The sequence below is a fragment of the Ammospiza nelsoni genome, chromosome 3 (genome assembly GCF_027579445.1).
Source record: "Ammospiza nelsoni isolate bAmmNel1 chromosome 3, bAmmNel1.pri, whole genome shotgun sequence".
NCBI classification, from domain to species: domain Eukaryota; kingdom Metazoa; phylum Chordata; class Aves; order Passeriformes; family Passerellidae; genus Ammospiza; species Ammospiza nelsoni.
The window spans coordinates 67,573,585-67,645,673 of record NC_080635.1 but is presented as its reverse complement, the minus strand read 5'-3'; the positions used below and the strand labels follow the sequence as shown (position 1 = coordinate 67,645,673).

Sequence of the window (72,089 nt, the reverse complement as noted above, 5' to 3'; positions counted from 1 at the left end):
GCAGCAGAATAACCCCTCTCTGTAGCTCTGTGGCATTGCACAGGTAGTACCAACTGTGACATGAGGGGCACGTACACATTGCAAAATGAGGGCATGATGGTATTTCCAGACCATAAATCATGTCTTACATAAAAGCATGCAAGAACTTTATGTCGGTGTAGAAGATTTAATAACACAAACAAACAACTAGGAGGAGACAGGACATAGAGAGCCACATCCTGCCCATATGGGAAAACATGCTGGAACCCAGAAGAGAGGTGTGGTTGCCTCATGCCAGCTCCATGAACCGTTCTGCTGGGGCAGCAAAATGTTTCAAAGCAGGAAATTCAGATCCAGTCTCGGAGGTCTCAGCAGGCAACTGTAAAGCATGCTCCATGGAGCCATTTCCCTCAGCTTCTTTGATGAAAAGTGAGCAGCTTGTGCCCCTGGCTGAGACATATTTCTAGCAGGAGCATATGCATTTGATAAAAACAGCTTTACCGTTCAAGTAGGGAGAAAGGGGGGGTTTTTTCCACACCAGGAAAACCAGCACAATGTTTGTTTCTCTTCCTTTTGGGATGAACACGGAGCTTTTTTAGATCATTAAGGGAAGAAATAAAAAGATCTCCTCTCCTGAAACAGGCAAAAGTTAATAGTTAGGACACTCATCTGGAATACTATCTTAGTTGTCATGGCTCCCAGTACATACAGCACTTAAATCCTAGATGAGAGTCACCTTATCAATCAGCCAATTAGTAACTATAAGGAAAACAGGTATACCATGGGGCCTGTTGCATTATGTACACCCCATGAAAGGCACATTGAAAGATATAACTCATTGATCAAAGCACAGTGTGGAGGATGTGAGAAAAGCAAAATTTTATGCATAAAGGTCCCAAAAAGAGACGTATGAAAAAAGACTAAAAGCATGTCAGAATGGCCCTTTCTAGCTCCCTCCCATTATGTTTTGTCTCCTTTCCTCAGGACAGTAGCACAGGGGCTCTGAACACCTGACAGTGTGTTCTGCAGGAATACAGCTGATTGCTGAGACATGAGTAACCTCATTTTTGAGGCTGAGCAGGGAACACTTCGGAGTCCATGTGCATTAAACTGCTGCACGTATTTCCGCAAGACGGGAAGCCAAGGTGGCTGAGCTCGTCACATTCCTGAGCACCAAAAAATTCTGAGCAGGATCCCAATGGGCCTGCCAGGCTATCTCCTTTCAGGCTGAAAGAGTTGTCAAAGCAAACCAGTCCCTGTGTCACCAGTGACTCCAACAACCCATCAGTAAACTAAATGACAAAACCAAGACATGACTTTAAGGCTGCAAACACTGTTTCAGAAGCCTGTGCCAGGGAGTCAGATGTTGCAGGGAAAGCATCTGGAATTTTTGATTTCCTTTAAGAATGAGTAGGAGGAGAATTGTGATGTGGTATAAAAAACAGCCTGCTGCATAGTTCTTGGATTAATGACAAAATTATCTCCTTTAAAAACTGCAAAATGTAAGAATTTTAACTCTCATAGGATGGCTTAGTAGTAAAAAAAATATACATGATACAGAAATACGGAACATTCTGAAAATTTTCCAAATATGACATACCTCAAACACAGAACCCGAAAGACTTTCAAAAGGGCATTTAAAAAAGAAAACTTTTCCTTATATACATAAGCAAAGAACATGCTTTCATAGGGAGGAATCGACAAAGGGAGAAAGGGAAAATGAGGACCATTCAAATGAAGCAGCCCATTGCAGTTAGAAGCAACCTTTAATATATACATTGAGTCTCCCCTTGTTACTAGTATTGAAGGTGTAAATCAGGACTAGGCCTGGCCAGGGAGCATTTTACTGCTCTAAGACATTTTTTTAGATCTGCAAAACACCCTGTTACGTGCACACCAGGAAAAAATGGAGATCTCTGAAAAGAAAGGCAGTAAACATTTCCTCTCCACCCTTGCATAAAGCTGGTGCTAATGAAAGCATGTGTACAGTGGGGAAAGGCATCAAAAAGCCAACCCTGGAGTTTCCTTCAGTCCTCCCACCACCCTGGGCTCTTCTGAGGGAAGGGGGTTGCCCCACTGACAGCTGGAAGTCCGTCTGTCCAAAACAAGTACTAGGGATCAAATTTCAAAAAAAATGCCATGGCTTGTTAATTAAGTTAGTGAGGATCTGCACTTCCAACATAGAAAGTTTTGTAAGATACTGTCAAAAACCAGTTCCTTCAGAATTCCATTTGATCAGTGGATACTTTCAGTTTAACTTTTCTGTGCTTTAGCAAAAGCAAACCATCCAGATCCACAAGCCTGTGCCGAAAAAACAGTCTCACAGAGCAGCGAGGGAAGCCCAGATGGAAACAAGTAATTCTGCCTTTAAAGGAGGGTTGTAAGGCATGCAGCCACACACAGAACAGCCAGCCGAAAACAAGCCACGGGCTCCCTGCCTGCGCCCTGAGCGCTGCCCATCCTGCTCCAGGAGCGCCGAAGAAAAAAGTGCCCTTTGGAAAAAACAGAGCCTTTAAGCCATTAATTCCTCTGCAATAATGTTTGGATGTGAGGGAACTGGCTCGAGTAACAAAGCAGTCACAATGGTAGCGCAACCTAACTCTTGAATTTTAATAATATTCTTTCAGTGTGGCCTGGTATATCATCCACATGTTCTGTATGTTCTAACTTCAAAGAATTACGTGGAATAGAAAATAGTAGCTTCAAGTAACCTTTTCAACTGTGAGAAAAATGCCTTCCTTCAAGACACTAACTATAGCACATTTTATGTTTCTGAACAGTTTCTACTTCTTCCACCTACTTGGTGCAGTCAGTTTTCAGTGAAACATGTCTTACCCACCACACTGAAAACCAAACCATCTTTTTAATAAGAATCACATTTCTGTAGCAATGAGTATCTACTGCATTTTACCAGTATTCTGGGAGCAGCTCTCCTCTTTGTGACCAAATGCCTTTTTTCTCTACAAACCTTTTTCTCAGAAATTTAACTAAATACATTCTTTCCTTTAATTAGGGTGTCCAGTTCTTGGTTACAGTATCTGCCCCATGTAATGCCCTATCTAGCATTTGTCAGGGGAGAACTTGTTCCCTTTCAAGATTTTGAAACACGTCTCTGTATCTAAAGATGCAGACCAGAATCCAGACAGATTTGATATGTCCTACATCCTAAGAATGATGGCTGCGATGAAATTTTTTCATAACACAAAGTCAGAGACCAGCACAAAACAGAAGAGGATGAACTAAATAACTTTTTAGTTTTGAGAACTACACTAATAAAACATATAAACATCACTGGATGCAAGCTCATGGATTGAAGAGCAAGTAACAAAAACACACTGTAAATTGAAAGATTATCTTCTGAAAATACTAAAAGAGGTGGAGAACACAAGAAATCTCACTAAACAAAAAGTTTCTCAAGAACTGCCACTGTGCAGGCTGTGAAGAAGAAAATTATGAATCCTATTATGTATGCCAACAGTCAGAAAAATGTTAATGTCTTTATAGATGGTCCTCTGGCCCGTTACACACAGCTCAGCTCAGATTTGTTCTTGGGAAGAGTATGATGGTGAGAACCGGCTGCATGGACAGACAGAAGACCAAAAAGCACATCTGCCAAGAGGTCCTGAAAGGCTTGGCTTGCTTAGTACTATGAGGAAAGGCTGAGAGTGATGGTGGCTGATCTCTATAAATACAGCGAATGGAAGAGACAAATCGTTATGCAATTTAAAAACAGTGTTGTCATAAAAGCAAATGGATGGGCAGCATCTGATAACAAATTCAAGCAAAAAGATATGTTTCCAACCGCAGGCAGCCTGAGCTACCTAAAGAGTGTCCCAAAAAGGGTATCAGATGCAAAACATCCTAACAATTTTGAAATAGAATTTCAGTAGTTTATGGAAAGATTTATATTATGCCATTTGTGACTTTTTGGAACTGGAGAAGAACAACTCACTACATGGACCTTTAGAGCTATGTGCTATGTTTCAGTAACTGGAAAATGAATATAATCTAGATTCTTACTTGCTGTTAGTGTAATTCTTTTAGTTCCACTAAATCTGAGCCTTTCTATGACCATTGAGATTTTAACCTTTTCTGTCAATTGTCTCCATCTGTATTTTGACAGCAAATATAGTTGTAAAAGAAACAATTGTTCTTAGTTAAAATCCTTCTGTAAATCCTGCCTGTTATATTATAGTTAGGATAAAATTGTTTTAGTAGCTTAAAGCAGAGCAAGATTTAGCAGACCATTTCAAATAGTGTTTTATTACATCCAGAAAGATGGGGTTGGCTGATGTGTAAATATAAAGCAGCCACATCCTATCTGAAGAAAAAAAAAAATAATTGTGCTACATTTAGTTGCTTGCACAGTGCAGACAGGACCTAGCTGTCTCCTCAGATAGTGTCTGTGCTCACAGAATAGAAATCTAGACGACAAACTCCCAGCGAATAAAATTCAATGTCAGAAAAAATGTATTCGCGAAGCAGCCCCTGACCTGCCCTCGCTGGAACACAGACACTGGCAGCACAGCACCTTCCCAGCTGACCTGGTGCAGCCCTGTGTGTGCTTCTTCCTGTTGTGAATCAGCTCTCCAGCTTTCCACAGTGAGGTGTGAGAGCTTCTCCTGAGCTCATTCGTGTTTACTTCTGGAAGCACACATGTGGCAGCAAACCCAAAGCCACCCCTCCTCTCCACCATGGGTATAGCCCAAGTAGCTGCTAGATAAGAATTACCCCTCCCTTTACACCCAACGTGAAGGAGTGTGTTTGTATTTTCACATACAGTTACATTATATAGGGTGAGCAAACAATGTCAGCTAACAACAGCTGAAAAAGGGAGGGGATGTCCCAACATCACAGACTCCTGTCCCTTTCCTTGGGCAGGCTTTGCTGCCACTGGTCCTTACTGTGCTGGGAATCTAACCTATCAAAATTATACTGTTTGATATGGCAGGGATTAAGAGAGGCAGAAAGAAAAAGGATGAAGTAGAGAGGAAGAATAACGAGCATGATTCGTGTTTCAGCAGGACCGAGAAAAATGCTACAGACCTCAGCTGAAGGCAGAACTATGTCCTTCAAGAGACTGCCCGCACCTTGAGTTATGAGCAGGTGCCAAAGGTCCTGGTGAGTTTTGTCACTCTGATAACTGTTCCTCAGAAAAGTCCCAAAAGAGCTTGCCACTTGGTAACAGCAAGTTTAGTGACCAATCTCTTGCAGCAGCTTAGATCCAAAACACATCTGTAAAATAAATGCTCTGTCTAGTTTCAGGTCACCATTTCCATAGGCTTTGATACTACTGCTGCTCCTTTGATCCAAGGGTCCATGTATTTGTAGGTGTTTCCAGCTGGGAAGATAAACTTGGTAAACTGTGGTTTTCTTTGATACAACCTTGTTTAGAAGAAATTCACAGTGTTCTATTTCTGTCAGTATGGAAAATCTGCCAGGTCAGAAAATGGTGGCACTGTATCCTCATGCCTTTAACCAGAGCCTTATCCTAAGTGTTCATATTTGTCCCATTCCCTGTCATGTTACCTGTCTCTCATGCCTTGCTGCCTTTTTCGTCTCCGTGCAAGCTGTTATTCCCACAGACACACCCCAGCAAAGACTCCCCAGAGCTTCCCCTAGTCATTTGAACTCCTAAGCAGCTTTTCATTTCCTTTCATTTGGAACAGAAATTATGGGCTTAACTGTCTCTTGGAGATCCTTTAAGCAATGATTAGATCTCCTGACACTTCAGGATATATTTCTGAAAACCACAGTGTGATCCCAGATTAAAATGTTCTTTTGCCTTTTGCACGCAGGGGAAGTGATGACTGATTTTTAATTTTCTGTGAAAGTGAGGGCAAGGCTGTTGACATCCTGAGACTTCCTGGTTCATATTCAGTAGCATATCTGTGGCAAAGTGCTCCCGTAACACTTTGGACACCTGGGTGCTCGTTAAAGGGAAAGCCTCTCAGAAACTCTAAAGGTTGTTGTGCTCTCAGAAAGCAGAACTAAAGTAAATCTGTTATTTATTAATGTTTATGACAGTAATGACATGAGTACTGAAGGTTTTGACATTTCCAGTTTAAATTCCTTGTTATTTTCCCAGATCATTATTTCTCTTAACACTAAACACCTGGAAAACTCGCCTTAACCAAACCTGAGAATTGAATTCCATTTTTCAGCTGAATAATAACCCTTCTGCCAATTGTGTTTACCTACAAACTCCCTTCAAGTTGTATTATAGTTTCTGTCCTGCCTTCTCCTGCCCAAGGCTTGTATTCCTCTATACTTTTAATAACTCCATCTCTCTGATTTGGAATCCTGGTCTATCAAATCATGCTGGTGTCAATAAGTTCTCTAAAATAGTCATGACAGGAGTTCTCCTGCAGCAGTTATCTTTGCAGAAAGCTTCAGCCAGTCAGAAAAGTCCAATGAGAACTTTTGGGAGGATGTAGGACATAAGGCCGCAGAAAAGTCCTTGCACCTTCTCTCTGCGTTTAGGGATGCAAAGGATCCTAAGCAGGAAAAAGATAATTTTTTAACCCTGCAGTGAGATTTTTATACTTTCTTGGAAAGCCCCATGATCAGTGGTTGCTGCCCTGTTTGCACTCAAGCCAGGTGCAGCAGCAATGAGATCATCTCACATCAGTCCTGAGGGCTGGCTCCCCCGAGGGGTGGCACACACTGACCCTTATCAGAGAGATACCTCCATATCAGCTCCTAGGACAATTAGGCTCTGAATATGGGAAAAATAAAGTTAGTTTAGGAGAAAATCAACTGTCTGATAAAAAGATTCAGGTTCACCGGTTAACATAGCAAGAAACTTCCAAGTCTACTCAGCAGGAGCTTACACATGGGATGAATTTGTCCCAAATCCCACTTTTCTGAGTGTTTTATAGATTCTTAGCCTTGAGCATCATCCAGGGCACATGAAAGACTGGAATTAACAATCCTGCACTCTCCTTTTTTAAATATGATGTGCTTTAAAATGGGGCATACTGCCTATCTTAGCCCAGGGGACAAAGAAATGTAGAAGAAACTCATGTCTCTTTTTATGGGAGCTCCCTAAACGTGGGGCTGAGCAGAGGAGATTTGGAAATGTTTCTAATTCCTGTTAAAACTGAAAAGAGGAGAGGGGAGGGGAGAGGAGGGGAGGGAGGGGAGGGGAGGGGAGGAGAGGAGAGGAGAGGAGAGGAGAGGAGAGGAGAGGAGAGGAGAGGAGAGAGAGGAGAGGAGAGGAGAGGAGAGGAGAGGAGAGGAGAGGAGAGGAGAGGAGAGGAGAGGAGAGGAGAGGAGAGGAGAGGAGAGGAGAGGAGAGGAGAGGAGAGGAGAGGAGAGGAGAGGAGAGGAGAGGAGAGGAGAGGAGAGGAGAGAGAGGAGAGGAGAGGAGAGGAGAGGAGAGGAGAGGAGAGGAGAGGAGAGGAGAGGAGAGGAGAGGAGAGGAGAGGAGAGGAGAGGAGAGGAGAGGGAGTTCAGTGCAAATTATTAGGGCACTTACTTAAGGCATTTGGCATCAGATAATTTCTACCCCAAAAGGCATTAAACAGTGGGTGTATAAACTGCATAAGTAGCTCACAGACCCTACAGTATGTTTAAAACCCTTTGCTGTGTAGAAATGTGTGAGCAAAACTCTGAATGCTCTTGTTCACTGCTGAGCAATCAGCTTTCCTTTGCTAAAGGCAAGATGCACAGCCACCTGCATCCACTAGTGTCTCATTCCTCCCACAGTAACATCTTCTTTGGACTTTGTCTTCAAGCACTCACAGTTTTGAAAACGGCTCTCCTGATGGCATGTACAAAAATCTTTTTGCAGGGCCAAATTCTGACCATGGCCAAAGCAGTAATCCACACACTTATGTTCACAAGTACTGTTTATACACATGGTATCCAGCTCATAAAACCAGTGTTAGTGCTTAAGCAGTGAAATGCAATCACTGCAGCAGACTTACATAGTCATCAAAAGGAAATAAAAAGTGAATATTGCTTACAGCAAAGGGCAGAATGTGTTTGCAGCAGTTATACTTGTGCACTGCCAATATGAGAAGTCTGAATAGCACATTTGATGAAGAATTCTATTTAAGAAACAGTGTATTCCAGTTTACTAATCTGTGTGAGAGTGAAATTGTGGGAACAAAAATATTATGCTAATGTGAAACCACTTCAAGAAAGAAATCAGAAAATATGTGTAGTTAATCTTCCACCCAGGAAAATGAAAGCATGAGAACAAGCACTAACTTTTTGCAGAGACAGCTGATGTTGGTGTAAATCACTCACACATTAGTATGGTTTTTTCATTTAGAGTTATGTACTGAGCTGTTTTTGTAGCCTACAATTCCTGCTCAAATCTATTTACCAGTAATAGCCATGAGCTTTGCTACTCTTCAGAAATACAGTACAATGGAATTATTCTAGTGCTGCAAAATGGCTCATTCTGACTGCACAAATGACTTCTACGTGCACTAAATCACGCTGCATTAAAAAGAGCTGATGAAAAGAGCAACATCTCTTCCTCTTCTCTGTTTCTGCCCTGAAAGGAAGAGAAGGAGAGGGGAAGGGAAGGGGAGGAGATGTGAAGTAAAGCTGTGGTTTTCAAGACTTGCACTTGCCTTTCAGGATTTATATTCTACCCACCTGATGTTAGTCAGAAGTAATTATACCTGTTTGAGTGTGAGAAAAGAAGTCAGAAAATTTTAAGGGGAGTTTAAGTGCTAAGTGGAAGGGTTTATTCCATTCCTTTGGCTGACTCAAATAAAGTTCCAAGGGAGTTAGGAAGAAAATTTTGTATTAGAAAAAAAAAAATTAGTCTTGAATTTTGTACAATTTTGTTGAGATAACAAATTGTACCCAGATTTATAGCAGTGATAACTACAGCAGTCTGGGTAAAATGCTTCCTACAAATAAAGGTATTTTATAATTTTACATAAATGTTTAAGCTGCTGTTAAATTTAACAAAGTACTGCAGATATCAGATAGAAGAAATGTAGAGTGGAGGTGGAAAAAGGTAATTTTAATTTTTTTAAATCATCTTCATCTCATCTATTAGTCTTCATAGAAATAATTTGCAGGTGTATGCATTACCTCTGGAAAAAAAAAAAAAAAAAAAAAAAAGGAGGGTGGGATGGATTTAAAACTCTCATCATACTGTCTAATCCCTTAGAGACAGAAGTTCCCACAGCTCTGGAGAGCAGGGAAGAGACCAGGCAGAGAGAAGGGCTGGCCTCACTACAGGCTCCTATTCTCCCTCCAGCATCTGGATGAAACCAAACTGCGCTGTCTCTCCCAGCTGTGCCCAGTGCATGATACCATGAAGAGGAAAGGAGACTGCATGACTCAAGAAATGATTAAATCTCCAGCCCATGGTGGCAGCCCTTGCCCTCCCTGTGCCCCGGGCATAGCAGCCTCCCTGACTGTGTGACTCAGCCTGTCACTGTCACTCAGACCAGAGGCAGCTACTTCAGAGTGGGAAAAGGAAGAGCTGATGGATGGTTTAAGTATAGACACATCAATCTCAGCTTCTTTGGCTACTTCTGGGAAAAAAATACAAGACAAGTGTTGTTCTCTTTGTTGGTGCTATGATGCACAAAGTAGAGTTAAGCAGAGTGGTTTGATCAGGTATTCAGCTGCTGGGCATAGATGAATACCTCCTCTCCTCTCCTCTCCTCTCCTCTCCTCTCCTCTCCTCTCCTCTCCTCTCCTCTCCTCTCCTCTCCTCTCCTCTCCTCTCCTCTCCTCTCCTCTCCTCTCCTCTCCTCTCCTCTCCTCTCGCTGCAGTTTTAACAGGAATTAGAAACACTTCCACATCTCCTCTGCTCAGCCCCAAGCTGACAGCTCCCATCTTGTGGAGGATAGCACAAAGCATAACAAAATTTTCCTGAAGTTTTAAAATGGGCCAAGCTAGATGCATGGGGAAGCATCTGAGCTATGAATTAGTTATTTCTGTGATGTAATCCATGTAACTTATCTGAAATATGTACCACAGGATGGAAAAATTGTACTCTAAACCAGCTTATTTTTCTCAGTTGATAAGTAATACCACAAAAAGATCGTTTAACATTAAACCCAGCCACAAAGTGTCATTATAAATAACTTTCTGGAGCTGGGAAATGCAAGTAACTAAGACAAAATTTTTAAAGCCTCAGAAGCCATTTTTTAACCCTATGTCATGTCCACTTTCTTTGGAAGTGTGATCCCTTTGGTCAATTTGGTCAAATACCATGCCTCAGCAATCCCATTTGTCTCCTTGAGGAGACACTCTGAAATGAAGGAGGTGTTGAGAGCACACACCAGCATGGAGGGAAACCTGAGTGACCACAGCAAGGGAGAGCAGAAACCAGGATACTCCTCCATGCTGGGGAACTCCAGGAGGCCAGACATGGGTCCAGAGGATCCCCCAGAAAACGAGGAATAAAGCATAAGGGTTGCCATAGAGGAGTGATCCCCAAGGGCCACGTTGAGGAAAATTGTTCCACAACTGATAATCTGAAGACCCAACATATCCCCTCTTACAGAAGCACACCACAAAGAAAGACCTTTGAACAAAAGAGGCAGTGAGAAATTTGTTCAAAGGAGGAAAAATATTGTAACATTTCCACCTTCAGAATACCTGATCAAACCACCAAAATAGAAAACCCCATGTATGTGTATGCATGTTTCTGTGTGCTTATGTGTACATATTAAAGCATATGTATATATGTCAGGTATTTATGATGTGTTGTTTAGGTTTTAAGGAAATTTATCAGGAGCAACAAAAAAGTAGATAAGAAAGGCCCTGGAGCAAGTAAGACAAATGAATCTGTTTAGGCACTTTGTACTTAGACTCATAGAATGGTTCTGGTTGGAAGGGATCTTAGAGGTCATCCAACTCCAGCCCCCTCACCATGGCTATGGATGCCTTCCACTAGACCAGGCTGCTCAAAGGCCTGTCCAATCTGGTCTTAAACACTTCCAGAAATGGGTCATCCACAACTTCTCTGGGCAACCTTTTCCAGTGCCTCATCACTCTCACAGTAAATAATTTCTTCCTAATATGTAATCCAAGCTTAGATACTCCCCATCCTGTAAAGAACTCATATTTTCCTACCCCCACTTACCATCTTGGGGAAATGCCAGTCAGAACATTTGCTACTCTGTAATCTGGCCTTTTCCAAGGAAATTTGCTGCGTACTTTGAGAAGAAAGTCCCAGTTTATTATTAAAACTGATTCTACCACCTGCCTCAAATTTTAGCATAATTAAGATATAATTTTCTAGCATCTGAATAATTTTCTCTTGTGCAAAAAATCTACCTTGAAAAAAAAGGATTCACAGACTTTACTGACTGCTAAGTTTTGAACCTATTTCTGATCCTTTACATAATGTGTTATTACACATTATTGTTTCTCAAGTAGAAAGAGTGTTTACTGCCTTTTTTCAGCTTTCACTTTCCTGCTGAATTAATTTCTGTCCCCATGCAGTGTTTTACTGTCTCTTCTTCTGTAGTAGCATATTCCAGGGCTACACTGACAGAATTTCCTCTGAAATACTCGGAATTACTTTTATTTTTTTAAGCATCCAGAGAGGATGCTTAAAATATTTTTGTTGCTGTGGTTGTTCTGTTCTGTCCTTATGTAAATTAAATTAAATTAAGAGAGTCCCACTTTCTCCTGTCCTTCAACCAAGCACTTGCATGTTTGCTTCTGTATTAACGGGATCATTTCACTAATGTGGTTTATTGCACAGCCCTGTAAACAGAACCATAACAGCAAGAAACGGAGAATGTGAATAGGCAGCTAGATCTGGGGAGTTCTTATAACTGGGAATTTCTCATATTAGCTCTGCTGCCTCAGTGAATGTTGCATGGAACAACTTCCTCACTTTTTTATATTCTTGGCGGCTGAGATGATCATAAAAGTAAACCTCAGCTTTGAACGTGTCCGAACTTTGTGAAAAGTTGGACTGAAATCTGTATTTCCAGCAAGTTTAACTGGCATGGTGCTTCACATTCTAGGAGTCTTGCTCTGTTAGGAGTTTCTAGATATTCCCTTGGCATCTGCTCTGTTTATATCACTGAAGGCTGAAATTTCAAAACCAAACTGCAATTGGCTTACAGTTAAGACTGAGATTTCATAAACAAGCTGGATCAAGTGATTGTGGTCACCAAAACTAGATTTTCACAGCTTGGCTGAGCTGATCCAAATGCTGGGGTTGGGCAGTGATCACACACGTGTGACTCCTCTGTTGGAGACCCAGCCCAGCTCCTTCACGTGGCTCTGGTGCACACCTGAGCCTGCACAAACCTCCACGTTAGGGACTGGAGCAGAGTAACCTCCTTGCTCTCCCACAGAGGCCAACATCCTTCAAATTTAGGTTTCTAAATGACTCCCTGACTGAGTGAATACTTTCTTCCAGAAGGACCTCAAGGCTTAATTGTTATAAATCACCAAGCAGAAAGCTGACATCTCTCTGACTGTGTCTTCTGGTGGTCAATGGCCCTACCTGAAGAATTGTGTCCTATTTACAACTTCCCTTCTCCAGCCTGCCTCATGGCCTTTGATTTACACTGTGATAATGTCAGAAAACACTCTGAATAAAGCTATGCCACTTTTTATCAAAAGAAGTATTGTGAATAAGGCTAGGAAGGACCATTTTTACCTCTGTGTTCAGTATTCAAGAAAATAGTAATTTATTCAAGCTTCATAGGTATTGTTAATATTGGAGAAGATACTGAAAATAAAAACAAAATTTGTTCGAGGACCAAAGAAATTGTTTTGCATTGAGAAACTTCAGAAATCCAATTTATTTAGTTTAAAAAAGATAGAGGTGAATAAGTTCCTTCACAAGGAGATAATGCTAAAAAGATGTTTAATCTGCTGGAGAGGAATGTACCAAGAATCAGTGGCTGAAAGCCCAAGTCAAAAAAATTCAACCTGTAAAGGAAAAGACCTTTTTATTTTTAATCACTGTGAAAGTAATTAATTAATGATGTGGGGGGAAACTGCCAAGGAAACAGTGGAATTTATTTTCTTGATGTCTCCGAATCAAGATTTACTAACTTTCTGAGGAAGTGCTTTTATCAAACATCAATTAAAGAGCACAGTACATGGGTAACCGGGTGGAATTTACCACTCTAAAATGCACAGGAGGTCAGAGTAGATGCTCTAACCATCCCTTCTGGCCTTAAACTCCATGGATCCATAAATTATCCTATATTTTTTGGCATGCAACAGGACTTAAAAAAAAAAGCCTTTGAGGTAAAAACTGTTAGAGATTTACCTCAGGAAAATAATCTTCTGGTTCACGCAAAGGAAAACCAGATTTATCTGTATTAATGGTGTCTGGCAGAACATTTTCTTATTTGCTTGCCAAAATTTTGGTGAGGGCTTTATTGCCAACTGTAGGAAGTGATATGGGTTGATATAAAATATACAAACAACTTGGTAACCTTCTCATGGGAGTGAAGTATATACAATGAACATAATTTCTTTATTTTTTTCCCCTTCAGAGAATTCAGGAATTTGGCTCTTCCCAAAGTGTAGCAATCATGCCTAAGCATTTTATAGACTTCTAGTGAGAAACTGCCAAGCCTTAGAGACTTGTCAAGGGCAGAGGTTGAATATTAATCTCCACCACTGTCTTTTCAACTACATCTGAGCTCCCTCTTCTGACATTTGGATTTCTTTTTAACCCTTTAGACGGACTGTAAAATAACTCCATCAGGTATACTCCCTAGAGCAGGTACTGCAAATAAGCCTTGTCAGAGTGCTTGTGGACAGTGACACCTGAATAGCAATTCCATTGACTGTAGATCCATAGCCTAGAATTTCAAGCAGGGATGTGTGTGATCTTTTCTCAGTGACATAAATACTTGACTTTTTTTCTTTTTAAACTACAACATTTTTCTGCCACTATCATCTGTGCAAAGCCTTTCAGGGTAAATTTTTCGAATAAAATTATAGCAGGAATTAAAGTCCCCAGGCACTTTAGCCACTTCTTCCTGATTTACTGTAGCTGGATATCTTCCTAGGATGCTGTCCAAGACACTGATTTTAAAGCTTGCACAATGTTTAAGGGAATCAGTTCTTTATTATCCTCAGAGGTATGCACTCTTCTTTAATCACGTCACAAGTCCTATTGCAGTTTATGTCTAAGCTGTCATCCTCAGAGGACAACATTTTATGCTTTTTTCAATACATAGACCCATATGAATAAACATTTCATTCTTTCTTTATGACTGCCAGGATCTTGACAGCATTCTTGTACTTATTTTTCCTTTTTTTTTTTTTTCCTAAGCTTGTGGTAAAGTTTATTTCTTTGGTTACAATAGTTTTTTTAACATGTAAAGATCGCCTGTATAGTCACAGATTTCTTAGATATCTCCACCTACGGCCATATTTCACCATCCCCTCCCAGTCCCCTCAGCATATCCAAAGTTTCATTTTTTTAAGACTTTTTTGGCAAGAAAAGAACTCCATGGCAGCTAGTAGTTCAGCTTTAGCAACAGAAGAGAGAAGGGAAGACTACAGTGAGTTTTCAGCATTTTTAATTGACTTTTCATGATGCTTCAGTTCAGAGTTTTTTTGTCAAACTTCTTTTGGCCCAGGTAACTGGTTTTTAAGCACGCCAAAAATTTGCCATTCAGAAAGTCTTCATTTTACCCATTAGGTCTTGGATATGTCTCTCCCACCCCAAAGTATGCTTCTCCATTAAGGAAGACAAAGGGACAAGAAACCCCACAGTGTAATTGCTTGTCATGTTTTAGAATGCATGTTCTAAAAAACACAGTGATAATGGACCAGGCTGTGGGTTGATGGCTTCATTTCTGCCAGTACACTTAGATAATAAAATCCTGCATGATACCTAGGTTGACAATGAAGACCTCATGAAAAACCAGAGTTATTTACCCATTTCCTCAAGGCTTTTTCCACCAGACTAAAGTCCTCTGGCCACCTCATTTTCTCTCAGCAGATTTGCTTGAAACTGCTTGTACCTGCTTCCTGAAATGGGTACCAGCAAAAAAACAGCAATGAACTAGTGACAGAACAGTAAAACTACATGAGAAATTGCTGAAAAAAACAGAGGAGAACAACATGTTGAGGAACAGCCTCTACAATGGAAAGGATTATTTTGGAAATGTATTGGTGCACATTAAATTCTGTTTGACAAATGCTGACATTTCACAGAGCACTAACAGGCAATTTTGTGCATATTTGCTGTAAAACTAAGCACTAAATTACTGTTACCATTCAGATTGATAAAAGTTTTACCATCAGTTAAAGTTTTTTTAGATTTCAATTACTTGTCATTTTCTACCTATAAATACAAAATTCATTATAGAGTGGAGTAGGTACAAAAGGAAAGACTGAGAGAAATTAAAAGGCACCCCACAATAGATTTGGCATACAAAAATTTAGTCTTTCAGCACTACACATCTAAGTTATGATGCTGCAGGCTACATAGAGTAAGATTTTCCTCTGACAAAAATATCTGGATTGGTTGGTACCAAAGAGTCATCCCAATCAATATGAATTTCCATCCTCATCCTCTATCTCACTTTCATTCTGATGATAAATTTCATCCTGAGCTGGAAAGTTACTCTGTTTGAAGTCAAAACAAGTACTTCAGTGGGAAAAAAATTTGGATTCAAAATTTCATTTTCAATGAAAAATAACTCTTGCCAAAATTTACAATTATGTCTCTTCAAATGTAATATCTGTTAGTGACAGCTATGCTGTGACATTATACAGTGTATATCCATAAGGATTGGTGATTTGTACCTCTTGTTTTTCTTAGACACAGTAGTCTTATTTTCCTTACAACTCTCTGTATTTCAGCTCTGCTGGGCACAAAGAGGCAGAAGATGAATTTTGGATAAGACTTATACAGGCTCACCATTCTACTACTGTGTTTTCTAACCCCAAGGTTAGCAGGGCTAGGTAGGCAGGTGCTGAGAACAAGGACTTAATTGAAAACAATTCCCTAATCTGTAAAGCAGCTTCTGTGTGAATGCTGTCACAACTAGAGACTCAAAACTCTGAGTGTAGACACTGATTCTGCCCTGCTCATTTGCTTTGCAGCTCATATTATCCAAGCACCAGCATGACCGCTTTATGTCTTTGCCCTGTACATTTATATTCTGGAGCTTAGCAACAAAATATATTACTGTGCATTACTTTCTGTGGTAACAACTGATTACACTTGAGTGTACTGCATCAGTTATAGTGGCAGTGTCCTGGTTTAGTTATTAATAGATGTTGTTTGAAGGTAGCTACGGTTCTGAGAGGAGAAGATAGTTGTGATTAGATGCTCTCAGTTCCATGCATGAATATGTGACCCTGAAAAGTAATTAATACCAAAGCCTGGCTTCTCTGATGATGGAAGCAAATATCTGAGAGCTTACCATGTTTATTCCGTTGCCAGGGATCATCAGATCATCAGACCAATAACAAGAGAAAAAAATCAAAATATTTTAACATGGTGAATTGTGCTTTATAGAGCAGAGAAACTGAGAAATGTGACTGATAATTTGGGAGGCTCTTTGGAAGCTAATAAAGTAGGTGAAAATCAAAATTAAAAATGCAAGAGTTTTGATAGAGTATCTTAGAAACAAAAAATTCTGCATATGAGACCTAAATACAACATCCAGATGGGAGTTTCAGGTTCTTCTAGATTATGTTGACTGTTTATGCACAGGCACATATCTAAAAAAATGCATTGTGAAAATGTCAACAATCCTGGTGTAAACCAGCTGTAGGAGTGTATTCATTATGTTGAACATTCAAGTGTAGCGTTACAAAAACAAAGCTGCTGTTGTGATACCAGCTAACAGGACACAACATGATCCTGCAGTGATAAGGCAGATAGAATTTGCTAGGTTTAGCACAATAGGATACTCTTTCTAATTTGGCAATAAACACAATGTAAACTTAACTACGTGGTCATTGAGCAACTGATGATTGAAGTTCAGACCTGGACATTATGCTCTAAAGTATAAGTAAGGAAATACAAATAACTGGTTTATTTATTGTCCAAACAATATCCTGTCTTTTCTTCCAGATTGTCGCAGATTTCTGCTGGTATTTAAGCCTGCAGTGCTCAAATGAGCATCAGCTGCAGGCTGTCTTACAGATCTATCAGATGTAAACTAGGTATAAGAATAGACATAGAAGGGACTCATATGAATTTCTTTCAGGTTAATGGATGCATTAGTAACCACCTAGATTCTAGCTGGGATTCTGAGCCCTGACTTGGGAAATGCAGATCTAAGCCTTGAAATGCTGCACTGGCTGAGGCCTCAGGAAAACTGCATTCGCATTAATAAGCAGCAGGACCCATATGCAAGGATTTGCTTTGTTCTTGAGTCAGGAGGGGGAGATGGACAGGGAAGAAACTGAATAACTCTCCTATGACTCAGTATGAGTGGAAAAGGCAATAATAAACAAGATTTCAAAAGCATATATCATTACATTCAAACACAGAAAATGCATCCTAAGTTCTATCTTGGGACAATGCACAAGGTAAATGTATGGGAAAGGCTTGAAATTTCTCCCAAATGAGCTGTGAGAGGCCTGTGGAAGAGATTCCAAGATCCTAGCCTTTACATCAGTTGCTTGATTCAAGGGGTCCCAAAAGCAATTGCTAAAACCAGAGAGAATATGTCATGATGATGTCCAAGGCACTGCTCAGGAGGAAGGGGAGACAGGGATGTCATTGGGAGCAATCATATCCACTTCCCATCACATCCATTGCCCAGAATGAAAAGTTCAAGAGGCTGCATCTTGAATCTTTCCCTCCTAATGCTCATTAGCACCATCCTAATACTTCCTTCAGCACCAACTGTGCATTCCTCTACCTCCTCACAGCTTTCCAGGGTTACTCATAAGGCCAAATACTCCTGAGGCTGGTGAGCAAATGAAATCCTTTCAATTTCACTGTGCTCAAGCTCCCTACCCCTGTAGCAGGCCCACACCTTTCCTCATGATTCTATTGAAAAGGCTCCCAACAAACTCCCCAAGGAAGACCCATCACAGGTACAGAGCCATGCTGCTCTGTCAGAGAGCAATACAAACATAGACCGTGCAATTAATAGCCTTCCAATTAATAAAAATCTAATTTTGCAAAGGTGACTTAATGGATTTAGGAATATATATTGAAACTTATAAAGCTTTTTCTCTACAGCTGAAACCAGTTTCAGTTTTCCTGAAGGACCCAAAATAATGTTTTTTCAGTTGTCTGCCTAAATTCTGCCTTCCCAACCCAAGTAGAAAACTTTCCTTCCTCTCTATCATTTTGTGAGAATAGAATCTGCTGACAATCACAAGGCTCTCAGATACAGTGCTACAGATCCTAAAAAGAGAACACAAACTACAGTCCCAGTCTGCACTTGTGACAATATTTTCATTTCAGATTTGAATTCCAAACCATTTGCAGTACTTCTGTGTAAAAGCTAACTTCAATTAAAGCAGTGCATATGAGCAGCCATGAGCCAGTATGTCCTGTCTTCTCTAATCCTTTTTCCAGTTTCCTTGCCTTCCTTTTTGCCTCTATCAGACCTGTAGGGGTTCCAGATTTGAAGTGTAATGCTGGGCTCAGGAAAAGTAAGACTTGCTCTCCCCTTTCTGCTGTCATTTTTGTGTGATGTCAGGGAAATATTTTGGCCCTTTTGTTCCTCATGCACAAAGAGAGAGTGAGGATATTTTCTTTGTCTCCTCTGCCAAGCTCCCATAGCTGCTTTCAACTACATTTGCAGACAGTGAACCTTGTCTGCACCTTGTCTGGGGCCCTTCACCACCACCGTGGCCACAGTAGAGAAGAGGAGCAGCTAACAGATGGTGGCTGTAATGCCAGGCCCCAAGCCATTCTGAGGAGATCCCCTGGCTTTGAGGTTATGAGGAGAAAGGTGGTACTTTCCACCCACCTTAATCCTGCTTCCATATGGCTTTGAGGAAGAGTTGCAAAGAAAGGAGACAGCAGCTGACAGATAACAGGAATAATAGGAGCCCACTCAGGAAGCACTGGACATTTGCAGCTTTGAATGTTTTCCTTTTTTTATGCTGTGTGGATTGGAGGCTTGCTCTGCTCCTGGCTGATCTCACCAGCTTCACAGAGCTCCTCATCCTCCTCCCAGCCTTCCCTGCACTTCCATTCTCCTGGAGTGCCCTCCTCCCTGACAAATTACCCTTTCCTCACCCACTGAGAAGGGGAATGCTTTTTTTGATTGTTTCTGCTTCTCCTGCTATGCCTCCTTCTCCATTTCTTGTCTACCTGTAAACCTTGGGCTCAGGTAGATCCACCTACTATTCAACATTTGGCTAGCACCCTGAAAAACCTTACTTTGTTGGCCCTGCTACTTTAATCAACATGATTATTATCTTTTTTGATATTTGCAACAAGGTAAGGAGACTAGCACAGAGGATGACAGGTCTTCCACAGTGCTGTTGGATCTGGTTAGAAAGCAATTTTCAGAAAAGCAGATCTATACCATTTCCATGTGTTCTTGGTCATTAATTATCACCAATATTAGGCAGAATGGTTAGAAAGCAATTTTCAGAAAAGCAGATCTATACCATTTCCATGTGTTCTTGGTCATTAATTATCACCAATATTAGGCAGAAAACAAAATATTTTAGTTACTAACACTGTGAAAGCTGCTTAGAAGAGAACAATATGCATCTCCCTAACATCATTAATAGAGCTAATAAAAGCACAGTGCAACCTGCAAATGCAGCTGTCAATGGGTTTTTCCATAAATCCTTTGGAAATCAGAGCTGATTTGAGCTTCTGTTTCAGAAAAACCCAAATATGGTGGTGATTTAAGTACTTCAACACCTTACCTTTCACATTTTCTCCTATAATACATCTGCTGCCTCAGTGGTTAAGATCTAGTAAATACCAAATTATGACTTTGTTAATGAAGTGTAAGAGTAACTTAAAATGTGTACTGATTTTACCCAGGATGCCTCTCAGAAATCTCAGATACAGTTGACTTATGTAAATACACATGCTGAGCAAAGCAGAATTAAAATCAGAACTTGAGTTGCTCTTATCTCTGTTTGTCTTCAGCAACCTTGTGATACTTGTAAAGGTTCTTGTATGATGAATGGAAGAGTGAGCCAATGCATAACAGATATATTTGTGTGTAGATGTACTTGTGCTGTACACAGATTTGTGTTTTGAAATATAGAGTTTAAAGGGAAAAACATTGTGTTTGGAAAACTCCCTCCAAACCTAATTGAACCCACAGTCCATCATCAATTACTAAAAAATTCAGAAATACCAGTCTGAACACTTCTCTTGATTTATATTTTGCTACCTTTCCTGAAAACTCTGATAACTGCTCAAAAACAACTGTGAGAGCACCACATTTGTACAGCATTTCTGCAGAGCTGGAAATGAATTTCACCCAAGGAAGCAAATTACATTTGAAAGTATTTCTATATAGAGAGACTTCCAAATAAACCAAAAAGAAAGTAAATATAGATATAAAAATAAAACCACCACATTTTCTTCATTCCCTCATCAGACTTGGTGATATCTCAGTGGGGCTCCTCATGAAGATTTGAGGAAAAGAAAGAAGAAGGATGATTTGCCCCAGACCTTGAAGCATAAGAAGAGAAGAAACTCATTACATTATGATACATAGAGACACAATTTGTGAAAAGCCCATATTTTGTTCTGGGGTTCAGGCCCTTGAGCTCCACTAATCATTTATTGGCAACCCCTGCTCTCCACCCGCGGACACAGGGCCAAGCTCCCTGGCAATGGGCTGGAGTTCCCCCAGCCAGGGTTTCAGAACAGCACTGCTAGAAACACTTCAGGAGCGACCCAACCCCTCCATGATGTGCACTTCCTGAGTGAGTGTAATCTCCTGTCCCAAGCACTTCTCCCGTCCTAGAAATTGCTGGAAACTACGGCCTTGTGTCACCAGTCTTCACCTAAACCAAGACAAACACAAACTGCTTTTCCTGCCTTGTCTTGAAACAAAAAGATAATGGGAATCCATGGCTTGGAGAAAGGTGTGGTCAGCCTCCCTCCTCTTTGGGCCCTTTTGCTGGCTAGGCAGTAGATGCTCTGTGTATATCTGATGACAAGCAGGTAGATAACATAATCACGTCTCAGTCTTGTGTACTGTGGTGCCAAAACCTCCCCCCTGAAACCTTTCAGACAGACTGGCTTTTTCTAATCTAACACAATGCCTTTTCAAGATACAATCATCTGCTTAGAAGCAAACCTGACAGCACAGAACAGAGCAAACTTCCTTTCCTGGGACAATGACCAGCAGGGTGAGGGGCAGCATAGCTGTGCTCGCTGATGACAGTGTCAAAGGACAATGACATTGCAGCCTTTGTGCTGACACCACCACAAAACTGAGTGTCTGGGACATGAGTACTCTGCCCCTATGCTCCCCTGGCCAAGTCCAAACTCACCTCAGCTGCTGAGCCTTTCTTCACCCCCAGCAGCCATGCTCCTCTTTCTCCTCAGGCAAGTACCAAGGAAGAGTAGAGTTCCTCCATGTGTAACATCACCTTTGGGTCTTTAGGTGACAGGAAATGGGGTCCTGCATTCAGAGTGGAGGAGAGCAGGAATCACTCTATGGTCTGCCCTCTATAAAGGAGTTATAAATGAGGTGTGAGGTATGAGAGATGAGATATAAAACCTTTCAAAGTCTGGTCTCTGCTCTACATAGGGATTGATGAACTCATAAAGAAAGAAACCGTCCTTATCTGCATCTTCCGAGAAACCCACCGACACTTTGCTCAAAGACTTTGATATCACTATAATATCTATTTATAGCTTTTGGTATTTTTAATGTTAATACTATTGAAGACTCAATAATACTCTCCATAAAGAATGAACTCTGCAGTCTGAATGGTTTCAGTCTGCCTGCTTAAGCCAAGCTCAGCTCCATTTTGAGCCTCCCTGAATGTGAGTTTCTGTTTATCACCACCACAGAAGCCTCAGCCTGCACAAGAGCTGCATTTCTACTTGCTGCAACTGTGCAGAGAAGGAAAGATGGTCTCAAAAACCTCAATGCTACCTGTTTTCTCTGGGCACTGGAAGTCCAACTGCACATTCAGTGATAATTATGTCTTTCCTATTTCTCTTTTGTCTTGAATTTTTCCTGCTTTTACTAGTGTGGAGGTGCTTCATACTTTCTGCTTACAGATTTCCAGACCACCCATGAATGTACTGCAAATGCTATTGTATGTACAAACTTCATAGCGCTTAAGAATACGAAAAATTCCTCTGATTATGCTTCATAAAATTTAAATTTAAAGGAAAGCATTTCTTTATTTTTTTTTCAGGAATATGAATGCAGTATTAGGCTCATAAGCATTTAAATGAGTCAGATGCTTTATTTGTTGATTTCAGAAATTTTTCTTTGACATGAATGAAAAATTTAAACTGAATTGATTCTGAAAGAAATAGTGCTGAACACAGCCATATGAAAAGCAATCTGAAAATCCTGACAGGGGTAAAGAAAGAGAAATTAAAGTGCCCATGATATACGTGGGGCTAAGAATGAAAGATAAATTGTTCCTTGCACGTGCTGTGTCAAGCCAGTTGTTGCTCCAAAGCTCTTTACAGGCTTTATGCCCACACACTGCCTGAGCTGCACATCCTCCCCAGTAAATCTCAGTAAAATGCAGAAAGGGGAACTCTGCTCAGGCACTGCCAAGATTAAACCACCTCAGAGGCTTAAATTTGCACTTTTTCTGTCCTTATGCTAACCGATAAGGCAATGACAGTCCACAAAGATAGGCCTGATCCCACAGAGATTTCAAACTCAAAATAACTACCAATAAATCCAAGGTGGAAAAATAGAAATCAATGGATTAACCAGTCATTTCTTTGCACTGGTAAGTGTAAAAGCAAAGAAGGGGTTTAAGGAAGCACACAAAAGAAAATAATAATACATTTTGCAGAGTTCCTTATAAGCATGAAAGGCAGTATGGCAAAAGGGACATAATTGCCACATTGAAGACAAAAAAGGGAATAATAGAGGCCAGCATAATTAGATAATTTGAGGAAGACACAAAATTTCACCCCTCGAATGTATACTTTGCTTAGCATGGTATGTCCAGGAAATGAAAAGGGACTAGCTTAAATAAAAATGGGGAACTGGGAATGAGACACTTTAAGAAAAGAGAACCATAAATTCTGTAAGAATAGCTACTATAAAAAGGACATTTACATGCTAAGAAGGAAGAAATAAAGGATTCAGCTGAAGATTGTCAAAATAGCTCTAAGCCAAATGTGAAATAGTTTCCAGTAACTCAGATGCCTGATGGGCAGCCAGGTCCTGGGCTGTCCCCTGTGGGGGAGCACTGGGGGGTGCTGTGGTATGACACTGGCGTGTCCTCCAGCCCAGTGTGCTCTCCGTGTCTCACATGCCAGCCCGGGAAAAGGAAGCGCATTGCGGGGGAAATCGCCATCTGCTTTTGTCAATAAAAGACCGCATGTGTGCCTTGAGCCTAAACAGACTGAAGGCAGCCTTTTATAGCTGCATGGGGGGAAACAGGAGACCTTACAAAAGTGTGAGAAAGTATAATTTAAAAGGAATAAACAAAAATTACTGTGACACTGCTTCATCTGCTCTGTATAGCCTCCAACACAGTATCACAGAAGGCATGGGAACTTATAAAGGCAGGGGTTCACATTAAACCTGTGATTTACTCGGTTTCTGAGTTCCCAGTTTCAAGAACATTATTACAGATATTGTTTTCTCACACTTTAATGTAATTTGTACTGTACAGGGGGAAAAGATTGTAAAATTTCTCTTTCCTATAAATGTGTACAAAAGGCATTTGTATGCCTCGTTCACTGAAAGCACCTCACAATCTTTGGTGTATTTATACTTCCAAGGCACATAGGCAGGTGTATTAATTTCCACATTCCATAAACCATTTAATGGAGGCACAAGATCTCAGAAATACAACTTGAAACTAAATTGAGTATAGCATAGCTAAGGCAGTACTGAAAACAATATCACAGTCTGAATCATAGAATCACAGTGTGGCTGTGACAGGAAAGCATTTCTGGAGATCATTTACTCCAATCCCCCTGCTCAAGCAGGGCTGCCAGTTGTCCAGGACTGTGATCAGATGACTTTTGAGGATGGAGGCTTCACAGCCTCACTTTGGCAACCAAGGGAATGCTGGCTAGCCTGCAGTTCACCAGATCCTTCTTTTTGGCCATCTCACTGATAGGATTGATATTTTCTCCCTTCCAGTCGTTGTGATTCTGCTCTAATCACTGCTACTTCTTCAAAGATAACCAACAGTATCCTTGCAGTGACCTCAGACAGCTCCCTTATCACCTGTGGGTGCCTCCCATGGCCTTGGATACATTCAGTTTGTTTAAATGTTCCTTTCTATGGGCTCCTCCTCCACTGAGGGTGAGTTTTCCTTTTTCCCGACTTTCCTTTTGATTGCAGAGTCTTGGTGTTCCTGCAGGCTGGTCTGAGCAGCAAGCACAGAGGTAAAGAAGGCATTCACTGTCTTGATCTTTTCTGTATCCCTTGGCACCAGGGTCCCTGCCCTCATTCAGCAGCAGGCCCACATTATCCCTGATCTTCCTTTTGCTGCTGGTATGCTTGTAGCAGCCCCTCTGATCCCATATCAGGCTTAACTGTAGGTGAGATTTGGCTTTCCTAATTACATCATGGCACTCTATGTCTGCATTGTTCCTGCTTCTGCCTCTTGCCTGCTTCCTTTTACAGTCTGAGCTTAGTCAGGAGATACCTGCTCATCCACACAGCCCTCCTGCTGCCTTTGCTTGACAGCGGCTTCGCAGAAGCTTGGGTACAAGGGATGTGTGTTTGGCACCATAGACACAAAGAGTTCAAGGCAGAAAAATATTCTTTAGCAAGAATTGAAGCCAATTCATCTGTGCTTATATCCATGTCTGCTTCCAATATCCACAACAAGCTGTACTACAGCTAGTGCCCAACCCAGTACCTTGGGCTGCAGGGCAGATATACCTACAGAGACTTACCCCAATCACAGAGGCAGGGTAGAAATATGGACAAAAATGCCCCAGTCTTTAACCAGTTATTTCACCGAGAACCCCTCCTGTCTCTTGCATTAGATATATATATATATATATATATATATGTGCTTTTCTAAATCAAACAGCTGAATTTGTGATCATTAGCCCATTTTATACAACGAAATTCTAAAGCCACTGTTAAAAACAAAAATAGTGGCTTTAGAATTTTGTTGTATAAATTTTCCCCTTTATTATCCATTTCTTACATAAGGAGGCTGTATCAACACCCTCAACATGCAAACAGTAGTTTTTATTACTTATTACACTTAAAAAGGTGGCTGTCATCCTACATTTCCATACTCCTAAAGACAAGTGAACTCATTGTATAAGGTGAACTCTTCTACCAGTTTGTAGACATGAGTATGAACTAAATCCTTTGCACAGGTTACACAGAATCATAAAAGATCCTGAGTTGGAAGGGACTCACCAGGATCACAGAATCCAAGTCCTAGGCCTGCACAGGACACCCCAAGAATCACACTGCTGCAGTGCCCAGCTACCCATAAGGTAATTTCCTAATATCCAACCTAAATGTCCCCCGACACAATTTCAGGCCATTCTCTTGGGTCATTTTCACTGGTCACCACAGAGAAGAGATCAGTGTAGCTGCCCCTCTACTTCTCCTTGTGAGGAAGGTGTAGACAGCCATGGAGTCTCTCCTCAGTCTCCTCCAGGCTGAACAAGCCAAGTGATCTCAGCCACTCCCTGCATGGCTTCCCCTCAAGGCTCTTCACCATCTTCATGGTTCTCCTTTGGATGTTCTTTAATATTTTTTTAACCTTTCTGTAGTCTGGTTCCTGGAACTACACACAATTAGAATGAAAAGCAAGGTGCTAAAACACATAATACACATAAAATAAACATTTTCTAATATGAAAACGTTTAGTCATAATATAAAATAAATGTGGTGGGTATGTAATATCAGAATGATACTCTGAATAGTCTAAATCATTCATCGTGACAAAAAAAAAAAGATGAAAGATCTGAAAGTCTAAAAGTCAGCTCTCTCTCTGTGGATGGTTTATAAACTGCAGCTGAATACAAAAAGGCACAGATGAATTTTGGTTGTCCAAACTCAAACTGAAAATTTAAAGCCATCAGTCAGTTGCTGAATTCATCAGACTGGACGCAGGACCTGTAGCTTTAAAGCATGATCTGCCACTGCTGTTCAAAATGCCAGGAGACACGAGAGGCGAGATGTGTCCCCAGAGGTGTCCAACCTAGGGACCACATCTCACCTTGGCTGTCCTTTCTCCAAAGCACTCCAGAAGCAGCTGCTCAAAGGCCTTCCCTAGGGAAACACAGAGGACATCTCTGCATGTGTGATGTCCAGAGCAGTTGAGGCTTGTGTGGACACTGACCTACCTGACGTGAAGGACACTTTGTCACATGTGAGGGGAGGGGCTATGACATGCAGATCTCTCTTTAAGCCGTGCAGCTGACCTGTCTGGCTGGAAACATGACAGTGCCAGGGCATACCAGCTCTCGCTCAGTGCTCCACTTTGCAAAAAAGAAAAAAACCAAAAAAAAATTTGAAGGCTGAGCAATGAGACAAAACAGGATAATGACTGTATATTGAAGTCATTGGGTCAAACTGCTAACACTGGACCATGAGGGCCAGTCCTTGCTTGCCCTAAGAGCTAGAAACTAAAAACCAGTAACACTTTCTGAAGAGTAAGGACCAGAGGCAAGCTGTCTCCCACTCCCAGGCAGAGTGCAAAGTAATTAGACTGCAGAATCATGCTCAGGTTTTGGAACAATTACTATGTAATTCTCCAAGCCAAAGAGTAACTCTTAATTCCTTTGCTGAACAGCTTCAGCGAGAGAAAATGGAAACATTTGTGCTCACATTTTCTCATCCTAGAACTTCATGGGAAAAGCAGAGGGAGGTAAATGAAGGGATTCAAATTCTCTTAGGTGGGAATTAAAGCCATGCTTCCTGGATGAAAAGGGACTGCCTCTTAAGCTTTGAAAGGGGCAAAAGCACCTCACGGCAGGGAAGAGGTCAGAATGCTGGCTTCCAAGTAAAGGGATACACTTCTGTACAACCGAGTACAAGGAATCCAAGTCTCTGAGACAGGCACAAATTCTTTGTATTTCCTATTTGTGATGTATTTCTGTATAGCTGGGGATTACATCACCACTGGTATAAAATCTGTGCCCTACTAGCATGCCAGACAGTGCATTTCACATATATTTCTGCCAAGCTGACTGGGATGCACTCTATAATGTTTATTCCAGCTACCGGAAACAAACAGCCTTTCTGAGCTGAGTGTAACAACAAAAACAACAACTCAACAACAGCAGCTTGTACTGGCTTAGCCTTTTGCACCTTGTGGCTGCAGTGTGTTTTTTCAGGCAGTGAGAATCATAAAACCAGACTTAGGGTACCAGCCTCTACCTGCCAGCTGGGCAAATTACAGACTTTGGCACTTGGCTTTCTCCCCATGGCCTGAGCCCTGCAGAGAGCCTAGGCACTTGACGTGGGGGCTGTTAATTACACAACCCCGAGCCCTTGTTTGATTTAACCCTAAATCAGTTTCAATTCACAACAACTAAATGCCAGGAATCTAAATCTCTGAGTCAAGCTCAAATGCTTCCTATTTCCTATTTTAGACAGACTTCTGTTTAGCTGGGTCCATCAGTTTCATTTCACATTCTGTGACACTTTTCAGCATAAATTTACATTATTCTACTCTTATGTAACTCCTGTCCCCTCCAAATCTAGCTGGAATTCATAAAAGCCAGGCTGGCTGTAGCCACACAACACAAAGTAGTCATCATTAAAGCACAGGTGGTCTTTCAATGAAACATGATGAGACATCACCTATCAATGCCATTCTAAAAGATACCTGCTCATCAGGCATTTTTCACTTAGATCACTCTTCCCAGAAGTATTGAGAGAGAATCAGGAAACTGGAAGCAAGCACAAGTTGCAGAGAAGGAGGATTGTGTGAGGCTGTTGAAGCAAATGTCAATGGAACTGAAGCTTAACTCCATGCTCAATCAGGTTATCACCTGCTTGTCATCACGGCAACATGTCTGGCCACACCAAGGGTAGCAAAACCAGCAGGAAACTGCCCTTCCCTGCTCAAAAAGATGGGGGGTGGGGAAGGGTTGTGGGGGGAGGAGAATGGAGGAGGGGTATTGGGGAAGAGAGAAAGAATATTTTTCTGCTGGTTTAACTCTCCAAAATGGCTTATCAGGAGGTCAGAGGGAAGCCAGGGCACACACAATGGAGGGAGTGGAACTGCAGGGCCAGAGCACAGGAACGAAGGGAGGGAAGCACTACTGCTGCATTGCCCTACCCTGTGTAAAGCTGTGACTACAGTGCAGCAGTATTTATCCTTAGAACTGAAGGTTGTAAAGTGTTTACAACTCCCCACTATCTCTATTTTTTTGTCCACACCCTGCTTAACGCAATGGAGCCCTGATGCCCCTTCTTTGCTGCTGAAATGGTGTTCTTTAAAGAAGAATCAGCACACAGCATGGACCACTCTTTTAGGGATATACTCACATCTTCCCTGTTAGTTATTGTGACTTGCTGTGATTGCCCTTAAGGGAGGGGCTTGGGATTTACATAGAGCATTTTTGCTTTTGTATCATCTAAGAAATCTTTGATTGGGTTGGGCTGGGTTGGGTTTGTTGTCGGTTTTTATTCTTGATTTTACTTTGGGGATTTTTTTTCTTCCCAGAAGTAACCAGCCTCATTACTTGACGCCAGTTATCCAGTTGGTTGATGGATATTTTTTTATTAGCTGTGATAGAGACCAGCTGTATGATACTTTTAAAATATATAAGCTCTGTTAAGCTTTCAGTTTCCCAGCACACTGGACATTCAAACAGTCTAGATCCTATTTAACAAACATTGTTGAATGTATTCAGTTAATAAAAGCTTGGCAAATATTAGTAAAGGACTTGTAATGGTTGTGAGTGACATAAAGGTCAAAAGCTTTTTATAGCCTTTCACCAAACTGGAGTAAAGCTGGAAGAAACTGAAGTGATGTGTCAGTAGGAAATCTCAGCACAGATTCAGACACCATGAAATACTCATCTTTAAGAAACTGGAAAAGATGCAACAATTCTGCATATCTGAATTTAGATTTGAAACTTTTAACATTATTTACCTCATATTTGCCTCCTGTTCCCCTGTTACCAGAACTGTCCCAGTTTGAAAGTTCCTATGAAAAAAATGATGTTTTCTGTCCTATTCACGTCCATTATATAGAAACACTGTTTCTATATAAGGACCAGGACAAGAGAAGAAAGGACTTGTCGTAGATGAACATATAGCAAATAATATATCTCAGAGTAAAATTTTATTATCATTTTTTAGTTTGCTTGCTGCTGTCTCTGCACACAGGAAAGATCTCTGCACACCCCAGGACCCAAGGAGGTTTCCCAGCACCTTCTCAGAGCTCAGGTCACCCAGGAGAGTGTCACAATGTGAACACTAGAAAGCACACACTGTTTCAGGAATTCTGTAAACATTGGATTCCTGCTCCCAAAACCACTTGTAGATTCACTTTCTTAAAAGGCTTGTCTGGACGAGGATAAAGGTGCATTAAGAAAAAAAAAAGGTGTCAGTGAAAACTTTTAATTAACGTGTTTTCAGATTCTCAGTGTTGACAGGGTGTGTTGCATTTTAGTGCATTTGCCAGCAAACAAGTTAAAATACATTTGTGTCCCAGCTATGCGTGGCAAGTTAGGACATGTTTTTAAAAGTTTCAAATTTTAACAGGAGTTAAAACATGTTCATGATTGTGCTTTTACCTTAGCAGAGTGTGAGTGTCACTGATGGGTTTTTCTGGCACTCCAGTAAGAAGCTGCCATACTGGTGGGGAGCTGTTATTGAGCAGCTTTCTCCATTTCCTGTCAACTGTCAAATGAAAAAAACATTTCATTCACCTGTATTTCAGGAATGGATAAAATGAATGTCTTAGGTAGTATTGGGAAAAGAAAAAAAACTGGGTATAAGTGAGTTGGGAGGTTTGGCAGTAGCTGCAGGAGTCAGAAGCCATGCTTTCATAGGGTGGAAAATTGCAGCTTCAGGGTACCTGATGTAAGGTCAGGATTTCCATAGCCACATAACCCAGAGTGTGGCACCACATTCAGCTTTCGTTCCTGTTGTGGCCAAATACTTTTCAGGAGCAACTTTGCCTCAGCTGCTCTTGGGCCAAAAGCTATCAGCTTTTTTCCTAGCCTCCCCACAGAATGTTAGTGCAAAGTTGACATAAGCACTACATACCACACTTATACCTGGCTAGCTTGACAGGAAGGTTTGTGTTTATGCCCAAAGTTGTGGCTGCAAGGCACAGATTTATTATTAATGATCATCAAGTCACGGCCAAGAGTCAGTAACACAGTCAGCTGCAAGGCTCATTTGCTGGGCAGTCCTGTACAAAGCATTTTATCATTCTACACCTCAGCCTTCTACCTTCCCAAAAGGTTGAGGATGAAAACACCTCAGGAAAAATGTGCTAATTGGAGTCACCTTTTGGAAGTACTGCAAAAAGACAATTTCATCTAGAGGGTGCAATTCATTCTTAGAAATCTGCAATGATAGAGCCCTTAAACCTTTGGAAGAGCAAGGGGAGGCCAATCCTGCTTCCCTGTCCCCCCTACCCCACGGAGAACAGCTCCCCAGCCTCGTCTCTTCTTCATTTTGGGGCTCCACAGAGATGTCTCTCAGTTATGGTTGTCATGTTCTTAGAAGTATCACTACACATGACACAGGGGGGAATATGGTTTTTTTGCTGACACAGCTATTGTGGTAAAAGCCTTAACACAAATTCCAACTAAGAATATTCTATTCTGTGCAAATACACTTGACAACAGTACTGCTTTTTTCAGACACTAAATCTCCAACACCTTATACACAAGCAACTTTACACTGGTGCATCCTTGCTCCTGCCACAGAAATTCTATGACAACTTTTTATGTGGAAGGCATAGCAGAAAAGTATTATTCTCATCTTCGTAACTGATTAGTCCTGCTACAAAAAACTAAGGAGGTCTTTCTATCTGTCTGTCTTTTTTTGTCTCTCTCTTTTCCCTCTCCCTGCTTCTTGGAAGGAGATTAAAAGACCAGGAACTTGAGTAAAGTACAAGTTTAAGAAAGAGGAATCTTCCCTCCAGGGTATCTCTTTGCTTGGTGCGTAAAGGTGTGGTGCGACAAGGAGCAGCCTGGTAGCTGATGGGCTCAAGAGGTCATTCGAGAGGTTAAATCTTGTATTTGCACCCTACGGTCAAGGGTTTGGGTCAGAGATAGCTGTCCAGGTTTTAATTGCACTAGGACTGACAGAGGGACCATACAAATATCCCAGATTTCCTGAGCTTGTCCAGAGGCTCTACAGAAGAACGTGTGGAACTAAGTACCTACAGTAAGATCAATCAAGACTTAGTCTTTTTTACTTTCGCTTTTTCTTTTCAAGTTTTAAAACATGGAAATGGTTGAAAAACATATCAAAAGCATAATGCAAAACACACCGTCTAAACTCCAAGTCACCATGTGAAATTTTCCAGTGACGCTACTCTGAAATTCAGACGTAGCTACGGTGGAAAGTAGAAATGCGTATGTCCGTGCCGGTGAAATTGCATATACCCGCTCAGGATGGACAGGTGCCTTTTGATACTGACTGCGAAGTCCGGTCATGGTCTTCCACCAGGTCTTCTTAGGTGATCTGTTACATAAACCAGTCTAAAAAGATAAAAACTCAAACCACCACCAACAAAATCACGACTTCCTTAATATCCAGATTAAAAGGAGCAGCCAAAACTCAACGCGTGCAGTTGAGAAGCGGGGGAGTATCCCGAAGAAGGAAGCAGTCCGGCTGGCCGTGCCCCTCGGTTGCGGTGCCGTCAGCCATAAGGTGAGCGCTCCTCAGCTCGCTCCATCCCTCCTGCCGCCGGTGCCCGCCGCCGCACACCGCTCCGCCAGCCCGCCCGGGAGGGGCGGCAGCCGGCAGATCCCCGGAGAGCGCTCCCGCCGCCGCGGCGCCCCCGGCCGCGACCCCGGCCCCGCCGAACCCAGCCCAGCCCAGCCCAGCCCAGCCCGCAGCAGCAGCGGGGCCGGCGGCCGCAGGTGACGCCGGGCGGGCAGAGCCGCTCCCGCCCCGCTCCGCTCCCGATCCCGATCCCACCGTGGAGGCCCCGCCGCCCCCCGCCGTCGCCAGGGAAACCGCCCGGCGGCGCGGCCCCGCCGAGGGAGCCTCGGGGCGCGGCGGCCCCGGCACCCCCGCCCTGCCGTGGGCGGTCACCCCGGCGGCCGCCCCCCGCCCCGGGGCTGCGGTGCTGCCTGTGCGGGCACGGGTGGGCGTGCGGGGCTGCCCCGGGGGAGCGGGACGCTGCTGCGCCGTGCTCGGCGGGGCGGGCGGCGGCGGCCGAGACAAAGGGAGCGGCGGCAGTGGCTGCGGCGGGGCTGTGCGTGAAATGCGGCGGGAGGGAGGGAGGGAGGGAGGGAGGGAGAGGTTTGATCCTCCTCGTAAAAAACACCAGCCAAATGCCCCTTTTTGCCCCCCCAAGAAACCAAGTAATCCCCTCGAGCGGTTGAAAGCACCCGGCTGCCCTCGCCGGGGTTACCGAGAGGCGGCTCTCGGCGTCCGCACGAAGCCCACCGCTCCCGCCAGCCCCGGCAATCCACGGGGAGAGGGAGGTGGGCGGCTGAGCCGAGCCTCCCCGCTCCGCAGCCCTTCATTATCGGAATCATTTTAACATCCTTGTTTATAAACAAGAGGCGTTCGGAGATTACCCGACTATGGGAAACGATCGTTCTGACGCTCGTTTCTGCTCCTTAAAAGGGGATGGGGGTGCCGGCGAGGGGGGGAGGCGGTCTAGGCCAGCCTTCCCCGCATCGCAGCACGGAGGGAGGGAGGGAGCCGGCCGGCTCCCCGCACACGCCGCCCCCTCCCCCGAGAAAGGAAATCACTCGGGTCCGTGATATTTCGCCCACCCCAGCGCTGATAAGCGTTCCAGATCACCGTTAATTCGCATGCATTAGTTTCGGGTTACATCTTTATTCGAGGGTTTAAGTTTAACGTAAATACACACTCGGGGCTGAGGTTTGGGAAAGCGTGAATGTTTCCCTGATAATGTCGCTTCGCCCACTACTTGAGTGCATGGAAATGTAATCGTGAAGTGGGTCACCGCCTCAGAAAATACTTTAAAAACACAAATCAGGAATAATCAGACAGCAGAATTTAATTAGAGCCGTAGGCTAATCACAAAATATTTTATTCCAAGCCAATATCGCTATGGGGGAGGGGTCCGTTTCTGCTCCGGCAGCGGCTCCTGCTGCCGCTGCTTTAGCGTTTGCAACATCTGGCCTACAGACCTACTAATTTCGACTCGTGATCTCGTTCGGCGAAACCCGATCTACGTGGTTCAAATACCTTCCAAATTGGGGGCGATTTAACAATCGCGACCAATTAAACCCGGGGAAGAAAAGAAAAGGAAAAAAAAAAAACAAAGGGGGAGAAAAAAAAAAAAAAAAAGGCAAGCAGCAAATCCCCTCCTTCCCTCGCTCTCCCCCGCCCGGGGCTCGCACACACTATCTGTTGCTCTCTCACGGCGGCAGCAGCGGGCGGGGGCGTGCGGCGGGGCCGGGACGCTCTCACTCACACTCGCACTCGCACTCACCCGCACGCCCCTCGCACCATTGTCCCTGCCTGCCCGCCCGCCCCGCGCTCTCTCTCTCTCTCTCTCTCGCTCGCTCGGGGTGTTTTGTTGGCGGCCCGGCGCGGGGCCCGGCGCGCCCGCCCGCGCCGCGGCGGAGCGGAGTGGAGCGGCACATTCATTATCGGCCGGGGGCCGATTTCAAACCGCTGCCATCGCGGCTCCATTGTTCGCCGGGCGGGCGGGCCCCGCCCCCCTTTGTGCGCGGCGGCCGCGATTGGCCGGCGCCGGGCGGAGCGCTGCCGTCACCGCTCGGGAAGCCCATTCATCTGTGCACTTGGGCGTTGGACTCCGCATCTTATTAGCAACCAGGGAGATTTCTCCATTTTCTCCTTGTCTACAGTACGGCTACAAATCTGGGATTTTTTATTACTTCTTTTTTACTAAACTTGGGCTCCTTTTTTTTTTTTTTTTGCTCGACTTTTTCCTCCCTTTTTTTCCCCTCCCTCCTGTGCTGCTGCTTTTTGATCTCTTCAACTTTAAATTTTTTAAAAGGAGTGCATTATAATCGGTTCTGTTCTCTCTTCTCTTTTTTTTTCCCCTCTGGTGTGTGTGTGTGTTGCTGCTGCTGCTGGTCGCCCAGTATTTATACCAACCCAACGCTCTTTGTTTCCCCTCCTTTTGGATCTGTTGAGTTTCTTTGTTGAATAAGACAGCATGGGTGCCCAGTTCTCCAAGACCGCTGCAAAGGGCGAAGCCTCCGCCGAGAAACCTGGGGAAGCAGTGGCTGCATCTCCATCCAAGGCGAATGGACAGGTAAAAAACGAAAAGAAATTTTTAAAAATATTAAATCTACTCCTTTTTTAAGCCAACTTCGACGGACTCTCTTTCGCATCCTGTTTAATTCTTCTTCCTTTGATGCCCCAGTGGCACATTCAATGGGGAATACGGTCGATCTTTTATCTTTGCAACTCGAGGCAAAGGAATAATTTCTTTATTTTGGTTAAACGGGCTCGGCTTTGAATGATTCCTTCTTTATCTTTCCTGCGTGGGGGGCGGGAGGGGGAAGGGGCACGTTTCTTTCTTTCTTTCTTTCTTTCTTTTTTTTAAATCCCTCGTGTATTATGGTGGAGCGTCCCAATGGCTCGTAAACGGAAGGATCTTACAAAGCTTGGCTTTTCTGCCCGCTTAACGTCCTCCCGAAGACACTCGGTGCCTCTCGCGGCACAGCCGGACGGCCGTGTGGCAGCGGGGCCCGGAGCCCCCGGGCAGGCGGCTCCGCGGGCAGCCCCCTCGGGCGGGAGCGCGGGCCGGGGGCTGCGCCGCCCGCCCCGTCCACGGCAGCGCCGCCGGGGGCTCGGCAGCCGCGGGCACGGCTTTCTGTCACCCACCCGCGCCCCCTCCCCACGCGTGAGCCGGGCTGGCAGCGGCGGCGGCGTTGCGGACAGCCACCCCCCGCCGCCCCCGCAGCTGCCGCCCCGGGCAGCCAGCCGCGCTCCGGGCGCCCGAAAGATGCAAATGCGGCGTGAGTGGGGAGGGGAGGGGGAGGCGGGGGGCGCCTCGCCGCACCGCCCGGGCGCAGAGGGGCCGCGGCGGGCGGGGGGCCGGGGCCGGGCCGGGCGAGCTTTGTTCGCCTTCCCCGCCCCGCGCCGCCGCCGCGGCTTGGACGGGGCGCGCCGAGGGCGGGGGAGCGCGGCGCGGCCGCCGCTGCGTGGAGCCGGGGCGCCCTCTGGCGGCCGCCGCGCGCTCCGCCCGCCGCTGGGGGCGCTCGGCCCGGCGAGAGCGCGGGGCTTCGAACCGCGGGAAGCGGCGAGGCGAGGCCGGCGGGCGGGGAGGGCGGCGGCGGCGCCCCGCTTCCCCCCCGCCAGGCACCGCCGGTAACGCTGGTCCTTGTCTTGCAGGAGAACGGCCACTTGAAGGTGAACGGCGACGCCTCCCCCGCGGCGGCGGAGGCGGGCAAGGAGGAGGTGCAGGCGAACGGCAGCGCGCCCGCCGAGGAGACGGGCAAAGAGGAGGCGGCCTCGTCGGAGCCCGCCTCCGAGAAGGAGGCGGGAGAGGCGGAGAGCACCGAGCCGGCCTCCCCGGCGGAGGGCGAGTCCTCCCCCAAGACTGAGGAGGGCGCGACCCCCTCGTCCAGCAGCGAGACCCCGAAAAAAAAAAAGAAGCGCTTTTCCTTCAAGAAGTCCTTTAAGCTCAGCGGCTTCTCCTTCAAGAAGAACAAGAAGGAGGCCGGCGAGGGGGCCGAGGGCGAGGGCGGCGCCGCCGCCGCGGCGGCGGAGGGCGGGAAGGAGGAGGCGGCGGCCCCCGAGGCGGCGGGCAGCGAGGAGGGCAAGGCGGCCGCCGAGGAGGCGAGCGCGGCCGGCAGCGCCGAGGCGGCGAAGGAGGACGCGGAGGACTCGCAGGAGGCCAAATCGGACGAGGCCGCCCCCGAGAAGGCGGCGGGAGAAGAGGCCCCGGCATCGGCGGCGACCGAGGAGCAGCAGCCGCCTCAGCAGGCAGCGGAGGGGAAGGCGGAGGAGGCGGCGGGCGCCGGCGCCGCCACGAATGAGGCGGGCAGCGGCGAGCAGGAGGCGGCCCCCGCGGAGGAGCCGGCGCGGCAGGAGCCCCCCGCCGAGAGCAGTCCCGAGGGACCCGCCGCCGAGTCGGCGGAGTAGTCAGCGCCGCCGCCGCCCCTCGCCGACGGACTTTTCTTCCCCCCTGTTTGTTTTTGGAGTGGTGCCAGGTACTGGTCTCGGAGAACTTGTCTACAACCAGGGATTGATTTAAAAGATGTCTCGTTTCTTTTTTTTCTCTCCCCCCGCAGCTCCCATCTCAAATCGTTATATGTTGCCGCCATTCCAACGGGCCGAGGGGGGCTCCCCTCCGCCTTCCTCTCACATCCTTTATATTTTGGTTTTTTTGGGGTTTTTTTTTCATCAGTATTAATGTTTCGTTTTGTTTGGTTCGTTTTTTTTTTTTTTTTTCCGTTGGTTTTTTTGCTTTTTAAAATTTTGTTCGTTTATTTTTTAATTTCATACTTTGCAACTCTCTTCATATTATAAAACTTTTGCCGATCGGTCTATGGACATGCCCATATATGAAGGAGATGGGTGGGTCAATAAGGGATCTCAAATGAAGTGACAGGGGCCGCAGTGGGGAACCCGGGGCGCGCAGCCCTTGCCGGGAGCGCGCCCCGCCAGAAATGATGTAAGGGGTTAGTCTTTTTTTTAAAAGAAAGTTATTACGATGTATTTTGTGAGGCAGATGTTCTATAAGGTTTACAACACTACAAGTCTTGATTAAGAAGGAAAGGAAAAAGGAAAAAAAAAAAAAATAAAAATCAATACCCAGATAAAGAGATCATAGTCTTAGAAATTCATTTAAACCATAGGAACTTTTCACTTATCTCATGTTAGCTGTATCAGTCAGTGATTAAGTAGAAATACAAGTTGTATAGGCTTTATTGTTTATTGCTGGTTTATGACCTTAATAAAGTGTAATTATGTATTACCAGCAGGGTGTTTTTAACTGTGACTATTGTATAAAAAAAAAACAAATCTTGATATCCAGAAGCACATGAAGTTTGCAACTCTTTCCACCCTGCCCATTTTTGTAAAACTGCAGTCATCTTGGACCTTTTAAACACAAATTTTAAACTCAACCAAGCTGTGATAAGTGGAATGGTTACTGTTTATACTGTGGTATGTTTTTGATTACAGCAGACAATGCTTTCTTTTCCAGTTGTCTTTGAAAATAAAGGAAAACTCTTCAGATGCAATGTTTTTTTTTTTTTTTTTTTTGTGTAGCATCTTGTCTATCATGTTTTTGTAAATACTGGAGAAGCTTTGACCAATTTGACTTAGAGATGGAATGTAACTTTGCTTACAAAAATTGCTATTAAACTCCTGCTTAAGGTGTTCTAATTTTCTGTGAGCACACTAAAAGCGAAAAATAAATGTGAATAAAATGTATAATTTGGTTGTCTTTCTTTTATGGATACTCTGGTAGCTTAAAGGGACTAGTCAGTGTTGCCTAAATTTGTACAGAGACAGTCATGTGTGCTGTTAGCACTAGCTTTGAAAAGTACCTTCCTGGATCTTGGACTCTGTAACACTGTGCATTTTACAGAGAAAGTGTGCAGTGCACCAGGTAATTTGTAGGCTTTTCTGGCTTTGAAAAGAAGACTGGAAGGCAGTCTGAGCATGCAGTGTATGATTCTCCTGTCCAGGCTCCATCTTGCTTTTAAGACCAGATGTATCCAGTGTATGAGGATCTTGCCTCTTGAGGAAAACAAGATTTCATTTGAATTGCTTAGGGTGGGGCACTGAAATTTTTATGCTGAGTTGCTTAAAAATTAAGCTCTTGAACAGCTGTCCCACTTAGGTCTTGGTATGCTGGTCCTGATTTGGTGCCTCCATGATTGTCTTGGAAACTTTAGCCTGGAAGGAGAAGGGGGAAACTAACACTGCCATTCTACTTAAAGTAATTAAAAGCAATATTTTCTTTTTTTCCTCAAGTGCTACTCCCAAGTACAGGTGAGTTTCAAAACAGATTTCAAAATTTGTCAATTAAAAAAAAAAAATTTACTTGGTGCTTGCCTTTAATTGTTAGGCTTTTTGGCTATTTTCCAGCATATTGCTCAGGGCAATTATGCCTTAATAAAACAGTGAGTTCATGTAAGAAAAGCAGCAGTGGTATTTGGAGGGTGGAAATTGATTCAAGAAAGTGTTGCTTCTAAGTTTATAGGAGAAAGTTTAGTGTTACACTTATTTGCTTCCACCATTTTCAGCAGAAACTCTTTGGAAGCAATTATGATTCATTTTATGAGAAAATGGCACGTTAGCACCTTGTTCCCTAAAGAACAAAGCCTAAACTGAATGAAGTATAGTAGATTTCCTGCTGAATGCATACTTCTTTTTGTTTTGTTTGGGTTTTTTGTTTTTTTGTTTTTTGATTCAGCTGTCTACCATTTTAACTTTGGCTTGTATGTACTCTAGTTGCCCTGGTATTTCTCTATAACTTTAGAAATGTATTGAAACTATGCTATAATTGCTGAGGGACAAAAATAAATGGATGTAAAACAAGATCCTCCACACCAGTGTCATTCTTGGAGTACATGTGTTTGAAGTCTAGTGCATAACTGCTTTGCTAAGGGGTTTTTATAACATGGCTGTAAAAACCTGTTCTGAGACGCATAATGTCTTGGCCATAGAGCCAATGTCTCTTTTTAATAAATATATATATTTGAATCCAAGGATTCTTAAAGAGAGGTCTGAATTTCTTCTTTTTTCTTTTTTTTTTTTTTTTGTCAAACTGTGTATTTGTACATATGATGAAAATAATTGTTAGCAAAGTTCTTTTCAGATTTTTCTTAACCTCTCAAGCTTTCATGTTTTTTCCTCACTCAGCTGGTGATTTCTGGGGCACTTCCTATTCCTGGGAGTGCAGAATTGCTCTTGCCCCTGGCAGATGGACTTTTGGCTTGGGGCTTTGTCATTCTGTGTCTTGATTTGACTTGAGATATATTTCAAAGTCCTAACACTGGTACAAAAGTGCATCTTAAGAACACCAGTTGCGTGGTCTGCTCTTCCTGTCCCAGCAGTCGGGTGAGATTTGATGATGCCAGTGTTCTACTGTGTGGTTTAAGAAGACAGAAGTCAAGAAATTGCTTGGAATCATGGAAATGGAGGAGTTTTGCTACCTCCTGCCAGAGAATTGTGCAGGAGCATCTCTCCTCCCTGGGTCCCCAAGGGACTGAGCAGTGGAATTGTGGAATATCCTTTTTTGTGTACAAGGAAAATGAAGGGACTGGCTGTTAGTGACTGGTCAGGTTGTTCATCTTCTTACTGAGAAAGCTTTATACTTTTTTTTTTTTTTCATTGCATTGGTTGCCTTAATGAAAATGCTCATTATAATAAATATTGTAATTATAACAAATTCACAGCGAATGTGGATTTAAAATGTGTGATTTCAAACCAATTTTCCTATATCATGGTTCTTTTAAAGCAGAATATTATTATTGCTATGAACATGGTCATTTCTGTAGTGCTGAAACGATGTCATATTTTTAGGTAAAACACTGGAATCTAATTTTGCCTGATTAGAGGCTCTAGAGATTTGCTTCATTTGTTTATTTACTTACACTGAGACAACAGTTTTCCTTGTTAAAGAACGTAACCTGGTTGTACAAAAGTGCTTTAGATCTCATGCCTATCTTGGTAAAGTCTAAACTACACTTCAGACTTTGCAAATCAAGGTGTTTTACCTCAAGTACTTGAGTTTTGTATCTGGTCCTGATACTTATTAATGTGGACCTGTAGAGACTTTGCCTTCAGGCAAGGAAGCAAGGCAGGAAAAGGGAAAGGTGAGGTGGATCAGGGAAGTGGAATCCAGGCTTTGTCTTCTTCTGAAGAGCCATCACCTTCTTTCTTGTGTCCATAATCCTTGGATACAAATCAGGTCTTGTATTGACTTCTGCCATATCTAAAAAGTCCTGTTGGTTGTATTAGGTACAAGTGTTGCATGTGTATTTTACTCCTTTATTATGATGTTGTCTGTGTTTGAAGAATGTTTTTTATTCTACAGTACTGTTTGAAACAGCTAACTCTTGAACTTCACTTGCAGATGTTTAGATAAAGGTTGAAGGTTTTCATCTGTTTTAATTGTTTGAGTTTTTCTAAGTTACAAGTCCTTTAAAAAAATCTAGAATAGTACACATTCTACCCTGAAGCTGTAATGCTGGTTGATAGTTTCCTGCAAAATTAGTCCTGTGAATTTGGTCTTTATGCTATTTTGTGTAGTGAAAGACTAGTAAAAGGTCATCCCTGGTGGTATTGGACTGGTTTCAGTGTTTGTTTTGAGACTGAGGTGAAATGTGTTTTTCATGATGATGCAGCTTAGTTGAAAGCATCCTGATTCTAGCTTAGGACAATTTCTTTTTACCATTCTCAGGCCTCCTGAGATAGAAAAGAGCAGGTCCTTTTTTTCCTGAAGTAAGAAGCAAGTGAGAATGGTATATTGTTTATAACATGGTGTAGACAGGGGGATTAATTAGTTCTCCCTACAAAGCTGAGATCCTGGGGTAGCTGTCAGTGATGGGAGCTATTGGCATTGCCGTGAGTCCAGCAGGGCAGAGGCAAGCAGGCTCCTGTCACTCCAGTGAGGGAGTGTAAGAGCTGGTGCTACCCAGAAGTGCAAGGTTTCTGAAAGCCTGTGTGCTGGCTTGCCTGGGGAGAGCCGGGGTGGTGGTGAGCTTTAAGGCCTGTTGCTTGTTTGAGAATTGAGAAAGGGAAGATGCAGCATGATGTGTTTACTGGAACAACTGTTGAGATTGCTCTGAAGTGGAAACATTGCCTTTTGGGAAGATCAGAGGAGGGTTAGCAATGGGATCCAATTATGCCTAAACAGAAGGGTGACCAAAATATTGCCCGTGAATGAAGTACAGAGTTAGAAATATGTAAATTTGGGCTGTATTGTTGAGTAAGTAAACTTTTCATACAAAAGCAAGAGGTATTCTTTCTACCGAAGAATTCAGATTCAGAATGCCCCATTTTCAGGATATCTGTAATGTTACCTGGTGGAGGTGACATAAAGGTTAAGTAAATGATTTTAGAATGTTTTGAAGTCCTGAGGATCCTTACAAGTATTATTTACACATCTTTGCTCTCAATTTTTGCTGCAGGAAGGCATGTTTTTCCAAAACAGGACTATCAAGGTACTAGGTGAAACAAAACATTAATATTTGTAATTAGAAAGACACAAACAAGAGATATGGAATGTTAGTTCTAAGATACGATGAATTTAGATAAAATATCAAAGACATTATTAAGTTAAAAGGAGGGGGGAGGGTTTTGTGGTTTTGTTTTGGTTGGTTTGTTTGTTTGTTTCACCTAACACAATTTTGATTTTAGAACTGCAAGTACAGGATAATCTTACTGGTGACGCATGCATGTATATCACCAGGTAGCAAATATTCCAGGAGTTAGGATTCGTGGGATAGTTCCTGTGGCCATGTATGTGATAACCTGCACTAGAAGAGTGCTGGAGAAGGAATGTTTTGAGCCAAGCAATGCCACCCTCTGGGGTGTTTTCCAACACCACAGCTGACACTATGGGTAATAAAATATTTGATAGTTGCTCTTTGCAGAGGCTATAGTAACTAGAGGTTTATTTTTAGATACAGTGCAAACTGGACTCTTTTTCCTGAAGTTCACACCTTAGTTTCCAAAACAAGAGAAAAATACCTATGAATCTGTTGATCAAGTAAGTTGTTTTTACTGAGTAGCTCTAATAGCTGCAAAATTTCCTTTCTAGCCTATACTAGAGTAGTTATTTCTCTGAAGTTTGGTATGGATAACCACTTGAATATTTAAAATGAATTTGATGACACAATAAGCCATGCATACAAGGGTCACCTGCTGTTCAAAGGAAGCAAAACCCATTCCATCTCACTGGAAGAGAACCATTTTGAACCAGTTAAGACCTGCATAGGCAGGGCCTTTAAAAGGGGACCAAGAGAAAAAAAGAAACCAATCCCCAAGCTTTGGGAACTAAAGGAAGAAGCTGCTTTTTCTAGGCCCCTGAAGCAAGACTGTCATAGGCTCAAGTACTCCTGTACTGTCTTTAAATAATAGAATTTACTTATGAGAGACACTGTTTCCACTGGAGTGTAGATCCATGTTCCTTTCAGACATCACCAGTGAAACTGAGTCCAAAACTGATTGTTGAAGGTAACATTTTTCAGGAATGAATCATTAGGCCACCCACAAGTCCCACGTTGCAGTTTAGGAGTCTGTTAAAGCAAACTTAGCAGATATAGCTCAGAGGACTTACCTCCTCTGAGGACACTGGGCAACAAATATGTCCCACCTTGGTAATTAAATAAAATGGCAGAAATCATGGACTGATACTCAGAACACAGGAAGGAACTTGGTATTTTTTATTTTTCCCTCAGTACTATTTTTGCATATCCTACATAGGTTTTTGCTTTCTAATAAATATCCAGGAAAATAATTCAAAGCACTAGAGAGCTATCGATAATCTGTTTCAAACTACATTATAATAATTCAGAGTAGAGTGAAAATAATTCCAAAATTTCTCTTAGTTCTTTCTCCTGGATGTTTTTATACAGGTATATTTGAAAATTGTTATGATATTTTATTCTGCTGTTTAACAACTTTACACCTTAATGTTCACATGGAGAAACAATGTCATTCATATATATGTTAATTTAGCTAACTTCCCTTTTATGGATCTTGGTGACACTAGAATGAAGCCAAAATCAGTGCTTCCCAAAGTTTCTTAAGCTATGCAACACACTTATGAAATTCCCTGATAGATGTTGCTAGTGATAAGAGAAACACATTTGATTCTTCTGTGCAGCTTCTTCTGTGCAGCCTGGAATCCACAAGAAATGGTGTGCAATAAAGGTACCAGAAAGTACTGTGAAGCCTGAATTAAGGGGCTGAAGACCCACAGGACCATACTGGCAAAATGGACAGGAGCACTTTCACGTGTCGCTGTAACAAATGACAAAAATGAAATGCTGCTGGAAACTTAGCATCATTGTTATATATGTGAGAATTTATACTCTGGAAGTTTGTCAGTCCAGGCTTTTCCTCTGCCTCCATCACATGGAGTCTTTCTAATTCTCAACGAGCTTATACATCAAAATGATGATGCAGAAATGTATTTACAACCTCCTCTGGACAAGTGATCAGAAAAATTTGCTATTTGCAATGTAAAAAGGATACTTTGTGGTCTTCATTGCTATCCACTGAATGCTGTGTTAATCTGGTGAATTTTTTTGCTTTTGTGTTGCTTGCACAGAAAATTGTAATTTCAAGATCACGAAGCTTCTGCTCTCATTATAAATTGGGCCAAAGAGAAGAAAGAAGGGGAAAATACTTTAAAGTGATGTTATAACAGGACTATCAACTTTAAAAAACAGAGGGATTCAAAGCCAACTGTTCTCTATTTAAATCCCAGTGCAAATCTAATCTAATCTAAAGAGGCTTTAGGGCCTTGACTTGCATCTTGTTGTTGTTATTGCATACATGTTTAGTCATTAGTAATCTGTGGATATATAGAAGTAGAAACAAACTAGTACTTCTGAAGTTTTCCTGCTCCTAATGCTTCATGGCAGGTATGCCAGATTTAACTACAAAAGCAATTGCTGGAAAAACATTCGGTGTGGCTTTGTCACAGAGATACTGAAGATGGAAGGATTGGAGGAGGATTTTAGGAGAAATAATACACTCTTCATCTTTTTTGACAAAGATAGAATGAGGACACTTGTAGTGGAGCTTTTCAGAGAAGCCACACAAGTTTACAATGAGACTATTAAAGGGTGCTGAACAGCAGAGACCTTCCCAGCAGCACTTGAGTGAAGCAACATACGTGTGATGTCACTAAACACGAGTGCACACCGCATGCTCTCAAGGTGAAGAAAAGAGAAGTTTATTTTCTGACTCCACATTTATAGTTTTCTAAAAGTGACAGTGGATTGGAAGGTGAAAGTGCCACCTCTCCAATGACACTGGACAAACTAACAGTCTATCAAATTTCTCTTCTTCCATAAAAGAATGCAAAACAATAAGTTATTTACAGAAAGTGTATGAGAAAGTTTGCTACAGGAATGTAAACATCAGAAAACTTTAAAAATCTTTAAAAATCAGAGCAGCAGTGTAAGAAATGCACCATTTGCAAGTGAAACTGGACATTTAAAAACCTTCCATACTGCAGGCTTCCTTACATGTGAATCTGCCACATTAAAGGCAATCCAATTGCAGATGACGGTGACGTGGGCAGCTGGGAAGGAATCCCACAGGAGGAGCACAGCCAAGGACGGCTTCTGAACACCAGTGTAAACAAAGGTTCATTTCTGTAAGACTACTACTACTAGGAAATATTTATACTGTGATACGGGCTCTAAAGGCCAGGATTAAATATGAGTCTTGTTTGTGCCAGGCACTGTGTGTAAACATCTGTGAGAGACAGTCCCTACTCTGAAAAAGGTTCCAGGCTAAATGCAGAAAGGTTAGGCTGCTTCACTTCCTACCATTGTTAGAATCACATTTCTATTTATCTTGGTCAAGATTATGAAGGGAGAGGGAATAAATTACCAACTTCCTTTTTTTCCCACTCCCTCCCCCCCCCCCCCCCCCCAAGATCTGTTATTTGCAAGTTTCTTTTTTCACTTCATGCTCTTTGCCATCATCAAAGTGGAACTGTGATACTGAAAGCCTTGCCATCCATGTGCAAACGGCCAGGGAATTTTCATGGCCACACTTATTGGTGGGCAACGCAAGCAATAACAAACATGAAGGTAAAAGTGGCTTTTGAGTGAAAAGATCAAGCTGCCCCAAAACCTTGAAATGTAGCTTGAAACAGATTATCGATAGCTCTCTAGTGACACTTCGAGGCCGTTTTCATGTACTGCAACTAAAATACTTTGCACTCTCGCAAGTGGCTGTTTTGAGCACTGGCAGCAATTTCCAGCATGGAAGTAAATGTGGGTTTTTGGAAAGGAGAGAAGGTGCCCATTTTAGGGAGAATATTTGCATTTAGATATATTATTTTTCTTTGGGGATCTATTAATTCTTTATCAAAAGCTATCCTTCAGCTTGATTAAATATTGGTATAGTAAAGTACAGAAAAGAAGATTCTTTATTGATTTTCTTTTCTATTAAGAAAGTACCTTAATCAAAATTTTCCCATTATAATTTGTGATTCCTAAGAGTTTTAGTAAGAAGTTCTCTATCCAAATTGTATTTCAAAACTACAGATATAGGAAGAAAATGTATGTCTTCCAGTTTATTTAGAATGGAACTACTGGAAAATTGGTTCAGATCCATCATCTGGAATGCTGTGAGTCCTCATGGACCAGCAGATTTAATGAATGTGTATATTGTTCATTAAACAGAAAAAAACTGTTTATTATTTCATATTTGTTTTCACATGGCATTGAAAAAAGTAGTTTGTAAAATTGATTGTGTTCACTGTGATTTCTAGAATATTATGCCAAAGTTATCAGAGGCCCTTACCTGAAAATTACAAGTTAAAAAAATTTGCCAACTTGTCCTCTAACACACACAGGAATGGTAGTGCAGGGATTGCCTGATGACATTTTCACCATCATGTCACATAAATCAGCTAAAATGGTAAAAATGCTTGTGGTTTGGCTATATTTATAGTCTCTGTATTGCTAGCCACATGGGAGAGCTATGGGAGGGAATTTCCCTAAAATTGTTTTAGCCAACATAACCACTGAGACATCAAGCATTTGTTGCTACTGAGAGTGTTAAACTTGGAAAACTCTCTTTACAACATGCCGAGGGATGGGGAAATAGTTAAGAGAATAACATTAAAAAGTAGTAGTCAAAGGATTCCGCACAGCCTTAGTAAATTAGTTGAACAATTTCTGAGTCAGTAGTGAGAGCTTTTCACAACAAAAATGAAATAGGATAATCTGGAAAACTAGATAAGGATAAATCCAATACCTGCTTTAGGTATGGTTTCACAAAAGATTTGGGTAAAAAAATATAAAGGAATAAGAAAAAAAAAGGTTGAGGAGTGTGAAAACAAAGAGAGAGGGGCTGGCAGAGGACAGAGAGTGTGTTGAGTGGAACCACAACAGAATGAAACAAGGACCAGGGAAGTTACAGATGAAGCAGTTAACAAAGATAACCGAACATACACTCGAGAAAAATGTATTTTTAGGTGGATAAAATGATTAGAAATAGACAAGATCAGCTTCACAATGAAAAACCATGTCATTTGCATGTCTTCTGACTGTGTACCCAGTTTAGTAGTTCAGTGGGAGTTAGGAGCTGTAATAGATGTTGACTTCAGTAATATTTTTGATGCTCTCCTGTGCAACAGTCTCATAAACACAGCAATGGAAATAAGAACTAGGAAAATAGGTGTTGAGAAAAGTCAGCTAAAAAAATAACCTCCATGTATTACAGTCAATTGTTTGCTGCTATATTGGGAGGACTGGAAGTGCATATAAAAAGGAACTCAGAATACTCATAATACACATGAGAGAGACAGTCCAAAAATCAAGCAGAAGTTCAGCAAAGTGCTGTGCTTCAGGAAAATGGATTTAACTCAGAAACAGAAAATGGGGACTGCATAGGCAACAGGAATCCCAGGGTTAAGGTGGTTCACAGGAAATATCACTCAAGCATTAGTCCTCTTTTGAGTGCAATGGCAAGGGCCCAACAGGGTTGTTTTGAGCATCTTTTGAGAAATATACACTTAAAGAACAGTTCTAGTTTTTCCTGTGAGTGTATGATACCTAACACAATAGAGTCTATGTCTTAGACTGAATAGTTAACATGTAATGAAATATCATAATATTAATATTAAAAGTGATTATTTCCAAAATCTGTTTTTGCATAGAGACCTTACTGATAACTGCATTAAGAATAATATGTAGCTCTGGTAGTGCATGTGTATTTTTATTTAGTTGGATGTTTATACATATGTATCTCATGACATAAATTGTGGACAACTGTTATTGTACCCTCCCTTTCCTGTACTACTTTTACTGAAGCACAAGACAAAGTTTTCCCTGATCTCTCAAGACCTTTTGGAAATCACTACATTGATTTCAAATTATAAAGCAAAGATATATAGGTAGGGAAGGGAACTTAAGCTAAACATTTTGACCACCACTGGTATTAAGACAGGATAAAGACAGATTGTACCTTTCAGATTATCTGTTTTAACCTCAAACCTCCACAGGGTTTCCACACATTTCTGCTGTGTAACCTGTTAGCCCATTGAATTAGACTTGTAGTCAGAAATCCTTTCCTAAAACCTAAGTAAAATCCCCTTTCTCACAAACTATACTGATTATTTTTGGTGCTCCCTCCAGCTGGCACAGAGAACTGATTTCTCTTTATAATAAAATGTAATGTGATGAAAAATCCAACTAAACTAGTCCTCCAAACTTCTTGTTTGTAGCATACAAACCCAACTCTTTTCTATGTAATTCCTGTGTATTGCCTTCCTTAAAATCTATGGACTATATAGAAAAAAACCTGAAAGCAAAACAACACTGGAGTATTGCCATACTGGTTTCATAAGAAGGAACTAGTTTTCCAAGAGGAGTGGCCCCTATCCTTTAGTATCAGCCATTAAACCAGGTGATTTTTTTTGTGGTGACCAGAGGTAAAAAGGCAGTCTGCTAAATTTAGCAGTTTACATATCTGCAAGTATAGATATATATTATAACCTATGGTGGACCTGCAGCAAACATGTTACATACCTAAATAGTGTTGTAGAGTGTTGCTGTACACAGTGGCAAACATGTCCATAACATGCTGCCCCATAGAACAGATTAATAAGAAATAACAAGAATAATAAGATTAATAAGAAGTAATAAGAAATAAAAAGAATAACAATTCTAAACAAAGAGGAATGCTCATCAGTCTTCACTGACTCCTCCTTTTTGGTCTGATCTTCAGGTGCTAAAATCAAGCCCGCATTTTCATAGTCTGTAGCCACTTTTCTATATACACAGTATGTATGTAGTGTGTATATATAAAACACATATAAACTTAGTCTGCAACCAGCTTGCTTACCCCACTGTACTAACTGGATTTGAAAAGACTGCGAGTTTCAGGCTACATATTGTTAGGTGCCTCATCACTATTTTATTTTCTTTATTATGTCTACCCTGAACAGGCACTACTTCATTGTGTGTTTTCTCCTAGTACATACACTTGAGCACTCTCCTCCAAGTGTGACTGGGCTTATTTCAAGGGGAATTCAGGCACCTTCTCCTATGCATGTATTTTCATTGATCACTGAAGTGCCAGCAGGGTGAGTGGTAAATTTCCATCATTCCGGTGATCACTGTGATCTGATCTAGGTAGAGACTGAGATTCCCTGATTGCAGACTGCTATCTGTCTCAGCATTTCAGAACAAATTTGGTTTTCTCCTTTTTTGCTTTTTAAAATATCAAACTTTCTGATTTATTCACTAAAATGACATGCAGAAATTGACTTAAGGATGTTTGTTATGAGCCCAGTTTCTTCTTAAAACAAGGAAACACAAAGTACAAAGCTAAGGTTGAGAAACTGTCAAAAATAAAGTTACACATGGAAACTTAATTTTAGTTTTTTTAACAAACACAGTTTTCATGGAAACTTTAAGAATTTCATCCTAAACATGGAGGTCTCTTTGTAAAGATACCTGCCACAGCCAGCACGTGGGTTTTGGTAGTACCTACCCCTCCTGTGCCTGTAACCATCAGAGACATGGTTATTTATGAGGTAGATCAGCAAAGAAAAGAATAATGCAGTGCTCTTCAGAACAAAGCAGAATGAGGCTGGTGTCTCTTACATCCCTATAATTCAGGTAACAAAGGAGGAATGAAGGAGAGGCAGGACTCTTGTGTTCCCAAAGCACTGAACTGGAGTCCCAGGGAAATGTGCTCTTCCACTGTCACTGATGCTGTTTTGCCACACACCTCGGGCAAATGGTTAGTCCAATGACTTAGAAGTGTTCTGTGAGGGGTGTTTTCCATATTATATATTTGCCACTCTAACCAAACCAAATGGGAGCAGTCAGTCCTTCGGTATTTTACACAAGAATGAGGAATACAGCAGCAATCCATTTAAAAATTTGGGGCTTAATCTCTCTGCACTGAAGTTCTATAATAGAGGACATAACAGGATTCCTTGACTTCACACATGGATTTGATGTCTAGGGTCCCTTCATAATGTCTTAGAAAGTAAACTACCTGGGAAAGACATTCCAGTGCCCTGCTCCTAGCTGCCCTGTTTAGCCAGGGGCAAAAAAAAGGGGGAAAGGAAGGATGTGAGGGATTTTCGACATATGTTTTTATGTACTTATTTTTACAATAGCTGAGAGCTAGCATACTCTTGGGAACTACTGGCAAGCTTCCATGCCTGGCTGAAGAGATTTGAACACCCATCTCACAGAAAAGTCCTTCCTCTGCTCTCCAGTGTATTCATTCTTGCAGGAGGGAAAGAGTAGGAGAGTTCAGTATTTCTCTCACTGAGGACATCCCACTGTGCTCCAAATTATTAGATACTTAGTGGACCAGAGAATGAACTACCTTGAGTCTTACTTTTTCCTAGATTTAAGTAGTTGATTTTAAAAGCCTAATCTTTTTCTAAACACGAGCTTTTGTCAAAGTGTGTTGTAAGCTTTATAAGAACATAAAGAGGGTGTGAAGTCTTAGTACTGTTGTAGTAACTTCATACTCTGTGGTTTTCTGATTTTTAAGTGGTTACTTGTCAGCTACTCTTTTTATCCTAGGTTTGTGTGTTATTTATCTTTTTAGGATAAAAAAAGGTCAAGAAACTGTCTGACCATACATATGCAAAAATTGTCATTGCACTGACCAAAGTAAGATCATCAGGTCTGATGCATAAACTGGTAAGAACTTGGAAAGGAAGCTGACAATACACAGATATACTGAAGCAATGATGTATATTTTGTCTTTTTCAACTTCATTGCTCTTAGCAGCTGGAGTTCTTGACAAATGTATCCATAACTGAGATGTCATTAAAGATATTCTTAGTAAATGAATCCCTGGCAAACTCATTTTAAACAGGGGTTTAAAAACTAAATTAAGAAAAAGGGAGAGGAGAAAATGAAAGAGGTCTACAGAGTATGCAGAAAAAATGACAAGTTGATTTAAAACTGCTTAACCAATTTTCTTCAACCTAACATTGTTTTCTTGAAGAGGCTATATTGCAAGCCAACACAAAGATTTCTGTCTTGCCATTTTTGACTTAAACAGCTGCAGAAGATTTCGATAACAACATATGGAATATATTTTTTTCACATTCATTTAGCTGAAAGAATTTTGTTCTAACTTGTCTGATATAATCCAAGAGTAAAACCAAATATGGAAATCCCAAGTCCCAGAAGAATGTGAGAAATTAATGAGAGCTGCTAAGCTGAAGCTAAAACGAAAGTTGGCACTGAGCTTCACCTAAACAGGCATGAGGAGGGATTTTTAATAGCAGCCATCTTGGGTACTTTGTTAAGGAAGGATAAAACACCAAAACCAAACAAACCCACAAAAATCCTCCCTGGTCACTCATGGTTCTTTTAAAGGGCAGTATCAGCAAGGTTTCTTCTTGAATTTGAGATGTTCCACCAGGCCTTTAAAGAAATATCACTTCTACTATATACTTAAGACACTGTTAAATTAAAATTACTAGAGAGATTTCTCCACCTAAATTAAGGTGTAAACAAGATCATACTCTGAATTCAAGAGTATGTAATTTTATTTAACAGTAAATGAGATGTAGAAAGGGAGAGAGAGAGAAAGAAATAGGAAAAAGAATCTGTCTAGAAATAGGAAAAGGGGTCTAGAGGAGGAAAGAAAGAGAGTGACAGAGAGACAGATTAAGTAGAGAAAAATATCACCCCTCCATGGATCCTGACAGCATCCATTTGGTCCTCTTCTTCTGATCTTCCCCGCTGTGAGGGTCCGAGCTTTACCAAAGTGCTGGCTGCAGTCTAGATCCAGTGAAAGAAGCCCACATAGCACAGGGTCCACTCAGTTTGTATTTGCCCAGGTACCTCCTTGGTGGTCTATTGTGTGAGTCATTAACCATTAACAGTCCAGTCTCTCACAGATATAGATATATAACCCCATTTGTCTTGCAGGAGATGACTATTGGCATATGGCGCAAGTGAACGTCAGCCATAACTTTGAAACCAGTATTAAGCAAGCATTTTGGTGAAGGGTGGCAATTGTATATGGGAACTGTCAGAACAGAAATTGGTGAAGGCATTCGCCAGGCCGCTGGTGCATTTAAGTCCATTAAAATCACGGCCTTATGCAATGCCAGAGTCTCCTCATCGTTTGTACACAACAGAGGTTGTATTTATAAATTTGCCCTGCGTGTTGTTTCACTGGGTTGCCAGTTTCACCGTGTCAGTTATACAGTCCATGGTGAGAGCAGAGCTTTGCCTGTGTGAAGCAAACTTTTCCTCTCTACTGAAGAATGTGAGATGGGGATGCTCCCTTTCATCAGTCCCAGTGCTTTCAGGAAGGGTTGAAGGGGGATGCAAGTGCCCAGGGTCCTTCACCCTCATGTTGTGTAGTCATGAGGACAGTGTTGTAGGCAGCACCTGTGACAAATGTTCCCCCAGCCCATGGGGACAATCATGAGCAGACAGACAGGGATATGAAGACACCAACAGCCACACCAACACTGACATGCACTGCAGGAGCTGCTTTGGTGGCTACAGGAGGTGAGGCTCCAGCTGCCCTGGACGGGTCTTCTCCTGGGCACCGCCCCAGCCATGAGTTACAGCCCAAGGCTCCCCCAGCTGCACACCAGACCGTGCAGCCCTGGGTGGTGACTGCTCTTGGACTCTGCTCAGAAAAACCTCCTCGGGGATGCTGAGTGCTGCCAGCAGTATAATGCAGTCTGGCTCCTTGCAGTTGGGGAGCAAAGTCAGCTGGATTTTGGCCAAGCCTTTCATAGGAGCCCAGTAGGGGAGTAAGGGTTCCCTCTGCAGAAACATTCTCTGTGGCTTGCTTGTAACTTGATCTACAGCTGTCAAGAGTGAACGTTGCCTATACTTACCAAGTTTCATAAAATAACATGTATAAGGATGTCCCTTGTTAAGGAACACCCATTAAGTGCATTAAATAATGGAATGAATCACAATTCTTAGGCAGAGAGCATTACACTAAATCCCTAGCATAAAATATTTTGTGTACTAATTGATTTTATCTTGCTGTGTTTTACTCAGCTTTTGCTGTGATGGCCTGAAATAAACAGCAAGGCTTCAATTTTGCCCACTGTCAAACCCAAATTCTGCGTGTTTGTTTCATGGGACCCATCTAAGTGACTTCAGTGCCAGTGCACAGAGCTACTTCATGTGACAGGAGCAAGAGCTTGTTCTCATCTACCTCACTGTGGTGGTAAACACTGACTTAAATGCAGCTAATGATACAAATAATGGACAGACTAGTTTGCTCTTCCTTAACTTGTTCAGGTAATAAAACTCATTTCCAAGCTCTAAAGGTGTCAGTGAACTTTCAGAAGAGTTGATTTATCAGTAACAGGCAGCCAAAGCCTTCTGTATCCCTTTCAAACAAATATTCCTTCACAAAATTAAATAAGTATATGAACTGCTATGGAATATGTCTGTACAAAGAAAACCACAGGTCATAAGATAGTTTCTGCTGATTTTTCTCCTTTACCCCTTCAGATTTTCCCTGTTGTCAGCAATTTTAAACCTTAAAAAAAAAAAAATCATAAGATTATAAATGATCCAGAAAACCTCACTACAGCTTCTAATTTTTACCAAACTGACCATACAAATTGTCTAGCATGGAAGTGAAACAGCTGCATTGCAAATGTCATGTCATGCTATTGTACAAATTAGGAAGCATTATCAGAAACAGATTTTAGTCTTCTTTCAACTAAAATTATATTTTTTTCTCCAAAGTTTGTGTTCTTCTGTTTATAAATTCAATGAAGCACCTTTTGTAATTAGTTATATGTGTTCAAACCAAAAGGCAAAAGCCTATGAGAATAGCATTACCCTAGTGTGCTATGCTAGCCTTTTATATGGGAAAAGCTGTCTCTGTCTTGTTCTTTTTGACTTTCAAAAACCACCAAACACAATTATTTTAAACAATAAAGCACTTCAGACATATTTCAAACAGGGAAACCATTAAATTAAAATTCTCAGAATTGCAGGTCATTTTTTGAAGTGTAGATCGTTAAATTTAATTGTCCCTTACAAGAACTGGGCAAATCAACCTCCTAGGATTTAAAAAAAAAGATCCAGCTGCTGTGCTTGAGGAAGATATAACTATTCACATTATTTATTTTTTATTGCACAGCAGTATTCTGTGTAGTATTTTAGACAACTGTATTAAATATAACACTCTCTGACCATTTCTGAAATAGAGACACTGTCATTTTCTTTCAAAATAATTTAAGCAATGTAGATCTGAGTTAATAGAAAAATTTTTCAGGATCATAACACCTATAATAATTATCTTTCACAGAACCAGTATTTTATTTCATAAGGGCTTTGTAGCTGACGTGCTCAGCACAACAAAAGGAGTTGGTGAGAGGTTTCAAAGATACTGTGAGCAAAAGAAGAGCCACTGTCAGCAACCCATCAGGTGAGCAACCCCCGGCTACTGCAGGGCTTGTGTCCCCCTCACGGTGGGGTCTGCCCAGCTGCTCACTGGATTGCTGCTCCAGCAAGGGTATCACCCCTCCAGATATGAACTTTTCTCACAAATTCAATCTTAGACTGACACACACAAGACTCCCTGCACAGTATTTGGGTTGCCCTAGGAAAAACAGCTGCCCACAGCTTTTTTCATCATTCTTCAGAAAGGCTCTGCCTCTATGTACTTGCAGTAGGTTAGCAGTCCCATGCACAATCCCTGGCCTACTATCCTGATTTTTTTAACACCCCCACATCTCATAGGCCTAGAGAGGAAAAAGAAGGATCCCAAAATTTCCCTGTTATCCACAGAGAATAGAGAAAAATACTTATGTGATACTTAGTGCCTGACCCCTTTCAGCAGGGTCAGTGGAGTGGTGAAAAAGCCTTTGCTGTAGTAAAGAACGGGGCAGACCCCACCTCCTGGGCACTCCGGGTTAGCCCTGCTCCTGGGAGCACAGTGCTCTCAGGATGTGAGGTGATCAGCCTGGGGCTGAGGGTTCAAAATGCAAAAGGCCTCTGCATGTCCCGGTGTCAAGGTGAGCTCTAGCCCTGAAGAGCAGAGCGCTGCTTTCTGACCCAGCATGGTGTGCTCAAATGCCTCTTTGCCCTTCCTCTTCCTCGAGTGATCAGCCTCCTTACTTTGGCCCCTAGGCATGGGTGGCAGAGGCTGGGGGGTAAAAGGGGTGAGCATGGGGGGATTACATTGGAGGATCTGTACCTAGCCCACAGGAAAAACAGCTATTTGACTCCTGCTTCTACTACATCTCAATGCCTCCTCAAAGACCACCCTTCACCCATGAGTTATCTGATCTCAGAGACAAATTCCACATTCCCAGCTTTTTTCCCTCCTTTGACCCCTCCTAGGTCAGTGCTTGGAAGCAGCTCCTCTCCACCCAGTTTGTAAGCCCACCCCAATGTCTATGGCAAGTGACCATGTTCTAGAGGCAGGGCATGAAAGGGTGGTGTCTTCAATCTGCATGGGATAAAAGGGAGGGATAGACCTAAGGGCCTTCCCAAACAGCAGTTAGTCCCGAGGAGACACACTGTGAAACGCAAAAATACTCTATTGTTGTCAAGTGCAAACAAATTTTATTGGCCTCACACAGAGAGGCTGCTGGCAAGGAGTAAGCTCTGAAAGCTAGTCCATGCTTCATAGCCTTTCAGGGACTGTCTTCCCCACTGGGACACTAAAAGAAGAGAAAATATGTATGCACAAGCCAGGCTTTCTAACTAGTCTCAGCCTACACTGCAATGTTCACAACCAGGAAATATTTCCAGATAGGCCACTCTTGTTTATTGGGGCCATTTGGATATCCTTGGAGTCCAAGCAGATTAAATGCATGTGGAGATCCTTCTCAGGCCATGGCATAGCTGGGTTACTCTGAGAAAAGCAAACATAACACAAGCAGGCTATGTTCTGGCCTGACCCATAAAAACACCTGAAAGACAGCAAGGCCCCCATCCTTCTGAGGACCACACATCCTTAGAAACAGAGTAAACAAAGGCAAGTGCCAATAGCCCTTCCCACCATGCAGTTCTGAGGCACAAACCCAGACAATAGGCTGTCTGTCCATGCACTCATTAAAAAGCATCTGTTATTTCAGGCTATAAAAACACAGACAGGGCACTCTGCTCCTGGAGATGAAAGCAGGCAGAAGGCAGGAAGAAAAGAACTTTATATCCCACAGTGATCCTCTAGCACCCTTCTTCTGACCTCCACACCCACAAGCTCCTCTGTTCCTCAGGGCTACTGGTTCCTCTGCTCCGAAGCAGGGGCACACACTGCCAGCATTCAGGAAGCTGCAGCCTCTCCCAGCAGCGCCTGCAGCACCACAGACACTCCCACTGCTTGCCAGCTCCAAAGGGAACATGCTGCGAATCTCTGGCAGGGTAAGCCCTCCTCCTCATAGCAAAGCTTTGGCACTCTGCCCTCAAAACACCCCTCTTACCAGCCCCATCCTCTCCCCCTAGATACCAAGGGGTCACAATATTCCCACTTGACCCAGAGTGGCCTGGAGAAAGTGATTGTAGATGCATGTAACCCTACAACAGCTCTGCAGGCAACATGTGAATTGCTCGGTGTGAAAGAAAGTGAACAGGCAAGGTCTGAGCTGCTCCTACCCTTGCTCTGTTCGTTCAACTGAAACGGGAATAGCTAGAAAGGATAGCACAGAAATGTTTTTGAGGGATAGTATAAAGACAGCTTGTCCCTCTCTACGTATTGTGTGACCTAGAAAGGAAAGAGAAGCGAGTCCTTTCTTTGGCTGTTGCAATTATACAGCTTGAAGCAGTCAGGCTGTCTACCTTCCTGCAGGAGATGTGACAGCTCCCAGCGCCAGAGAGCTGCATTCCTCTACTTTGAAGAGCAGATTTATAATCCATAAGCTGCAAAATCTAAAGGGAGTCATAAAGGTTTTCTCAAATAATAAAAAAGGAAACAACCGCTACAGCCTCAATTATGGAGCCTTTGGATCTGTTTTTAGCATTTTCACATGAAAAAAAAACATCAGCTGAAGCAGAAAAAGATGACATGGGCCAGATGTTTACATGCATTATAGAAGACTTCTGTCACTGCCCAGGATCAGACTGTCTTGGGCTTCAGCAGATGCAGCCTTTGGTCAGGGAGGATTCCTCTTGCTTCTTCCTCACCACACCCTCAACAGAGCCAGTGGGGCAAAGCCAGGCTGGAGCTGCAGCCAGCCACTTCAAAGGAGCCAGCCTCACTCAGAACTTGCCTCTGGTGGCCCAAAACAAGGAAGAGCCCAAAGACATCCGTTTTACCTTTCTTCCTTAACTGCTCCATTTTGTACAAGTCACATTAAGGGATCTCTTTGAGTTCAGCCTACAGTTTTTCTTCTTAGAAATAATGGAATTGCAGTTTTAATTTTTTCCTTCCAAAACAGTGTTGAAAATTCATCAGAGAGTCACAAAATCTTCTCTCAATCTGTTTTCCTTGTAAGGGCAAAAGGCTTTTAAAAAATGGGAGCTGAAATGTAAGAATTGGAAACATTCTGGCTGAAACTAGCATCTCATTATTAGAGTACATGCGCAGTGTGAGGGCCTCCCAAAGCTCGTTTATTTGAGTGTTTAACCTACCTTTTAAATGAATGACATGACAGACTTTTAGCTTGGCCTTTTCTTAGTGATCAGACTAGAGATTTATATCTTGATTTTCCTAATAAAAAGATGACTGTAGGGAAATTCTTCCAGCCTCATCATATGCATAAGGTACAAAGTAAGCATTGCTCTTTGCCCTGCTCCACCATTCCATGGGATCAAGCTCCTCTTTGGTCCCTGAAGATTTCTCTCCCTCTTTTCCCCAGAACTTGCATGGAGAGAATGGACAGTGAGAAAAGACAGGTCCTTCCAGCTGGCTCCCTCCTGTTCCTTCCTCAAAGCACGTGAAATACACAAAACTCCAATAGCTTCACCATCTGCCCTGACTGCCCACAGCCAGAGAGGAGAGCTGCAGTAACCCAGACACTGAGACCCTGTCAGGTAGGCACAGCTGTGTGGATAGCCAGAACTTTCCACACAAAACCACGTGTGCTTTCTCCAAACAGCACACACACAGAGTCCACAGAGACACCCCATACAAGCTTCTTGCCCAAATCCTGCGTGTCAGGAACACTGTTCTTCACAACTGTGATTTGTCCAGGAAAATTAGATAGAAATATTCATAAATCTCAAATAGTAAACAAGGCATCTTAAATTGTACCTAAACAAACATTCTTTTTTTTTTTTTTCTTTCCTGGAAATACTATAGTTCTACTACAGATTCCTTACCAAGAGCTCAATCAAAAGAAGTAAAAGGACAATATATTTCTATTTTCTGCTTTCCCAGCTTGTCAGCTGTTTTCTTTTTATTAGCTTAGACAATTTTGCTTGACCTGAAAACTAGTCCCAGCAGCATGCCATTCCAGGACTACATCCATTGCAGCTGGTTTTAGGTACTCATTTGGTCGGGGAAGGGAAAAGTAATTAAATCTTTAAGTATTTATTTCCAGCTGCTACCAAGAGCCTGTCTTTGTCATTTAAGCTAAAAGGAAGCAGCCACAAATTAAATCTGCCTTTCCAGAGGAAGAAGACTAGACTTTCATGACAACTGCTTGCAGTCTTCATAAGAAAACCTAAAAAATAATGTACCATCTGGGTGTTCATCTATAATATAAGGACTGGTAAGTCTGTAGTACAGTGGGGATAAAGTGTGTGTGTGTGGTCCCTGGGTAAGCCTTCTTAAATGGAGATGTGTCTAGGATTCGAAAGATGAAATGTAATATCCTAAAATTTGTATGGCTAAAGAAGAAAACATAGATGTAGCTGCTTTGTAGATATTTTCCAAACTCAATGGGACCTAGAAATGTTTTTTGGGCATTTCTACAGAACCTATTGTTTGATGCAGGTATGATACAACCTCTCTGTGGCCTGTTCCCCCCCTGGAAGTTGGAAGTGGTCTCTTTTCCCCGTGGTGGAGTGTTTGCTGGGCTGGTTTCCTGTTGGTGGCTTTATGAATGCAGCATGTTGGCTGGTCTGCGTGTCTGCAGTGATGGCTTGAGGCTGTCCTTCGTGTGTGTCCCCTGCAGCTGTTCAACTGATGGCTTTAACACAATGCTGAGCAAAGGGGAGGAGAGCCCTCCAAAGTGTTTGTTGTGCAATCCTACAGTGAAGGAAATGAGGTTCTCTGGTTTCTCCTGCCCAATACCTCAAGAGGGAACGGATCCTGTCTTTGCAGTTGTTCAGTGCATAAGGAAAGCCTGTCTCTCCCTATGAACAGTCCACTCTCCACAGATCCACCGAGACAGAGCAACCTGATTTTCTGCCTTTTGTTACACTTCATTGCTGTGGATGTCTCTCAGGGGGCAGTGCTCAGGAACATCTTAATTCTTTTGGTGTCAGTGACTGTGCCTCACCTCTCAGGCTGGCCCTGCACAGGACCAAACTAATACAAGAATACAAGGAAAAGCACAATAGAGATTTTTACGTATTCAGGCAACTTTACCTGCTCATAATCTCCTCTCCTCCCTCCAGATGTTATTTTCATCCTTGCATGTACTTCTGCTGTAAGTTTCTTCCCGCTGAAATAGATCCTCTCAAACATGGGATCTTAAGGGATAAATTTGCTGATATTTGTGGAAGTTGTGGGGCTGAAACTGGTGCTGGGTTGGCTCCATGCTGCCAAGCCACTGCATTCCCCACCCAGCGGCCAGAAGAGCTCCAACTCTGCATCCCAGGGAAGATTACCACCCTCCCCATTCCATTGGGAGCATAATATTGTTTGATATGTAGCCATGAAGGAGAACCTGAGCCCTAAGAGCGTGAGAGGGACTGAACTATTCCCTTCACACTTAACCTCAGCTGTGTTATCTGATTACTATTTCACTCACGTAACGCTGTTTATTAGACTGGGGCTGAGTAGATGCAACTAAAATCAAAATTTGGCTCTTATTAAATTCTTTCTGCAGTCAAGAGAGATAGTTTGTGGTCCCAGAGGATTGAGAAGGAATGATCATGGAAACAAAAGAGTAAAGCTGGGTCATAAAATAGCCCAAAAAACTTCTATAGTTTTTCTTGGGTCATTCAAGGACAGGAGGATGATGTGCATAAAGAAAAATTGATAGAGACCTAGATAAAAGAAAGAGGGAATTTAGTCCAACCTGCATCTCAAACTTGTTGTCCTGGGAGCAAATTGCAAATGTATGTAGTCTAAACTTCTATATTTTTTGATTGAAATGTTTGCACCACTCACTATAACAAAATGCACCTTTGTGTAACTCTGCAAATGAGGTATCAATTTTTTTCTCTGTTTTTACTTTAACCTCATTATTTCTGTCCTGTTTTCATTAACTAATGGTAGGAATTTGATTGTAGCCTGTTTTTTCAGTCTCTCTTAAAAAACTTCAACAATCCTGTTCACTCCTGCTTCACCCATCAAGGTAAACCTTCATTATGAGGCAATTAAGGTTGCTCAAGCAATATGCCACCACAACAATAACTGAAAGGAGGGACCTCTCCAGGTCACCCTGTCCCCATAGGTGTTGGCTTGATTTCTCTGGAGCACCTCATCTGCATCCACTGCTCAGAAGTTGCAGGCTTTCTGCAAGACCTGAAGTTTTTCAAACTTCAGCAAATGGCATTGTCTGTAATGATAAAATTGTGAGGTTTTGGATAGAAATAGCTTCCAGTTTCACTGAAAAGCTAAAGCCTGTCTCACTGGCAACAGAGGTCTGCCTTTGCTAATGGACCTGAGTGGCTGTGCTGGTGAGTGCCATGAAAATCCCATGGGATGAAGAGGAATAGAGGAACAGCTTTTTATAAGAATATTTGTTCATTTGGGGTGTCAATTAGTGTAGCACTCTGGCTGCTTCAGGCTGAAAGAGAAATGGGCTCACTGCTTTCACTACTGGGGTGGCCAAACACCTCCTTCAGCAATGGTTTTGTAGAACATTTGTACATTTAAAATTTACCTTGCCTCTGGCTGTTTGGCAAATTCCATGGTGGAAACCAGAAGTCCATAAAAAAGAGAATTTTACAGGAAAAACCCCATGTGTATTAGCTAGGTCTTTTTATTTTATATATTTAAGAGATTTATTACTTCTTCTGGGAACATTTGGTGCCTACAGAAAGTTGTATTTCTCTAGTTATCTACCTCAGCATAATTTATCTGGGTAATTAATTTTGGGGGGCTATAGAGCTCCTTGGGGAGCCTCTGCTTTTGCTGTTGGGCACATGAATAATGATATCTTATCTTCAGCTTTGGACTAAGGTGCCTAAAGAAGGACCTTCCACAAAATAGAAGTACTAAAGTCCAGTTCTGGAGCTACTGCTAAAGATGACCAAGTTTAAGACATAGTCTTAAACTATGTTTCCCAGTTCCAGTTGCTTTACAGGTCTGCATCCCAGTCTCAGACTTGCTTTTGTGGATGTGATTCTCTGAGCTCCCAGGGACCATATACAGACATCTGAAATTCCTCCTAAAGCCATATTTTCTCGTGGCAGTGTTAAGCTCTCAGAGGCCTTTTGTTGGCAAGATACTGCAAGCTCAGGTCAAGGCTGGAATTGAAGTCCCTGAGTAAGGCTCTGATGGCTCTCTGTACAAGGTTCTTACTACCTTAAGAGAAGGGAGGGGAGCCTAGAAGTTAGGGCACTACATGACCCTACATCAATATATTACCTTCTTTTTTGCCAGATGTCTAATAAAATAGTCTGTGAATGATATCCTCATAGATCAGTTTTAAAATTAAATGAAAATCTCATGTTCTAAAGAAGAAAAATGCTGATCTATTACCTACTACTGCAGAAATAAGAACCACACAGTGTTATAGCTAGGGCATATATATATGAGACTCTGTATCAGAAGAATTCTAGGTTCAGCAAAAAAACCCCAAAAATAGATATTGCTGGAAACACTTTGAGTGTTCCCAAAGAAAAATACTTTCATAATTATACTTTATCTAAATACTGTCAGTCAGAGAAGAATAATTTTCAAGGTAGGGTAAAATACTGATCTGCATGAGCTGTTTCTGATTCCCTCTTGTCCCCAGAGAAGCACAGGTAATACACAATTACAGGTACTCTTCCATGCTGGAAGTTCAGTGTTAGATTACTGGTGGAGAAAGTGGGGAAAAAACCAAACAGACTTTTGCAAGACTCACATGGTGAAACTAGAGTCAACTGAAATACTTCCAGTCTTTGCAGACATTTTCCTTCTGGAGCACTATTGTTACAAGCAGTGTATTTTAGTTTACCAAAAGGCAGATTGTTTGCCTTTCCCTTTTAAAAATATGCTCAGATTTTTTTCTTCCATTCGCAATTCCTAGTTGCATATTTTGCTGTGTTCTTTTTAGCTGCTACTTTATTGTTAAGCCTAAAAGTCTAGAAATTATCAACCACAAGATAAAATTGTGTTAGTATTGATCAGGTCACCCTGTCTATTTAAAACAGACCAAATGGGCTGTAAGGGACATCTCTGCCACTCTGATAATCAGAAGCTTCTGTAAACAAAATTATTTTTGCTATAACTATCAAAACATTAATTCAGGAAAGCTGGAACTGAATAACTGGAGTTAACCTGTATTTGCCCTCCTCTTTACACATACATATATTTACAGAAAGTTTCTGTCTCTTCTGGTTGTGAAGATAACCTTTCAAGTATAAACTGAGAGGAATGCTGGCTTGAGTCTGGAGCCAAACACATGGAAACAATAACACTAGACATAAGCTGCCTTCATTCATCTCAGTGGGATTCTAGCAATGAAGTCTCCTTGTGACAATGTAAAAGCCAGACCTGTTAACTCTTTCAGTGCTACATTTTGGTAGTGGAAAGTTTCATGTAGCTGATATATCCATCACAGCCTAATTGCATTTTCCTTTGAAAGGATATGCAATGTAATATGACTATGTATTTGAAATATGTACATAACCCATCTCTATTTTTGTCTCGACCAAACTGTACTTTGACTGTTTTTATAGCTGATGTTCCGAAGATCAGATTCTGCTCTGTACAAAATGAGAAATAAAATCCTTTCTTGAATAAGTTTTCTTTTTCAAGAAATGTTTTTTTTTCCCCAAGGTTTTCATTTTGTTTTCTTTTTTCCCTTCCTTCTCACCCAAAAGGCAGCTGTGGCTTAGCACTCCAAAGACTAAACTTAAACCATCTTAAAAGCATATGGACAGATCATCTGCCCAATGTCCGTCTGCCCCCTGTTTTTATGCAGAAAGCAGTGTGTCAGTTCCTACAGAGGGTGAGCATGGTGTGCTCATTCTATCAGCAAGCAGGCTTGGTCAAAGGAAGACTTACAGGCTTCACTAACAGGATCTGCAGGATCTGATATCAGTCTGCCTTAAACCCTGCTGACTAGGGCCTTTGGCTGCAGTTACCAAGCTGGGAAAAGTGAAGTGTGACAAACCTCAAGGCTGAGCAGGAAGCTCCTATGTCAGAAGAGAAATGTAGGTCAATGTGCTTTGCAAAAGAAAATCTCTGCTTTCAATTAAGTGCATCATAAGAAGAAGCAACTGTCAATTGTCCCATCGCTGCTGCTCCCAAGCAGGCATCTGCTCTTTCCCTCTCTCTGCCACAACTGGCAGCAAGGGCCATGGTAGGAGTCAGTAGTGGTTCTCCTTATCACCTTGCTCCAGTTTGTATTGAGACTGACAGGAAAGAAATGTATTTACTAATATTATCATTTAATGTTATTTACTTTCTGTTGCTATCTCTGTCCTCCTTCCTCTGTCCCTTGCTAGGGAAACAAAGTTAAAAGAGAACCTGATAGCATCACTCCAAGGACTGGGCTGGGTAAGAACATCAGAGTGATACAAGAACTTGGAATAGTTAATGCTACAGCAGGATTAAAAAATGCACCCTGGATTTCTAAACTATACTGACTCCTTAATGGTGAGGAATCAATCCTGTATGGTGTTTTGCAGTTTGTTCCTAAGAAATCCTTAATAATCTTTTGTTTCTTTCTTGGCTATTTGTTCCAGTTGCATAAAATGTTCCATCCAACTCAGTCCCACTGGAAAATGAGGAGAGGTTTGGGTTTTTTATTTCAGTGGATTTGTGATCAAGCTTATAATTGAGATAAAGACTATATGAAAATTGTCTGAGCAAAAGTATTGAATTTTGCTAAACACCATGAAGCTGAACAAGTTGTCATAAGAATAAGAAAATTTGAAGTTTCTTAGATGTCAGAGATGTCTGGTAAAATAGGTCTTGTTTCCAAAATCTGTGAGTGAGTTTTTTAGAAATTTTTATTCGGGAAAACTGCATTTTCTCCTCATCAAACTGTTTAACATAATTCCTAAATGATTATACATAAATGTTGTGGCATCCTCTTTCTCCAGCTGTAAGCCGCTGTATTTCAGAAAGTGTTTAGGTCTGTAGCAAGCATTTATAGAAGAAGTTTACTTTCTTAGAAGTATCACTTATCTAATTGTTTTTCCAAGCATGAAACATAATCATGATCATTGTTTAGTTCTGGGTTTGTGTTTCTGTGAAGGCTGCTGTTGGTGGGCCTGAAGGAGGTTCTTCACTTTGGGAGATTTAGAAGATTTCCCCTTCTCTTCTTTTGGCTTTCAGCCTTGATACATTACCTGCTGAAGATACACCCCTGAATCCAGTTTAGCATGCTGCTTTAAAAAGTGAATGTCTGGATGACTGGGGAAGACCAGGGAGGTTGGAATGGGGTGTGATGCCTTCCTACACTCAGGCGAGTAAAATCCTAACCCTCCAGCAAGTCACTCAGAGCTCTTATCTACATGAGGGCTCTTCAGTACCTGGTGTGAAATATGTAAGATGTGCTCAGCCTAAGTCGCAGGGGAAAATTGTTTTCTCTGAGAAATGCTCCTTCTCACTCCCTCACTCAAGACAGATGGGCAGGGGGACGGAAGGTTTTACTTCCAGCTGTGATTTCTGTTTGGGAGTCTGATGGGTGGGTCATCCTCTTCTTGGGCTGCCAGGGGGCTGATTGCTCACATGCAAACCCCCACAGAGGAGCAGCACCTTTATGGAATAAGCTGAAGCACCTCAAGGTAACTGGTTGTTGAGCACAGCCTGCTGGAAGCAGAACACAGGTATACTGATGCAAAATATGGTCTTGTATCTGTTGTTTTCTTTCAAATATCTCCTTGGCAGAGAACAGAAATTGTAATTTCACAAACATTAAAACCACATTGTTCATTCAAATAGGTAAATGCAGGCACAAATACCAATCCTAGTGGCACATACTTATTAGCTTTGCACCATGTATAAACACAGTTTCTTACATTTGCAAGTATATTGAATCTCCTGTGCTCCAGTTCCACTACTATAATTACCACTATACACCTGGATAGAATGCCAGTGCTGACACTGTTGGAAAGTTTCAGGTCTGTTAAGCTGTCAATCAGTAAGTGATTTTCTCATCAATCCTGGGCGCTGCTGTAAAGAGCCAGATCAATGGGTTTGTTCCATTTCAATTTTCTTTTGTTTTGTACTTTCTCAAATCTTTTAATGGCTTATAGGAAGTTAAACTACAAACTTGTCCGTCTAAAATGTGTACTATAATAATGCAGTCCTGGCTGAAATAACCATCTTCAGTTTGATTGTGCTGGGAGAGCAGCATATGTGTACACACATAAATGCACATTTATGGATGACTAAAATCTCATCCATAATACTGGTTTTACAATTGTTGTGATGGGAATAACAAAAACTCCTACGTCCCTCTAGACCTTTAAATGAGGAGAATGCAACAATGTGGTGTTTTCCTTCCCTATCTCCACCCTTGCTTGCAAATGTGATTTGTCTTCAGCAGCAAATCACTTACCACTTTTTCTGGGTGGAAGAAATTTAAAGCTCTGGAAGTTTCAGGGTTTTTTTATTTCACAAGGATGAACATCTGAGGGAAGTACCTTACCTTCCCACGTAACCAGGTTTGGCTAAATTAATTTCTTCTTCCTCTCTCCAGCTTAGCTGCTTGGGTTTCTGTCCTTTCTCCAGCACTGACGTCGATATTTTTACTCCGAAACCCAAGCTTTTGTGGTTGAATGATCATTACTCTTTTGTTTGTATATACATTAATTTGTGATTCTCTTGAGCATTTTTTCATGCTCATAATTTTGGTCTCTCTCACTATCGGAGCTTTCAACTAATGCATTGCAAAGAAACAGTATTACCTCAGACTAAAAGAACTGGGGTTTACAAATCCCCCAGGCCACTAGATGCTCCCTTAGCAAAACTGAATTAAACAAAATTGTATTTCATAGGGTCAATGTTTGTTAGCTCAAGGCCTGGTCATTACACAGTATAGGAACAGCCATTCATTCTTATAATTCTGGGCAGAAAAGAGGATTTTATTAACTGAACCACCTTGGAAAAGGATATCTTGACTGTGTTTCTGCATATTTTCTTCTCTGCAGTATCCGTGCCTTGGTGCTGCCCACCTGGTGAACCTGGTTATCTCACATCAAAACTGGCAGACAGCACAGAGCAGTTCCTGGGGCTGCTGTGCATGTGTGTGGTGATGCACAAGCAGAAAGTGCTCTGATGCAGGACATGGTGATAGTCCTGGGACAGCCTTGGGAACACTTGGGTCCTCTCATGAGAATGCTGCGAGCTCACAAGGCTGGTGGCAATGCTTGAGGGGTGCTTTTCTCCTGTAGGTACAGCACTAGAGGAAACTGGGAGAACAAAAATATTATACAGGCAGGTTGTTTTCTTTCAACCCATTTATGGTTTGCTTCTCTGAGCTGCTCTGCTAAACACTGGTTTTACCAGTGTGGTCAAACCACCTTGAAACACTGCTGTAAAAGTCAAGAGCTCTGTTGCATGGTTAGAAACTAACCTCCCTGTCCCTGCACCCAGGTTACGGCATTGCTGCAGCTAAGGGAGAGAGCAGGAGCAGGACTGAGGGCAGTGTGCTTGGGGGACCCTGGCTGCCAGCCCAAAAGCTGCCCACAGCTGGGCTGCCTGTGTGTGTCTGAGAGCACCTGGGGGCACCTGGCGGGGATGCAAGGGGGTTTTGACACGGGGAGTCCCACCAGTGCTGGGGATGACTTCAGCTGTGCATGGGACCAGGCTTACCCAGGCAGAATCCTTGGGGTGAAAGGAAAACATACTCTTATTTTTGTGTTGTTTTGTTTTAGTTAGAGAGCACTTTGGAAAGGTGAGGCTCCTTTAGTCACCCTGAGTTTTCTCTTTGAGCTCCTGGCACTCTGCTGGAGACAAGCACATCCACTGAATGCATGTTGCTTTGCAGATGGATTGCTGCCCACCAGGGTGTGTTGGGGGACACCTGAGGGAAAAGATTGGCTCCAGGACCTTCTGCAGACATTACTGCCACGGGTAATATTCCCTTCCTCATGAAATTAAAAGCAGATAGATGTAGAAATGGGGTGCAATATATTAACTGCAGTTTTTCATAGCAAACAGGCCCTTCCAACCTCTTGTGCTAATGATGAATTGTGAGTGAGTGTCTTCAATTTACAGGGCAGACCTTGGCTGTGTGGATATGGCTGGGATTAATGAAAAAGTGTTGGCAATCCAGAGGTTGGTCAGCTACAATACACACATCCTGGGACTCAAAAGTAGCTGGGCTTTGATCCAGAAACTTGTATCTATCTCCCTGTGAAAAACAGAATGAGGACACTCTAATTGAGGAGACTTTAGTCTGCCTCAGACTTCTTCATTTTCAGCTAAATCAGAGGCACACACAGTTTGAAATGCCAAAGTAAGTAAAACTTCATAGTTACTGCTATTTTTAAAATTCTCTTCTCATATCTTTGCAGAGATAGGGAATGTTTCCTGTCACCTCCATGCAGACAGCTTTTATGTAGGGGAAAAAAGTTAAAGAAGCAGTAAAAATAATCCTCTATTGGGATCTGCATACAACAGAGTTTGTGACTACAGTTTAAACTTTTATTTTTTTTCTGTTTACATAAGTAAAAGGAGAACTGTGACAAGCTCTTTAAAGCATGAATATTGTATGCTCCTGGGATTCTGTAAAGACCTATTGAAGTTGTAAGCTTTTCTCCAAGCTCAGTATTATTCCATAAAGACTATGGATGGCATTCTTGTTACTGAGGGGAGAAGCTGTGATAATCTATTACGTTTTCTCATTTTGAAAAGAAAATAGTGAATCAATTCTGTTACATCTTTGGATAAGTTTGAAAGCTGGTCAATGGTAATGGCTCTTTCCTTGCAGTTATGTGCCCAAGCACATTATAATGTCAAATAACAGGCAGTGGACTTCAAAGATGTTCTTCTAGATTTAAGAAGTATAGAAGTGTATAAGAAGTGGATTTTGCTTATTAAATTTAATACCAATAAATCAGTAGCTCTTTATCCAGTATCATATGTCACCCTTGGTTTATGCTTAAAGATCTCCATACGTAATTTGATCACTGCCTTTATGAGGTGTGAAAGCCTGCTTTTGAATTCAACACTCGTAGAGTTTAAATGCTCAGCCTTGTCAATGCACACAGCTCACCACTGCAGTCCCTGTTTGGCAGATGAGACAATCACAGTCCATGTGGCCACAGGCACAGGTAAATTCAACAGCTCAGTGAGAGCCTGGTGGCTTCAGAGCTCACCAGGGCAACTTGGATTTCAACCTTGCCCCCAGAGAAACCCTACAGTGTTCAGTAGACTAGCATAAAAGGGAGAAAATAAACCTACTCCAGCTCTAATGAGAGAGCTGAGATCAACATCCACCTTGCCAAATTTAAAGGTTTGAAACACCTAAATACTGGCATGGTACAGGCAAGTTGTGACTTGCTTCTTACTCCTTTTTTGGGGAATAATTTTACTCTGAGCATCCCTAGAAAGTGGAACCTAGATAAGGTAATGGCTTTTCCAAGGCATAGGTTTATGGTTATCATTAAGCTACTCAGCAGTGCTGAACGCTGGGCAAGTCTGCCTCAGCAGAAATGGGTAGTTAGGATTTATTTTTTTTTCTGGAATAAATTTAGGAATTGAAACTTAAACCAACTATTTATATACAAAGAAGAAGAATGGTAATTTTTGCAAATGCTCATCTCAGTTTCCCATCTTGCAGAAATACGTGCAGCAGTTTAATGCATGTAGCCTCAGCAGAGTTCCCTGCTCACCCTCAAAAATGGGGCTACTCATGTCTCAGCAATCAGCTGTATTCCTGCAGAACACACTGTCAGGTGTTCAGAACCCCTGTGCCAGACTCTCCTGAGGGAAGGAGACAAAACATAAGGGGACAGAGCCAGAACGACCATGGTGCCAAACTTTTCATCTTTTAAAATATGTTTGGTTTCAGGACATTCACCCATCATAGGTGCCTGAATTAACAGACCTGCTACCCTACATATTCGGGGGTTAAATCCTCAGAACAGATTGCTAAAACATGTTTTCCATTTGGCCTTAATTATGCAGGAAGGTCAATGTAATCATAGTTATTATTTACACATCTCCTGGCATCTGCTCAAATCTATTTTTTTGCTACTTCCTGGAAGAAGTTAAAGCATTTTAATTTCTTGGTAGGGTGATGTTGTGTTAGTACATTCAGTAAGAATGGATGTTCAGGTTGCTGCCAGTGCTGTTTTGGATACATGTATTGCTGAAGCATCCCTTACTGTAAGTACCATTTACCCTGCCATCCCAAAAATGAGTAGGCTACTTCCAGAAGTACCACTCTACTATTGCACTCCTATGAAAAGCATGATAATGAACCAAATACTTATTTTGCAGTTACTGTTTTCCAGACCCTAAGAGGAGGATGAGATTTACACTCGACCTCTTCCCCTTTCTTTGGCTAGAAAAACAGCATGATTTATTTCAGCATTATAAACCCCAAAGTCCCATTGCACTGAGAAATATGAAATCCATCCCATAAATTATCATTAGGATAAATGAACGCAGTTTAAGCAGATCTTGGAAGACTATTCAGGATTCTCCCAGAGAGCTGATTTCAAAGGAGTTCTGCCCTTCCACTGATAGTCCTGTCTATTTCTACAAGGTGGTTAATTTCAAGTGTAACTGCAAAAGTATCTACCTATCCATAAAAACATTCCTTTCCCTCTACAAGGAAAGACCCTATGCTGGCACAGATTTTCAGCTCTCAAATCATGAGATTACATAACATCTAGAAATCATGTCATATTTATGAACATGCCTCCCTTCCGCTCCAGAGGCAGGCCGGGTCAACAGCATCTGGAGGGCTGGTGGATTTGTGTGCAGTTAAAAAAGACAGCAAGACAGCAACCTGGAAATGAGGTGCAGCTGCACAGATATCCCCATATAGCCACTACCCCGATACCCACATCTTGCATATAATACTGCATTATATTTGCCCTTGTGCAGATCCTCATATGACAAATGTGTCCAATTCTTAACTGAGAGAACAGAAAAAGGAATGATCCCAGAACTGAGATAAGTGTACAGTCTTCAGCACCAGAACTAGGATGGTTCACAGGTTTTCTTGGGTTTTGTTTTTTGATCTTTTTAAAACATCCAAAGCATATTTTTCCTTGACAATAGAAATTATAAAAGCAGTACTCACCACTAATTCAAGTTTACTTCTACATTCAACATTTACTTAAAGGTAGTTATGTTGTTGGAAAGAATTTTTAAAAAGAAAAGATTTTTCAAATTATATATTTGATTATTCTGCATAGTTTTAGCTTTTGGAAGTGCTCAAAATGGTTTCAGTTGATACTAAGTGACATATTTTGGGAATAAGATCTGAAAAACTTAATCTTATTCTAACTCTGAATGACCTAGTTTACAGCTGGAACCAGGATTAAAAAAAAAGTTAAAAATCTGGAAACAGTTGACAAGTTTAAGAGCTTAAGTTTGGACTATGAGAGTGGATAAGTCGAGCATGTCATGGTACCAACAATGAGAAATGTGGAGCAGTTTTGCTGTGTGCAGAGGACTGAAATCTGTAACTTGTTGCATGTCCTAACAGTCCACTTGAAAAAGCAAATGAAAGGTTTGCTGAGATAGCAGAAAGCCTGAAAAGAATTGGCTCCAAAGCAGGAAGAAACTGCAAAGCATTTTTGATTTTATGAAGAAAAATGAAAGAAAACCGAAAACGTTTTGAAACACAGAATTCTGGGCTCTGTTCTTTAACTGAGAATTATCAACAGAGATACTGGAAAGCTGCATTTGCAACATGTGGTGTGTTCTGCAAATTATTATCAGGCATAAATCATCACATAAAGAACACATGCATTCATATGTGAAGCACTTTCACAGCAATGGAAAGTGTTTCACGTATGAATGTGTTTCAAGTATCCTTTTCCTCTCAAGAACAAACACTATAACAACAAAAAGAAACAAAATTGTGAAGATCATCAGTTGGCCGAAAAATTAAAGCTCCGATTTTTTGGCTACCATTTTATTTCATAAAAGCAAACTTCCTCCTGCCAACATGGATGAAGTGGTGGAGAATTGTACAACTTCTCCACTAAGTCTCTTATTCCAAGCTCAGTGAGTGAACTTGATCAAGGATGTGCTGCTTCAGTAGTGCCACAGCATGGCTATCAGAACAGATGTATTTGTGTGTGTACATACAGATACACACAAACAGAGCTATATGAAGCTACAGAAAACTTGGTGTCTTCCAAAAATGTACAAATCCTCTTTTCCCATGCAAGGATGTAGAAGGTAATAAGCACCATGTGCTAAGTTACCAGGCTATAAAAAAGGATATTGTGGGCTTTTGGCACAGATCAACAGAGAGCCTCAGGTAGATTGGTAAAGCACTGAATGCCAAGGGTTTAGAAAATCAAAACCTCCAGCCAACAGAGAAAAAAAAAGAAGAAAGAAAGGGGTATTTTTAGGGTTGTGCCAGGACCTTAGGATTTGCTAACATAAATTGATTTTGAAGAGGGAAAAACGTGTTTTCTGAATAGAGGGAAAAGTTATATGTAGGACTTCAGTATTTTGAAAGCCTTCAGTTATTTGCCAAGCCTGGAATGAGAAGAGAACCCACCAGTAATGCAAAGAATTATGTTGTCCATAGATATCCATGTGAAGTGCTAGCATAAAATCACATATGGATCATTCTTTCTTAAAACAGAGGGTATAGCTTTCTCTAGGCTGAGGAGCATTTCTTCAGTACCTACCTAGATCAAGTTTGTGTGTAAAATAGACCAAAGATGAGCTTGAGGTGTTCTTCACAACCAACACACATTTGTACCCTTACAGCCTTGTTTCAGTACAACAAGAAAATATTACCTGTACATGCAAGCTCTTGCAGGCACTGAGTGTTTTCTGGAAAAAACAGTCCCATGAGAGCATCTCATAAGATATTTGCATCCAAATACAGTCTTGTGTAAAGAAAGATCTTATTTTGCTAGAAAAAAGAGCAGGTTATTGCACACTCCGCTAAACAAGACCATTGATGGTGGATTGGTAAGATAATTAAAGCTTTTATCCAGGCCTTTAAAACCCTGATCTACTGTAGCCTACAGAGAAACAGTGAGCACAAAGATTCTCACTGAATCCAAGATCAAGCAGTCTCAGACACCCACAGGATTTTCACATGGAAGAAAAAGTCTTCATGGAATAATCCTGAGCTAATACACAGAGGCCAGAAGTGACACCTGGAACGAAATGCACCTGATGGAGCTGAGTTAGTGCCCAATGCATGGGGGGAGGGAACCAAAGGCACTCAGCCCATGTATGTAGCAGAGTATTCTTTGCCCCCTGAGAGTTCTGAACAATGCAGCTTCACTGTCTTCTGTGGAAAACAGCACACCCACACTCTGCTACCAAAGTGAAGACCTGTGTATTTGAGGGTAATAAATAGCTATTTAGTGAGCAGATGTATCAATATATTTTTTTGTCTTCTGAACAGT

General features: G+C 42.1%; 1 protein-coding gene across 2 annotated transcripts; it reads left to right on the top strand.

Annotated features, from left to right (window-relative positions):
- The first annotated feature begins 31,804 nt into the window (after nt 1-31,804).
- On the top strand, nt 31,805-38,842 carry MARCKS (myristoylated alanine rich protein kinase C substrate). Of its 2 annotated transcripts, none has more exons than XM_059467369.1 (3): nt 31,805-31,857; nt 34,242-34,414; nt 35,500-38,842. In XM_059467369.1, exons 2-3 carry the CDS (start codon nt 34,316-34,318, stop codon nt 36,250-36,252), a joined length of 852 nt encoding a protein of 283 aa, XP_059323352.1. In that variant the 5' UTR covers nt 31,805-31,857; nt 34,242-34,315; the 3' UTR covers nt 36,253-38,842. The 2 variants fall into 2 exon arrangements, with proteins under 2 accessions (XP_059323352.1, XP_059323351.1); XM_059467368.1 differs by lacking the exon at nt 31,805-31,857 and adding an exon at nt 33,925-34,000.
- The last annotated feature ends 33,247 nt before the right edge of the window (nt 38,843-72,089 follow it).

What these genes read in the sequence shown, in the direction of transcription:
- MARCKS (XM_059467369.1), top strand. Translation starts at nt 34,316, where the DNA reads ATGGGTGCCCAGTTCTCCAAGACCGCTGCAAAGGGCGAAGCCTCCGCC. An exon ending in CATCCAAGGCGAATGGACAG is followed by an intron (nt 34,415 to 35,499) that starts GTAAAAAACGAA and finishes CTTGTCTTGCAG; the next exon opens with GAGAACGGCCACTTGAAGGT.